At 43.2% G+C, this 72,089-nt stretch overlaps 1 protein-coding gene across 1 annotated transcript; it reads left to right on the forward strand.

Moving 5' to 3' along the window:
• Window positions 1-5,055: 5,055 nt before the first annotated feature.
• Window positions 5,056-46,890, forward strand: LOC124620222 (facilitated trehalose transporter Tret1-like). The gene is made up of 3 exons (XM_047146889.1): window positions 5,056-5,113; window positions 33,732-34,293; window positions 46,050-46,890. Exons 1-3 carry the CDS (start codon window positions 5,056-5,058, stop codon window positions 46,888-46,890), a joined length of 1,461 nt encoding a protein of 486 aa, XP_047002845.1.
• The last annotated feature ends 25,199 nt before the right edge of the window (window positions 46,891-72,089 follow it).

The following is a 72,089-nucleotide window of genomic DNA, read 5'->3' on the forward strand; positions in this document are numbered from 1 at the left end:
TTCCACTTCTGTGCCACTGGCAAATAGAGCGAGGGAAAAACGACTGCCTGTACGCCACCGTATGAGCCTTAATTTCTCGTACCTTATCTTCGTGCTCGTTACTCGCGATGCATGCTGGCGGCAGTAGAATCGTTCGGCAATCAGCTTCAATTGCCGATTCTATAAATTTTCTCAGTAGTGTTTTTCGAAAGGGCAACGCCTTCCCTCCAGGGATTCCCATTCTTGTTCCCGAAGCATCTCCAAATATCCTTTTGCTTTATAAGTTATTTATCATTCTGGAAGAAGAGCAAAGTTGCTTATTCATGCATCCAGCCTTTGAAATTAGCAGGAAAGTATATACCCTAATACGTAATAATTTAGTATCCTCTCTAAGTCGGTACAGAAGTTTCATGCAGCGACCAGCTTTATTGTACCATTTGTGTCCACCGACGTCATTTTCGGTTTCTTGTGGAACAGATTCCTTAAGTGGTGTGACTGTATTATGCAGTAGCGAACTTCTTTCAATGTTTCTGGAGATATTTTGTGTTGTTACAATACTACGAAATGCTTCTGTTCATAACAATAATCAGTTGTTGTACTAATATTCCACGTGTGTACTCTATGTAACGTAATTTTCATTAAGACTGTGATATCGTTAAGAGATCGCAGTGCCACACCGCAGTCGGCAACCAGCATCGACACCACAGATATTAGCGATGTCTAGCTGCAATCCGCAGTGATGAGTGGGAGATGGTCCTGAAGACACGTCGTCTCTCTCAGCATTGCAGCGCTGTCGCACGGAAGTCGATATAGAGCAGAGCATAGACCCGCTCTGCCCCAGTCTGTGACCTTCGATAAAGCAATCAGCGTCATCTTGTTTAGAACACCAGTACTATTCAAGTCTCAGATGCAACTGTACTTCTGTAAATGTTTAATCTGTACTTCAAGAGAAGAGTTTGTAATTGTGTGCCTCAAGTGATGTTGTATTGTTCAAAGATGGCCGTAAACATTCGGCTCATTCCTGTGGCAACAGATTGTATAAAGTTAAGTAAATCCTTTTTTTTAAATGTAGTAATCTGAACTAATAATTCATGTGATGTACTGGGTGATCAAAAAGTCAGTAAAAATTTGAAAACTGAATAAACTACGGAATAATGTAGATAGAGAGGTAAAAATTGACACACATGTGACTTCTTGATCACCCGGTAGTTCCGATCAGCCATTTCCTGGAGGAATCAATGTAGCCATAGTTATGACAGGAGGATTGTGGTTCTGTCAGGCCATAACGAACACCAGTTACAAGAAACCACAGAAACGAACATGTAAGATTAAAAGCACCTGAAGATTTTAAATGTCATAGTTCACAATTCAAGTTATTTTGTGACTGAAAGAAAGGTTTATGCGTACAACACTGGCCATCAAAGTTGCAACACCACGACAAAAGCGTGGAATTATAGCCAAATTGGCACTACGTGAACTACACGCCTGGAAGAGCAAATGGTTAGCATTCCAGCACAACCACAGAAGGAAGATAGGAGTCAGAGGTTAGGCCATCTACACTCTGTATATAAGGAAGGATTACTACGGGTGAAGGTATTACAACTGATTCTCATATACTGACCAGCCTTTGTCCCTCTCTCCATCCGCAAAAGAAGATGGATATACAAAAGAGGAAACACCATCTTTTCAGACGAGTCCCGGTTCTGCTTATAATATCACGTTCGACGTATCAGTGTGTGGTTGCTACAAGAAGAACAAATGTGGTCGTATTACATTCACCATCACCAGGCAAAATGGTATAGGGTGCCACGGCGTGCACGACACATCCATCCCTGCTTTGCGTAGCAGGCTTTAACATTACTGATGTGTTGACGCCGGTAGCTGTGACGTTATGTTTCAACGAGATAACGCAAGATCAATACATCTTCTCAATGTTCTCAGTCCTGTCTTGACCCACCTGGACACTGAGAGTACCATTTCTATTCGAAAATTACAAGTTGCGTACAAGATGACTGCTTCCAAAATCGCCGCCATGTTTGTAACATAGCCTCATAGGCTTTTCTATCTTTCGCGTTTCTGAGTACCTGATCTTAAATTTCTGTTTAACCACCTGCTTTCGTTTTGGAATGGCGTTTCCACACATATGGACCACTCTTTACAATACACATCGCACGAGGAGTTCTCGGACACACTGTAGAATTACACCAAAAATACAACACATTACCATACATAATATATTGTATGAAACCCGTTGGCTTTCAAAACATCGTCAAGTCCTCTCGGAATGAATGAATACAGGTCCTGCCTGGTTTTCAAAGGAAACTTATACCTTTCTTCTTGCAAAATAGTGGCAAGTCCAGGTAACGAAGATGTTACACCCACCTCCCCAAAGAAGACCACAGCGCCTCAATAATATTGATCTGGTGTCTGTGGTTATCAGGGAAGATGCGACAATTCATCCTAATGCTCACAAAACCAGTCCTGGGCGATACGAGCTGTGTGAAGAGGGTCCCTCTCGTCTTGGAACACAGCACCACCAGAGGGGAACAACCGTTGTACTATGGAACGCAACCGAAAGCAACAAGTAATCCTTGGCAGTAACGCCTTGCAGAGTAACAATGGACTCATGGAGTACCACGACATGGCTGCCAAAATCATCACCGAACGCCTCACGTTTCATTCTTGGGACGTAAAGTCCGCCAGAAGACCGAAGCAGTGCGAAACTCGTCCGACTAAATGACATTCTTCCATTGCTCCATAGTCCAGGTTTTATTGCACTACGTTTCTTTTTGTTACGGGAATTTCACCGCTGATGGTTCAAATGGCTCTATGCACTATTGGACTTAACATCTGAGGTCATCAGTCCCCTAGACGTAGAACTACTTAAACCTGACTAACCTAAGGACATCGCACACATCCATGCCCGAGGCAGCAGTCGAACCTGCGACCGTAGCAGCAGCGCGGTTCCGGACTGAAGCGCCTAGAACCGTTCGGTCACGGTGGCTGGTTCATCACTGATAAGTGGTTATTCCAGCTCGACCTGTAATTCCCTACTTCTGAAGCTCACTTCTTGGTGTTTTCGTGTTGGGAGGGAGTTCGATCTTTAATTATGCATTGACTTTTGCTGATGTCGTCCTCTTACTTCTTGACACAATTCTCTGCCGTGATGGTCCGTCACGATCACTCAGTGCACATTTTTGTGCTTTCCCTGTATGTGGTACAAATCAGAATGTATGGTACCTCTTGAAACAACAAACACTTCGGTTACCTTGGCTACGGAAGCATGCACCATATGAGCTGCAAAATTTTTCCAACGTTGGAATGCACTGAGCTTCCACACAAGACAGTCAAAACCGCACAGAACACTGTTATGACTTGTTGTTGTTGTTGTCTTCAGTCCTGAGACTGGTTTGATGCAGCTCTCCATGCTACTCTATCCTGTGCAAGCTCCTTCATCTCCCAGTACTTACTACAACCTACATCCTTCTGAATCTGCTTAGTGTATTCATCTCTTGGTCTCCCTCTACGATTTTTACCCTCCACGCTGCCCTCCCATACTAAATTGGTGATCCCTTGATGCCTCAACACATGTCCTACCAACCAGTCCCTTCTTCTAGTCAAGTTGTGCCACAAACTTCTCTTCTCCCCAATTCTATTCAATACTTCCTCATTACTTATGTGATCTACCCATCTAATCTTCAGCATTCTTCTGTAGCACCACATTTCAAAAGCTTCTATTCTCTTCTTGTCCAAACTATTTATCGTCCATGTTTCACTTCCATCCATGGCTACACTCCATACAAATACTTTCAGAAATGACTTCTTGACACTTAAATCTATACTCGATGTTAACAAATTTCTCTTCTTCAGAAACGCTTTCCTTGCCATTGCCATTCTACATCTTCTCTACTTCGACCATCATCAGTTATTTTGCTCCCCAAATAGCAGCACTCCTTTACTACTTTAAGCGTCTCATTTCCTAATCTAATTCCCTCATCATACCCGACTTAATTCGACTACATTCCATTATCCTCGATTTGCTTTCGTTGATGTTCATTTTATATCCTCCTTTCAAGACACTGTCCATTCCGTTCAACTGCTCTTCCAAGTCCTTTGCTATCCCTGACAGAATTACAGTGTCATCGGAGAACCTCAAAGTTTTTATTTCTTCTCCATGGATTTTAATACTACTCCGAATTTTTCTTTTGTTTCCTTTACTGCTTGCTCAATATACAGATTCAGCAGCATCGGGGAGAGGCTACAACCCTGTCTCACTCCCTTCCCAACCACTGCTTCCGTTTCATATCCCTCGACTCTTATAACTGCCATCTGGTTTCTGTACAAATTGTAAATAGCCTTTCGCTCCCTGTATTTTACCCCTGCCATCTTTAGAATTTGAAAGAGAGTATTCCAGTCAACAATGTGGAAAGCTTTCTCTAATTCTACATATGCTACAAACGTAGGTTTGCCTTTCCTTAATCTATTTTCTAAGATAAGTCGTAGGGTCAGTATTGCCTCACGTGTTCCAGCATTTCTGCGGAATCCAAACTGATCTTCCCCGATCCGTTATGTTATGATTACGACGGAAATTTGCAGCGTATTGACGACATTGTACAGGTGCCGTTCGCGGTCAAACAGAACAGGGCAACCTCCGGACTTGACCAGCATCTGCATTTGTGTTCAAACATGCATTTCTCGCGCTGCTTGCATATTTTTCTCCATCGCCTGAATGTCGTGGCCCAGTAGCTGGGCGCGTACTCGCTTCGATACCGTCCTGTAAACACTTCGTGATCCTTACTTACAGCGAAACGTTGTTTCATCACTACACGCAAGAAAAATTAAATTCCCTTTAGCTTTTTATTGCCTAGGGCTCCTACATAAACGGTGACACGTCGGAGGAGCTTCGGCAGTCACCGGCGAGTCCCGCACGTTGTAGGAATATAAGTAGAGGTGACGCCGTAGCTCTGCCGGGTGACAGGCTGTTATATACGACGGGCGCCTTGTGCACCGCAGCCCCGGAGTCCTCTGCGACCTGTGAGGCGCTTCCAGACAACAGGATCACACACTGTGGACGCGATGCCAGGCGAGAAGGCGGCCACGGGCGTAGCGACGCAGTTCCTCGCTGCATTCGTGGGTGAGTCGAGGCGCCGTGTCACAGGCTTTTTCGCCACTGGAATGCACAACAGTGTTCGTTACCCTTATGTTTTCCCAGTGCAAGGCTATGGTCATAAACAGAAAATTTAGTAGTTCAAATGGTTCAAATGGCTCTGACCACTATGGGACTTAACATCTGAGGTCATCAGTCCCCTAGAACTTAGAACCACTTAAACCTAACCAACCTAAGGACATCACACACATCCATGCCCGAGGTAGGATTCGAACCTGCGACCGTAGCAGTCGCGCGATTCCAAACTGAAACGCCTAGAACCGCTCGGCCACTCCAGCCGGCAAAATTTAGTGGTGCATAAAATGTTTTTATATTAACGTCTAGATCGCGACACTTTATAGAAGATGACAAGCATCAACTACACGTCGCGGTTCTCTTCAGGCCAGACAGGAATAATCAGAAAACGTCAGTGAGTTAAAATACTACAACGAAAAAATACATACATATAGTCGTTACTACAGTAACTTGTCAGTTCACTAAACCGGAGGTTGGCATACTGAATTCTGGAAGCAACTGAAGTTTTCGATACCGATTCGTCATCTCACAAACAAACTCTTACCTTTCAGCCTAACCTAGACCCTGTGCGACATTGCAGGTCGATATCTCACCACCAAGACTCCCATTTCACATTATTTATTTATTGCTTATTTAGCATAACCAGATTAGGGCCTTAAGGTTCTCTCTTACGTCTGACCAAGAATAACACATGCAAAAAATATTAAATAATCACAGTAACAATAATTTGCATATTAATAAAAATAATAAGTGGCAATAATGATAACAATAGTAACACGGAGGAATTAAGAAAGATATTAGTTAGTTATTACATAGTAAACTCAATAATAATAATAATAATAATTTGTATTATTGAGAAAAGTAATAATTTGCAGTAATAATAATAATAATAACAATTGTAACAGTAATAATAATAATAATACTAAAACGTTTAAGGCACTGAGAAAGGTATTGATTGGTTTAGCATTTTAGAAGCCTTCTTTGGTATTAGAAGTGGAATTGATAACAAAAACGAATAGTGCAACAGGAAAGGATTGGAATGGAAGTGACTGTGGTTGCTAGGAAAGATGAGAATTACAGTAGACAACTCTGTAGACAAGGGGAGGGAAAAGTGTCGGGGGAGAGAGGGTTGACGAGAATGAGCTGCAAGAAGATATCGCTATTCTGATAGAAGATGGGCCATTAGCTACCTTTTGAAGTCTAAAAGGATTTTAATTTCTATAATACTCTGACGATGTGTTATGTAGTGGTAGAGAGAGGATTTTACTGTGTTGGGAACGAGCATTTCTGCCGTGCTGTTCAAATAGTAGATTAGGGTTGCAGCTAAATAGGAAGGAGAGCAATGATTGAGAAGACGACACAGCAAACACAGCATAATCTCTACGTTTATCGGCACGTAGCCGTAATAATTGTTCATAGGCATGAAAGATATGGTCGAAATAGTGCATTCACAAATGTATCGTTCACAAGCATTCATCACCAGTTTGTAATCTAACCCATTCTTCCTACTTCCATCTATAGTCCACCTTGCACAATGTCTTTTATGAACATTTGAGAGGTTTGAAGATTAGAATCAGCCTTCTAATTTACTTAGCTTGTCATGTTGAGTTGGCTCCAGTTCTTCTTGTCTAGGGATCTAATTCTTGAAGTTGAAATTCTCACATTTTAGGTCCTCATGGTTGGATTGAACTAAATAAATTTGAAGATTGTTGTTGCAGATGTACATATATTTTCTCGCATTTTAGTATATCATACAGTTTCTTGATTTTTCACATTAATTACATTGTTCGTACAAAAATACATCCGATCACATCAGAGGCTTACTTGCGACTCCCACACTCTGCGGAAATAACAATATTACAAAGCGTTTACAATTTGCCTTAACAAATGAATTTCCACTAGTTTCTGTTACGTAATTAATTTCGATTATTATTTCATAAATGAATCCAGAAACAAACGTAGTAAACAGTAATTAATAATAGAAATGTTAAGACTGCCAATAATTCGTAATTTCAAATGTTTCTAAAGAAACAATTTTAACTGTACATTCAGAACTAGTACTTATTGATTATAACATCTAAGCTAAAATATTTTATAAATTAATTGCTTTTCATAAATTTTAGCTTAAAATATAACATACTGTGTATAAAATTATATGAAAGTTTTCAGAAAAGCAACTGAGACGTTACTGACCTATCCAGAATTTGAAAAATAATACTGTTGAGGAACAGTAATGCTAGACGAGGATGTTCTGTTACAAGTTTCACCCGAATTGAACTCTCACACGGAAGTCCTTGGAGAATAGGATTACAATGATCATGGATGGGGAATATTAGTGACGTTACGAGATTCTTTTTAAGCTCGAGTTGAAATACTTTTTCATATTTCTGAAATGAATGACGTGATACTTACACCTCCTTACAGACCTTTGTTCCGTTCCCATATTCTTTACAGAAGAAGAAAAGGTGATTTCTGTGTTGCTTAAGATGAAGGACGGAAGGGATTATCTGAACTGAGGAGTAATAATCTTTTGTAAGCGACTAAGGCTGCTTGCGTTTTGATTGGTTAAGTTTCAAACCTATGTTCTCCGCCGTCTCTGACAAGTAAGTCAGCAATTACGACCTGGATTTGCTAGTTTCTCCAAACCGCAACCAAATACAGTCATTCAGTCTAATGCGGATCTCGGGCTGCAGTACAGATGTCTGTCACCAGAATCTACACTCCAAAAAATAATAGAGATGCAAAGTAAAAAATGATATTGTCAGCGTTCGCTTCTCTTTCCGTTTCCTACAACATCATTAGATGGACGGGACGGAGATGAAATTCGGTATCAGAAAGCTCACTTGACCCGAATTCTTTACAAACCTCGCACATTTAAGTAGAACGATACTTCCACCCGGTAGTGTTTATGGAAAAAGTTCAAGACAATTGTAAAATGCGTTTTAGACAGGTACGTGCCGAGTAAAACTGTGAGGGACGGGAAAAACCCAGCGTGGTTCAACAACAAAGTTAGGAAACTACTGCGAAAGCAAAGAGAGCTTCACTCCAAGTTTAAACGCAGCCAAAACCTCTCAGACAAACAGAAACTAAATGATGTCAAAGCTAGCGTAAGGAGGGCTATGCGTGAAGCGTTTAGTGAATTTGAAAGTAATATTCTATGTACCGACTTGACAGAAAATCCTAGGAAGTTCTGGTCTTACGTTAAATCAGTAAGTGGCTCGAAACAGCATATCCAGACACTCCGGGATGATGATGGCATTGAAACAGAGGATGACACGCGTAAAGCTGAAATACTAAACACCTTTTTCCACAGCTGTTTCACAGAGGAAGACCGCACTGCAGTTCCGTCTCTAAATCCTTGCACAAACGAAAAAATGGCCGACATCGAAATAAGTGTCCTAGGAATAGAAAAGCAACTGGAATCACTCAACACAGGAATGTCCACTGGACCTGACGGGATACCAATTCGATTCTACACAGAGTACGCGAAAGAACTTGCCCCCCTTCTAACAGCCGTGTACCGCAAGTCTCTAGAGGAACGGTAGGTTCCAAATGATTGGAAAAGAGCACAGGTAGTCCCAGTCTTCAAGAAGGGTCGTCGAGCAGATGCGCAAAACTATAGACCTGTATCTCTGACGTCGATCTGTTGTAGAATTCTAGAACATGTTTTTTGCTCGAGTATCATGTCGTTTTTGGAAACCCAGAATGTACTCTGTAGGAGTCAACATGGATTTCGGAAACAGCGATCGTGTGAGACCCAACTCGCTTTATTTGTTCATGAGACCCAGAAAATATTAGATACAGGCTCCCAGGTAGATGCTAATTTCCTTGACTTCCGGAAGGCGTTCGATACAGTTCCGCACTGTCGCCTGATAAACAAAGTAAGAGCCTACGGAATATCAGACCAGCTGTGTGGCTGGATTGAAGAGTTTTTAGCAAACAGAACGCAGCATGTTGTTATCAATGGAGAGACGTCTACAGACGTTAAAGTAGCCTCTGGCTTGCCACAAGGGAGTGTTATGGACCATTGCTTTTCACAATATATATAAATGACCTAGTAGATAGTGTCGGAAGTTCCATGCGGCTTTGCGTGGATGATGCTGTAGTATACAGAGAAGTTGCAGCATTAGAAAATTGTAGCGAAATGCAGGAATATCTGCAGCGGATAGGCAATTGGTGCAGGGAGTGGCAACTGACCATTAACATAGACAAATGTAATGTATTGCGAATACATAGAAAGAAGGATCCTTTATTGTATGATTATATGATAGCGGAACAAACACTGGTAGCAGTTACTTCCGTAAAATATCTGGGAGTATGCGTGCGGAACGATTTGAAGTGGAATGATCATATAAAATTAATTGTTTGTTAAGGCGGGTACCGGGTTGAGATTCATTGGGAGAGTCCTTAGAAAATGTAGTCCATCAACAAAGGAGGTGGCTTACAAAACACTCGTTCGACCTATACTTGAGTATTGCTCATCAGTGTGGGATCCGTACCAGATCAGGTTGACGGAGGAGATAGAGAAGATCCAAAGAAGAGCGGCGCGTTTCATCACAGGGTTATTTGGTAACCGTGATAGCGTTACGGAGATGTTTAGCAAACTCAAGTGGCAGACTCTGCAAGAGAGGCGCTCTGCATCGCGGTGTAGCATGCTCGCCAGGTTTCGAGAGGGTGCGTTTCTGGATGAGGTATCGAACATATTGCTTCCCCCTACTTATACCTTCCGAGGAGATCACGAATGTAAAATTAGAGAGATTCGAGCGCGCACGGAGGCTTTCAGACAGTCGCTCTTCCCGCGAACCATACGCGACTGGAACAGAAAAGGGAGGTAATGACAGTGGCACGTTAAGTGCCCTCCGCCACACACCGTTGGGTGGCTTGCTGTGTATAAATGTAGATGTAGATGTAGATGTAGTGCGCAAGTTCGGACAGCTTGGAAAAAGAATTACAGATATGTAATGACAAATTCCAGACGAGAAAAGCGGAAAAAGTAGTTAAAAAGCAAGTTAATTTTAAACGAATGGCACGTCATATTCAACGATAAAAGTATATAAACTGTTCCGTGAAATCAGCAGAAAGAGAGCGGGCCGTTCATTCTCTAACCTGGGTTTGTATCTTGGTACAGCATGTCGCAAGCGGTCATGGGAAGTTTAGATGCCTGAACAGCTGATTTGTGTAGCAACTAATGTAACGGCCGGCAGTAGTGGCCGTGCGGTTCTGGGCGCTACAGTCTGGAGCCGCGTGACCGCTACGGTCGCAGGTTCGAATCCTGCTTCGGGCATGGATGTGTGTGATGTTCTTAGGTTAGTTAGGTTTAAGTAGTTCTAAGTTCTAGGCGACTTATGTCGTCAGAAGTGAAGTCGCATAGTGCTCAGAGCCATTAGAACCATTTTTGAACTAATGTAACGGTGTTTCTGTTCCGACTGCGCTAGAAATTGTGTATTTAATGTAACAACGACGTCAACGTACTAGGTCAAAGACTGCGATCATACTTTCGGAGAAAAACAGTTCAGTTACAGCGGTAAAAATGAGCAAACATGTAATGAATAATTTGATACCATGATTTCATGTTCTACTTTTCATATCTTGTGGTTTCCGTTATTATAAACAACGTGTTACGAATTCTGTACATCAGACATCTATGGGCGATAAATCACGTCATGTAGCTTCCCGGAAAAGCTGGACATAGTTTTGCATGGGTTATGCAGCTGTGAGGCAATAGCACGTACGCACTCTGCGTCTTGAATATGTCGTGCGGGTTGCCTACAATGCAGTCATCTGCTCTGCATGAAAGGGATAAGTCCGTCAAAATTAAAGTACATGATCCGTTTCTAAAGTAACTTCCTCTGCTTAGATACCCTCAGTCCTAGGATTTTCTCGTTGAAAATCACTCTATCAATTTAGTAGGGTAGATAGTATGCATTGCAAATGGTTTGTAGACTCGTCATCCAAGGGCCAGCGAATATTAGCGTCGCCTGGAAGTGTCAAAGAGTACTGTAGGATTCTTGTCGCAAGTAAGCAGGTAATGATCTAGAATGTACTATTAGCTTACAAGCTAACGTTGACTTCGGGCTACACTATCGAGCGTGTTGCCAATATACACTCTAAGATATTAACATGGTTAGCGAGTGACGGCCGTTTGTAAAGTACAGCCAATTGCTGTCATTAAACGAACAGTAGGTCACACAAGCATAAAAGGTACTGTAACTAAAGAAGTAAGGATCGCGAAAAGATGCTGAAGACGAATAAAACCAGTGTCTCTCCGTTGCGAGCACACGACGTCTCGTTTCAGACCGCAGGACGGAAGAACATCCCTACCACCAATATACAGGCGCGAGCAGACGTCGAGGAAACAACAGAGTATTATGACGATGCGCTGCAAAATACAGGGTTGCTATGATTAAACTTTCACTACTGTGCCACCACGGAAAACATCGTAGTACAATGGAACTTTCTGGAAACGTTTTGAAGGACACGCGGAAGAGAAATAACGAATAAAACATTGAAAGAAACACATTTTAATTTCCACGTGAGGGGTAATGTTTGTTAATTGCATACCATGTTTACGTTCCAGGATACAAATGTTGCGGTCTAAGGCGCTGCAGTCATGGACTGCGCGGCTGGTCCCGGCGGAGGTTCGAGTCCTCCCTCGGGCATGGGTGTGTGTGTTTATCCTTAGGATAATTTAGGTTAAGTAGTGTGTAAGCTTAGGAACTGAAGACCTTAGGATTAAGTCCCACAAGATTTCACACACATTTGAACATACAAATGTTGCTCAGTGTGATGACCATCATTATCCACGACAGCTTGAAAGTTTGTACGTAAACCATTCTACAACGGTGTGCAACACTTTTCGAACGGTGGACCATGGAATATTCAGCTGTCGTGACACAGCTTGTTCACGGGTCGAAGATCGCATAGTGCGTCTAGCTTTCTCTTCCATAACAACAGTAACTTCTTCAACGATTTGTGGCGCAACTGGCCGTCGGCCACTCCCAAGAGCAGTTCTCAAATCGACAGATAATTCGAAGTTCCTAATTATACCCTTCAACCCCAGTGCGGAAAGAGGACCTCTCCGTAGCCCTTTAATGCATCGATACCCGTCAAGAGGAGAAGCATTATTGCTGTTTTATGTAAGCAGGCTTTCGTGGCCGTTATCACTGAAGTTAAAATCTTCTGGGTTATTAGGCCGCGTCATGTTTCTTCTAAAATGTTCTAGCAGTAGTGGACACCAAAAGATCCTGAGTACGATCCCAGCAGAGGGGTCGAAACGTCGAACATTTTAGAAGAAACATGACGCGGCCTAATAACCCAAAGGATTTTAACTTCATTATTGCTATTGTTTCGATGAAACCGCGCTACGAGTAGAGCTATGCTCACCTTGTTCTGCCAGACTATGCTGACTATCTACGACTTTAATTCATATTGATGCTTGGGTTTCAACCCTTTATCACCTGACCAGTGCCGGCGCCTAACGGCAGGTGATGACACTAACAGTACCAACAACGCAAATCCTGCAGCGTACAGTCTGAACATCATTCCTGTAAATTTGGCTAACCATACGATAAATGGTTTTTCCCTCTACACTGGTTCACGCAGATAAACTTTAATTATAACCGTCCAGTACTTAACCATCGCATAAATCTACGTAGTGCGGGTCACAGGTGTAGATGGCAGGAGGCAGCGATGGTCGGGCTATTACGAAAGTAGTTGTACACTGTCGTCCTGTTAATGGGTATGTAGCAAGGTTATACGATCAGCTCACCAAAAACTTTAAAATAGGAATTAACTCAAAATTCAGATCCCTCATTTCAGATGTGCTGCAGAACTCTTTTTCTATTACTATATACACTATGTGGTCAAAAGTATTCGGGCACCTGGCTCAAAATGACTTACAAGTTCGTGGCCCTCTCCATCGCTAATGCTGGAATTCAATATGGTGTTGGCCCACCCTTATCTTTGATGACAGCTTCCACTCTTGCAGGCATACGACCCATCAGGTGCTGTAAGGTTGCTTGGGGAATGGCAGCCCATTCTTCACGGAGTGCTCCACTGAGGAGAGGTATCGATATCAGTCGGTGACGCCTGGCTCGAAGTCGGCATTCCGAAACATCTCAAAGGTGTTCTATAGGATTCTGGTGAGGACTGTGTACAGGCCAGTCCATTACAGGGATGTTATTGCCGTGTAACCATTCAATCACAGGCCGTGCATTATGATGCTCGATCGTGTTGAAAGATGCAGTCGCCATCCCTGAGTTGCTCTTCAATAGTGGAAAGGAAGAAGGTGCTTAAAACATCAATGTAGACCTCTGCTGTGATAGTGCCATCCAAAACAACAAGGGGTGCAAGCCCCTCCGCGAAAACCACGACCACACCATAACACCACCGCCTCCGAATTCTACTACCACCGCCTCCGAATTCTACTGTTGCTACCGTACTACACACGTTGCCAAATTGATGTTCACCGGGCATTCGCCATACTTACACCCTGAAATATTATCGCCACATTATGTACTATGATTCGTCACTCCACACAACGTTTTTCCCCTGTTCAATCGTCAAATGTTTACGCTCCTTACACCAAGTGAATCGTCGTTTGTCATTTACCGGCGTGATGTATGGCTTGTGAGCAGCCGCCCGACCGTGAAATCCAAGCTTTAAAAGTTGCCTTTCTATGTAAATATGTAATGTCTTTCATTACAGAACACTTCATCATAAAGGTAGCAAAACATTGTATCTCAAAAATATATATATTCTACAGGAACTAAAATAAAGGTTTCTAATACATACAGTTTTAACTGCTGCAACTTATGTTAATTTAGAGAGATACTGAGTCAAAAACTAAAGGAACAATATCTGCAGCACATATTATTTGGAAATTTTATGGCATCTATGACCGTATTTAGTAAACTATGAGGCTTTGCAACAAAACATTGTGAACACATAAAGTTAAAGAGTTTCTGAACTCAAACAATTTTATTAATGTTACCAACAGAACTGAGCATACAACCACACAAATCAAATTTAATTTGAAATAAAAGACTTTTCAGAGTAAAATAGTAGTTATAGAAATGTTCTTTTAACCTTCTCCTAATTTGCTTGACATTGTTTGTAATGTTTGTGTCTTAGCACCTCTCGCCTAACTCTCATAGTACTTGCAGTGGATCCTGATGCAGATTGGAATTCCTGTGTGATGATCTGGATAGATGTCTGCCCGTTACACAATACGACGGTCTTCAACTGTCAGCGGTCTGTATCAGTCAACAGACGAGATCGGCCTTTTTGCGCGCAAGTGCTTCAATTTCCGTGCACAACTACCTGATCGATTAATGTCAACGCTAGTTAAATCAGAAACGGCGCAATGTATCGAATTTTTCTTAATTACTATTTCTCAGCGCAAACTATCCTCACAAGCTTTTCAGACTGTTTCTGACACCCTGTATAATAGAAATATACAAAGAAACAAACCATTATTAAAATGTCTTAAGTTAGTAGACAACACTCTGCATACAACGTCGTTACAATAGTAACTTGTCAATAATATTAATACTTTGTGTAAGTACACACCCAAGTCCATTATTAAATGTATCATTTAAAGTTGCAGGCAAACTGACAGCTGCGAGTGCTCGCGTAGGTCCACAAGGGAAGGTTTACAAGCCGTGAGAAAACACGTTTACAAGAATAGCACTGAGCAACAGAGAAGTATAAATCACGAAATATAAAATATAAAAAGAATTACAAAGAGATAAAATAATTAACATCTGACAACCAAATGTTAATAGTTGCACGAAAAAGAACATGCAATATATAATCGTATATAATAAGTGACATGTAGGTACTGGCAGATTGTAAGTAGGATAGTACACATTTACAGTCAAGTACAAAGAATAAATGTGTGAGCAATAAAATAGATAAAAAACAGAGAAATCGGCAAAATTGGTGAGACACCATCTCTCGACATGTAAGCACAAACAAGCACCTCGCTGCCCGACGTCTATGTGCATGAGGCAAAAATAACAGTGAACAACAAATTATAAATCAGGAACTATACACAAAAAAATCAAAAAGAGGCAAGAAGGTGTAATTAAAACCTAAAACCTAACAGTCTATTTCCTGGCCATTTCCATTTCATTTTCATTACCGTCGTCATTATAAATTGTATCCAGTTTCTTCAATGACCCATTTGTCTGTTTTCCTGCCTCATGAATCTTAATAAAGTGTGTGATTAGCACGGACAGGGCTATGCACGTTCTCCAATGTTCTCCCTTGGTAGCCACAAGGTTGGTAAGGAGTTCCTGTATTAGGGCATTTCATTCCTCCACCAGCAGGGTTTACAATTGACTGAAAAGACGTACATGTGGAGGCAGTACGATTTCACAGCGACGTTGATCGATTAGCGTACAATGTTGAAAGATTCGAATGTCAGTGTGCCCACGCAACATTATGTTTCCCCACACCTTAACACCTGGAAGAACAAACCGACCACGTTACACGATGTTCCTGGGTTCATTACGTGCCCACACCTCTCGCCCAATGAGAGTATGTCCAGAATCACAACTCAGACTGAATCTGCTCTCTTCCGAGAAGAGCATACAAACCCACTCCTTGTTGGTCCAGTCTCTATGTTCTTGGGATGATCGAGAAATATGTCGCTAATGTGCGAGTATGTACGGAACACAACGTACTGGTCGTCACACAAAGAGACCACCCACATGCTGACGATGTGCCACTGTTGTTAATAAGGTTACGTACCTTGCAGTACAGTTAAATGTGGTTACCAAAGCACCAGCTGTTGGACGTGGGTCCCTTCTTGCCTGTTCCACATTCCATTCTTTTTATTCCATTTCATTTATTGCATATTTCAAAACCTGCAGCCTATTCGAAAAAGCAAGGCGCACATTTTACAATTCCACATGTTACAGTACATTGCTCATATTCCTAACGAAATTTGTTTTGAGAAATAATACAAGAGTAACAATAATGAGCTAATACTTGTGTAAGAGGACATAATTTGAGGAAAAGAAAACATAATATGTTTATTTAAGAAGAAGCGAATAGATGATAGGAGAGGTTTTTAATAGAAAATGGTGTCCCACAACCACGTTCTTCCAGGTGGAAGGGAATTGCAACAACTTCGAGCCAGTTCCAGATATAGCAGCAATTTAGTTAGATCTAAGTACAAATCGTACTGAATTATGTTATTTACAATTTTTCATTATGTACAAGGTGAGTCACTAACTGTTTCCACCTGAATAGCTCCGAAAGTATAATAGTAGCTGAAAAGTTTGTGGGACAAATGTTGCATAAGACAATGGGGGCCATAATATGACGGTGGTTTTTTGTTGCTAGGTGGGCTCGCTTCAGAGACATTAAGGTCAACCTGGGATGCTATAGTTTGGTACTTATTTTCGGATAGCGGCTATTGAGACGAATCCAATGATGTGTAATAGTGTCTTTGAAGGTCAGCGAAGGTCATAAAGGTGGCATGAACGTCCATTTACAGAAGGCGTTCGAAGTGATGACCATTGGTATCAGTGCAGTGCTGCAATCTTCTTATCATGGATTTAGTGGTATCCTTATCACTTAATCATTTATCGAAACATATGCTCTGGCAATTCTCCCTCGTATATCGTGCAAATAGTAGATATTCGCCGACTACGACGTATCCATCTAACGTGCCATTGATATGTAAACACCATTCGACAGATTCGGAATACAACACTAATAGGAACGGTATGACTAGTATCATGGAATCAAGCAAATATGAATGATGTATTCCTTCGAAGAACAAGTCGATATACTTCTCATTCACGGAGAATGCCAACGAAATTGAGTGAGAGTTAGAGACTTATACGCTGAAAGATATCCTCAACCTACTCACCCTACACTTCGTACATTTAAATATGTGTACGATACATTGAGAGCAACTGAATATTTAACGTATCGGAAACATATTCAGCAAAGGAGAGGTACTAACGAGGAAACGGAAATTGGTACTCTTGCCACTGTGGTTCGAGATCCTTGTGTTAAATATTTTCGTCATTTCGCGGCCTGTCAGCGAACTGTGTAAATATTAATTTTAATTTTAATTTTAAAAACCAACAGCCTCAGTTCCAAAGAATATCTAGATTTACGTAGGTTTCAGTCGTTACTTTTATTCTGAAGAAGGTTGGGTTATCCCGACTGAAATCTAGGTAAATCTAGATAATCTTTGCAACTGAGGCTGTTGGTTTTTAAAATTAAACTCCTTGTGCTAATTCGCGGTCAGATCGCAAGGGAATCTGGCATGACCCACAGTAATGTTGTTCGTGTTCTGCATTGCCATAAATATCATCCTTACCATATCAGTCTCCACCAAGAATTAACTGGTACGGATTGTATGCGTCGCATTGAATTCTGCCGATGGGCTCAACTTCAGATTCAGAGAGATGACACATGTGTTAATTTGATTTTATTTACTGACGAGGCTACATTCACGAACCATGGAAATTTTATTTGCATAACATGCATTATTGGGCAACTGAAAATCTGTGTTGGCTGTGGCAAATTGCACATCAGAACCCGTGGTCGGTGAATGTATGGTGTGGGATTCTGGAGGACAGAATTATAGGCCCTTATTTCATCTAATGAAATCTTAATGGCAGGAAGTACATCACATTTCTGCAAGAAACATTAGGTGTGTTATTGGAAGAAATACCTTTAGGAACAAGGAACAGAATGTGGTACCAACACGATGGGTGTCCGGCACATTTTTCGATGATGGCTAAAAATGAGTTGCAGAGACAATGCCAAAATCGTTGGATTGGACGTGGAGGAGCTGGGTCGTGACCGGCTCGTTCGCCAGATTAGACGCCTCTGGACTTTTTTCTTGTGGGGATTCGTAAGAGACATTGTTTATATAGAGGTTCCAACTACACCCGAAGATATGCGAGAGAGCATGTGTTTCGATAAGTGCGGATGTCATAAGGAATACCACTCCATGATAAGAAGGTTGCAGCACTGCATTGATACCAATGGTCATCACTTCGAACACCTTTTATAAACGGACGTTCACGCCACCTTTGTGACCTTAGTTGACCTTCAAAGACCTTACTGTTACACATTCGTCTCGATAGCCGCTATCAGAAAATAAGTACCAAACTATAGCATCCCATTAAAGAAAAAAAAAACAAAGTTGACATTCATATCTCTGAAGCGACCCCACCTAGCAGCTAAAAACCAACGTCATATTATGGCCCCCGTTTTCCCACGCAAATCTTGCCCCACAAACTTTTCAGCTCCTATATACTTTCGGAGATATTCTTGGTGGCAATAGTTAGTGATTCACCCTGTGTAATAAATTAGTAGACATTCCTCATATTAATTTTGCTGTTATAGTGCAATTTCTAGTAGTACATTATGGAAAAAATCTATTATGGGAATTTACAGCTGAGTGGCATTTGACAGTAGTATGAGTTTCTTGAATAATTACTGGCAATGACGTCGCTTTTCCTATGGGAGGGTAGCCTCAGAAGTTCGTTGAGACTCGCCTACCCAGGATGATGTAGCTTACTGTATTTCTGTAATGAAATCAATTATGCAATTAAACTCAGCAATTATTTACGGCCTTGCGGAGTGACCGTGCGGTTTGAGGCGCCCTGTCACGGATTGCGCGGCCGCTCCCGCCGGAGGTTCAAGTCCTCCCTCGGGCATGTGTGTGTGTGTGTGTGTGTGTGTGTGTGTGTGTGCGTGTGTGTGTGTGTGTTGCTCTTAGCATAAGTTAGTTTAAGTAGTGTGTAAGTCTATGGACCGATGACCTCAGCAGTTTGTTCCCTTAGGAATTCACACACATTTCAACATTTACAATTATTTACGTGTTACGTTATCTATAGTTATAATTCTCATACATTTTCTATCTGATACACAATGTGGTGGTGATCTGCTGCTGCATTTTACCGTGGGCGACCACCTTCTCTCTTTCGGGCAGCAGTGCCTATGGTTCAGAATGTTCACCATGCACGTGAAAAAATGCTGTGGGCAATAACAAACATTGGTGCCTCACTGGTAACAATTCGGTCTTTTTCCAGCTTCCCGATGATTCTTTCCCATATGAAGTCATCTATACGTTGTCTCTGGGCTACGTTGTAAGTAGAACATCACCAAGTGCCCCGTAACTGCTCGCAGATTGACACACACTGTCTTTTCCCGTTCCTCACTCTCTCTCTCTTTCCTGTGGGCCTTAGTCCCGTGTGACGCAGGGTCGGCAGTGTTAGTACTAATGTGGCAATATTAGGGGCATAGGATGGCCAGATGCCCTTCCTGCTGCTACTCCAAACCCTCTGGGATGGAGGAAGTGTACCCCAGCTGTCTGCGTCAAGTGTAAGTCATGAAATAGTGCGAACGTGCTCAAATGTCTGCGAGCCGTGTAACTGAGGCGGAACATGGGGACCAGTCCGGTATTCACCTAGTGGGATGTGGAAAACCGCCTAAAAACCATGTCCAGGCTGGCTGGCAGACCGGCCCTCGTCGTTAAGCCCCTGGGCGGATTCGATCCGGGCCGGCGCGGCTACCAGAGTCCATTAGCACTCCCGGCTACCCTGCCGGGTCTGAGCCGTGTATAATCAATGGCACCAAAAATTATGGTTCATAATCCGTCAATAATTTTACATTTTTTGACGCCGTTGATTATATTTCGCCTTCTAAAGTATTCTTAATATTTTATGATACCTGAAGATACCAATTGTTGGCGGTGGATCATGATGTTTTCCAAATATTTACGAGCTCTGTGAGGGACGACGTTCTTACAAGGTATATCCATCTCTTCATTTATCGATGAATAAGCTTCAGGTTTGCTATTTATTTTTCCAAAAGCGCTGCCAAGTCGAGTCAATGTCTTCAATTGCATCCATGACTTCATTCTTAATTTTTAGTAATTCCATTCGATATTTAATGGAAGACATTTCTTTATTCACCATCAGCTGCTCAACAAGCTCAGAATAAAGTTTATACACTAGCTACAAGTTTATACAAACATGTCTTTACTAAACATACGAATGCTGTGGAGTACGACCCTATAAAAATATTTCACCCGAAATGTCAGTCTTTTAGCGCTATTGCAACTAACTTTCCGACCTATTTGCTCTGTTCACTTTTTCTTTCGTTTTTGAGGCAAACAATAAATATCACAGAGAAGACGTGTGTGATGAGGGACGCTAAACTGAGATAGATGTACGGTTAGAGCCAAGAAGAGTTCTTTCGCTGAACCTTATTCGTTTTCTATTTGTGACACTGTCAAATGTATTTTCTTGGCGAAAGAGTTGGAAGAATAGCACTGAGCCTCGTGACAGTAAGTGTCTAACTACTGAACGTGAAGCAGACGTTCCTCTAGTCTGAAGAAGCCGTCACTGACGATCGCACGAAGCGTGTGACGATCAGATGGTGTTCCATATTAATTCTGAATGACGTTTCCGAAGCAGACGATGAAGCGGTCGGGGGCTGAGGTTAGTTTAGAAGTTTTGGGCATCTGGCATTCGTGGATGCGCAGCGTCTGATCCGTTCACAGCCACCATCTACCGTCATGCCAAAACAGACCGAAACCGGTAACCTTATACATACATCGAAAAAAATTTTGTATCACCTCGGTACCGAGGGTTACGGAACCGTCCGCATCTCGTGGACGTGCGGTAGCGTTCTCGCTTTCCGCGCCCGGGTTCCCGGGTTCGACTCCCGGCGGGGTCAGGGATTTTCTCTGCCTCGTGATGACTGGGTGTTGTGTGATATCCTTAGGTTAGTTAGGTTTAAGTTGTTGTAAGTTCTAGGGGACTGATGACCACAGATGTTAAGTCCCATAGTGCTCAGAGCCATTTGAACCATTTTTAGTTACGGAACCTGTACAGAAAATGGGAACAGAGATCAACACAAACATCATTTCGGCCCTTTTTGTTGGTCATGAAAACCACACATTGCATGTTGTACGACCATACAGCAAGACCTTCAGATATTGAGGTCCAGATTGCTGTACACACCAGTACCTCTAAAACCAGTAGCACGTCCTCTTGCATTGATATATGCCCGCATTCGTCGTGGCATACTATCCACAAGTTCATCAAGGCACTGTTGGTCCAGATTGTCCCACTCCTCAACTGCGATTCGGCGTAGATCCCTCAGAGTGGTTGGTGGTTACGTCGTCGGTAAACAGCCCTTTTCAGTCTGTGCTAGGCATGTTCGGGTAGGGTTCATGTCGGGAGAACATTCTGGCCACTCTAGTCGAGCAATGTCGTTATCGTGAAGAAAGTCATTCACAAGATGTGCACGATGGGGACGCGAATTGTCGGCCATGAAAACGAATGCCTCGCCAATATGCTCCCGATATGGTTGCACTATCGGTCGGAGGATGGCATCGACGTATCGCACAGCCGTTGTGGCGCCTTCTGTGACCACCAGCGGCGTACGTCGGCCCCACATAATGCCATCCCAAAATAGCAGGGAACCTCCACATTGCAGCACTCGCTGGACAGTGTGTCTAAGGAGTTCAGCCTGACCACGTTGCCTCCAAACACGTGTCCGACGATTTTCTGGTTGAAGGCATATGCGACATTCGTCGGTGAAGAGAACGTGACGCCAATCTTGAGCAGTCCATTCGGAATGTTGTTGGTCCCATCTGTACCGCACTGCATTGTGTCGTTGTGAGTGTGGGGTTGATCTGAGATTCTGTTATTCTGCACAACGGATTAATCTGAGACGTACCCTTTACCCTGTGGCTTCTGCAAGATGCAATTTCCACCCCCAGTCATACGCTCCTAACGTTTAAAAGAGAAATGCCTGAAAAACTTTCAGTAATAAATATCTTCTGGAGTCGTCCGCTGTAAGGAAATGACACAAAAATTCACAAAATTTCTTACGTAACTAGTGGGATACTTGGGTACTGGAGTAGTGCTAGTTAGTGTAAGAAAAACATGAAACTAACGAAAGTTATTATTTATTTTGCAAAAATTCTGAGAAATCACAATGGCACTTTTAGTTATGAATTGAACAAGTTTTATCCTGGTTCTTTTCGGAATGTGAAGTTACCTCTCAAGGATAGGATTCGGTAATGAAATTTCTATACAAAGTTTAAGATGGTTGTTGACTTGGCAGAATGGCTGAGAGGCGTGCCTACTCAACTTGAATAATTATCCTTTAGAATTTTGCTAGGTACGGTCGAGGCTGTCGCGTGTGAAATGCAGTGAAGTGTACTGTTGTGGAGGAAATACGGGGCTCGCAAGAGCTGTAGCGCACAATACCATAAGCTGCAATGACTGCTGTCTGCGTCGCTCGCTGCTGACAAATAAGATAACTTTCGTTCTATCTGGATTGACCTTCGCCAATCAAACTCTCCCTACGCCTTGATGAAGTCAAGGATTCCTATTCGCCCATAGTCTAACTATTGGCGTGGTACACTGGTCAGATAACCAGTCCACCGCGATGCCACTCAAAATTCACTCGCAGGCGTTTAACTGTAACTCTGTCCGTTCACACTGCACAATAAGTGTGTCGGCCAACACATTGAACAACGCTTAATCGCAAGGACTCAATACAGAGTAGCACTTCGATTCGCTCTCGACAGAGGTGCTCTCACAGTGAAGTACTGAGGAGAGACTTGTTTCTCGCTCCAAGAGTGACAACGGAACGACGCCTCTCCACACCAGACGTGAAGGGGTATATCTTTCGGTCTCTTCTATTATTCCGTCAGCTCGAGGCATCAGAAATATCGTCTGGCAATCAGCATTGCTCTTCTAAAACAGGAGAATGACGTTTCGTTTAAGGCGACCAATCTGGAAACCTGTAGCATTGGCGTTTGGCGTTTGTTGTCTCCCTGTGAAAATCTCTGAAACTGCGTGCTATGTGTAAGGAATGCGTAGGCTGGCCGCTCCCACACAATGTAGCGGAATTTGCTTTTAAGCCGAACACGGGGTCGTTCCTCCTTTCCCTAGGCCACCGACCGACGTAGATGGGTCGGAACTGGCCTCCTGGCGTGCGGTTGCGTCTCTCGAACTAAAAGCTCCTGTGACCGTCGTGTCTGGAATATATGTGTGTACGCCAGCCTCGAGTATTTCAACCACGGTGCGCACTTGCGATTTATTACTTATTTTCATATCGTTTACATGAATTCGTACAACATTGACTTTATCTTATCGAGTTTGGGTTCGAATGAAGCGTCTTGATGTGCGGAATGTGATTGTGAGGGCGGAATATGAAAGCATTGAAGGTCAGGAGACCACGACGTCTTACATCGTGGTTGCAAAGATAGACTTCGCCATGGACGTCGGGAATGAAGTTGCACATCATGCAGCCTATTGCGCACAGTATGAGTCGTAAGACGACGTTCTGTGACTGCACGAAGAGCATTTGTTCAGCATGGTGGAGCTACTGTCAGGGTTCCTCCTAGTCAGAATCCGTAGGTAGCGGTCATCCACTGCAGTAGTAGCCCTTGGGCGGTCTGAATGAGGCATGTCATCGACAGTTCCTGTCTCTCTGTATCTCCTCCATTACTTTGGTTCACTCCGAGACGCCTGGACACTTCCCTTGTTGAGAGCCCTTCCTGGAGCAAAGTAACAATGCTGACGCGATCGTACCGCGGTATTGACCGTCTGGGCATGGCTGAACTACAGACAATACGAGCCGTCTACCTCCTTCCTGGTGGAATGACTGGAACTGATCGGCTGTCGGACCCATCCGTCTAATAGGCTCTGCTCATGCATGGTTGTTTACATCTTTGGGCGGGTTTAGTAACATCTCTGAACAGTCAAAGGGACTGTGTCTGTGATTCCATATCCACAGTCAACGTCTGTCTTCTGAAGTTCTGGGAACCGGCATGATGAAAAGCTTTTTTTGATGTGTGTGTATGAAAAGATTATTGCAGTTGTGACTGTTCATATCCATTTTTAGTTTAGAAATGCTTCGGACACCTGTAATTAGTGGCTCATATTTGGCAGTTCGCTTACGCTCTAAAATAAATGACCAAGTTATTTTGGCTCAAAAACTTCCCGTTTTTCAATAAGCTGCCCCTGAAATTCATAACTCGCAATCAACTCAGAATTGACTGGGTAGATAGGTGACTGAAAATTGGGCAGTTTTCACATGCGTATATGAGGTGTGCAAAAGCTTATTTTCTTAGAAATCGAGGAAAGGAACTTTTTTGACTACTGCTTTTGTACCCATAAGGCAAGTGCTGTTAAGCGAAAGCGCCACTGGCGTAGGAACGAAGGCATCTGGCTGCGGAACGGAGAACTTATGTTCGGTTTCCAGTTGCATTCTGCACGTTTCTATTTATTTATATTTCCTTCCGCTACTGGTACGCATAGGTAAGATAGGTAAAGCAATACGGAATAATAATATGGTAGGTAAATGAATTTCTCATACAGCATGATCAGTAAAGAATTAAAAATTTAAATCTGGGCGCTTTACAATGGCTCTTTAACTTATATAGTTTCATGCCCACAATTTCGTTCGCACAGCTAGATGGATGGTACATGCCATATAAACATTCGAAGCAAGTATATTCGCAGCACCAAAAACATCTAACGAATGCAGTCTTTGCGCAACTACATTGTCCCTTTCGAAGATTCGGAGGGAAACAAACGTGTTGTACATTTAAAAATATTTCTTTCTCGGAAATTAGTTTTAATCCATACCGCGCATACGATAACGTTGTGTGAAAAATCGGTGCTGAAAGTTGATCATGAATTGCACTGTGATTTGTCACTGCATCCGCTCTGTTCTGGAACTCCGATGGGTTCCCGGTACCAGATTGCAGTTTTTAAACCTCGGAATGAAACATGGCGGCAAATCACGTGGCTAGCACACAGATATACGAAGTTTGGCGGTATTACTTCTACCGTGCAAGCCGGCTGACCGCAGTCATTTATAAACATGCTACCATACAGTACAGTGTTAGTTTACCTACCTCATAATGCAATATGAGACAAAAATTGTTATCAGCAACGTATGGTTTTAAAATTTTCTCAAGTTATGTTTTGTAAATTGAATCCTATTTTCCCTAACTTGGATCAAGTGAAGTGAGCATTTTGTAACGAATCGCTTAAATGATTGACGTCTTCTATACCCCGATGACCCAATTAATCACTAGTTTCTTATGAGCGCGGGCAAAATTTAGGTAACAACTTTTCAGAGGCTAGTGATGGAATATTTGCGCCTCTACGAATGCTTTAATTTAGGTATATTAAAGGCAGCGACACGGTTTACTTATTCTCCCTTATGCGATAAGATGCGCTGTTGTTCGTCTTCGCAGAAATTTTGCTCAAAATTGTTTCGTTACGACGATGCCTGAAATTTAATTTCATTACAAAACTCGTTTGAGAAATTTATTTGCCTACTTTGTTATTACATATTACTGGTATTTCAACCATAGAAATTTTACCCGGAATTGTTTTCGTACAACGAGGCCTAAAATTTAATTTCATTGCAAAAGTCGTTCGAGAAATTTATTTGTCTATTTCGCTATTATCTATAACTGATTTTTCAACCATATAAACCTTTCAATTAATACCACATTCAAAGCAAGAGCAAGATATACTGCATAACCAACTGCGAGTTCTCTGCTTCTGAGACAAATGTCTTGTTCGCTACTCCAGCGGCTCTTTCATTCCACAGCGCAAACGTTTTGGTAACATAAGCGGCCGTCGAAAAAAGTTTCTTTCCTCGGTTTGTAGGAAAATACGCGTTTGTTGAAACCGTAGAGGTTCATGAAAAGTGCTCTGTTTTCAATTATCTACCGATCCCGTCAATTCTCAGTAGGCTGCGCGTCATGAACTTTAGGGGCAGTTGTTGTTGTTGTTGTTGCTGGTGTGATGGAGCTCTCCATGCTACTCTATCCTGTGCAAGCTTCTTCATCTCCCAGTACCTACTGCAACCTACATCCTTCTGAATCTGCTTAGTATATTCATCTCTTGGTCTCCCTCTACGACTTTTTACCCTCCACGCTGCCCTCCAATACTAAATTCGTGATCCCTTGATGCCTCAGAATATGTCTTACCAACCGATCCCTTCTTCTAGTCAAGTTGTGCCACAAACTTCTCCCCAATCCTATTTAATACCTCCTCATTAGTTATGTGATCTACCCATCTAATCTTCAGCATTCTTCTGTAGCACCACATTTCGAAAGCTTCTATTCTCTTCTTGTCCAAACTATTTATCGTCCATGTTTCACTTCCATACATGGCTACATTCCATACAAATACTTTCAGAAACGACTTCCTGACACTCAAATCTATACTCAATGTTAACAAATTTCTCTTCGTCAGAAACGCTTTCCTTGCCATTGACAGTCTGCCTTTTATTCCCTCTCTACTTCGACCATCATCAGTTATTTTGCGCCCCAAATAGCAAAATTCCTTTACTACTTTAAGTGTCTCATTTCCTAATCTAATTCCTCCAGCATCACCCGACTTAATTCGATTACATTCCATTATACTCGTTTTGCTTTTGTTGATGTTCATCTTATATCCTCATTTCAAGACACTGTCCATTTCGTTCAACTGCTCTTCCAAGTCCTTTGCTGTCTCTGACAAAATTACAATGTCATCGGCGAACCTGGAAGTTTTTATGTCTTCTCCACGGATTTTAATTTCTACTCCGAATTTTTCTTTTGTTTCCTCCACTGCTTGCTCAATATACAGATTGAATAACCTCGGGGAGAGGCTACAACTCTGTCTCTTTCCCTTCTGAACCACTGCTCCCCTTTCATGCCCCTCGACTCTTATAACTGCAGTCTGGTTTCTGTACAGATTGTAAATAGCCTTTCACTCACTGTATTTTACCCCTGCCTCCTTCAGAATTTGAAAGAGAGTATTTCAGTCAACATTGTCAAAAGATTTATGTAAGTCTACAAATGCTAGAAACGTAGGTTTGCCTTTCCTTAATCTAGCTTCTAAGATAAGTCGTAGTTTCAGTTAAATTGGCCTGTTGCGAGGATGACGCGCACACTCAGGGTTCCGCACAAACTTCATTATGTATATAGACAGCTCATACTTTCCTGGACTCGAGAATCTCGATCATTTTTGCCTATTATCGACATTGATATTGGCAGATTATCAGTCCCAGTGATTCCAAACTTTCGAGAATGTTTTAATTTCAATAATATAGATGAGACATAAAGTCATAAAGGAGGCAGGTGACCATCATTGTAATAGTAAGTAGATCTTCATTCAGTTGACGGATCGCAATGGTAAAAGCCAAACATCAGGCAAGGAATGACTTTATTGACCATATGACGAGTTTAGTAATTTACCCATTGTCAGGTATCCAGAAACGATTAGGGCACGTGGGTATGGCTTTTCAAGTTGTTTGTGAAACGTAGTATCTATGTGCAGTAATTGCAGACTAGTCTTCGAATGTCTGTTTCAAATACAACTTGAAACGCCCTGTCTAGGTGCAGTAATCGCTCCTCGATATCTAATGAAGGACTTTGAATTTTGACTTTATATGTGGCAAGGGCCTTATCGACCATACGCCTGCTCTACGAGCCTCTTCCACTTCTGCCTGTCCAATGCGCTGTTTGTCCAGTAGCTGTTGCTGTTCATCCTAGTTGTGTCCCCCCAGAATGTTATCGCGCCATCTGATTCTGGGTCTCCCTCTTCCTCTCGTTCCATCTGTAGTTCTGCTGAATGTCATTCTAGGTAGTATATTCTCTGTCATTCTTGCTATATGGCCTGCCCAATTCAACCCTCTCCTCTTGAAGACTTCGACGATATTACGGTGTTTGTACAGTCCTCTTAATTCTTCATTTCTTCTTATTCTCCATTCCATGTTATTTTCGTCGTATACAGGTCCAAAAATTTTCCTTGGTACTTTTCTTTCGAATATTAACAGTTTTTCTTCATCTTTCTTTCTATATATTAATGTTTCACATCCGTATAACATCAGAGGTTTAATGGTCAATTGATATAAGCGAATTTTGAAGTTACTACTAAGTGATCCTTTTCTTAGAATTTTGATGAAACTAAAAAGTGTCTTGTTTACTGTTGATAAAGGGGGATCTATTTCTATATATGTTCTGTTGATATTACTAAAAAGACTTCCTAGGTACTTGAAGTGGTCAACAGTCTTGAAATTGAATCCATCTACAGTCAGAGGTGCATATTTTCTGGTTCTCTTACTTATGGGCAGGTATTCTGTCTTTTCTTCATTAACATGTAATCTTGTTTTCTCAGCAATTTTGTAGTAATTTTGCACCATTCTGATTAATTCTCTTTTGGAACTACTTATTAGTGCTACATCATCTGCATAGGCAAGTCTTGTAATGTTCTCATCCTGTAGCTGGATCCCTTGTGGACTGGTTTTAGAAAATTCTCTATCGATCTTCTCTAGGACATGGTTAAATAAAATAGGTGAAATGGCATCCCCTTGTCTCAGTCCAGTGTACACCTTAAGATCTTCAGTTTTTCCTACCGGTGTCTTTATTCGACATAAAGTTTCATCTATACACATTTTAACTAATCTGATTAATTTTGATGGTATTTTAAATTCCTTCATTATATTTGGGAGTGTCTGTCGGTGTATGCTATCATAGGCCTCTTTAAAATCTACGAATAATATGTGAACATCTACACTCAATTCCCACGCCTTCTCAGTTACTTGTCTTAGGGTGAATAAGTGATCTAATGTAGATCTGTTTCTGCGGAAATCGCATCTAATGAAGGATAAGATCCGAAACACGTCACGTGAGCAATAAAACCATTACCTGCCTGTTGTTTCACTTTTACCATCCCGAACCCGTCAGCCTAAATGCTGAACTACTGATTGTTTTAATTTCAAGTTTGACGTCAGATAATTAATGAAAAAAGAAATATTTTTTCGTGTGATATAATTACAAATTAACAATTTTCGGATTTTTTCCTTTACTTGTACTGTGAAATCTTGCTTCCTGCCAAATTTCATGATTCCAGGCAAACGAAAAGTATTCTATAGGTTTTAATAAGTGAGCTGCTAGTATTAAAATAAATGACATACATGGCCGCATATTTTGACTGTATTGGCTTAGAAGCTTCAAAGTTTCACACCGTCAAGGAATGATAGACCTCACTATGTGGCATAGATTTAAGGTTACTACTTCTACCCGTTCCTGAGAAAAAGGACTTTTAATAGTGGGACAGACAGGCAGACGGACAAAAAAGTGGTCCTATAAAAACGATTCCGTTCGTACAGATGAGGTATTGAACCCTAAAAACGGACGGTTGTTGTGCCAAAATATCAGAGTATTTCATGTTAGTCTGTACACAAGCTACCTTCCAAATACGAGCCGAATCGGTTGGCCATATCAGAGATCCTCTCCTTGTTAGAGATAAACGCACATAGTAAAAATGGATCAGGGAACTGCTACGATGTCTGAACAACAACAACAAGAGCACCGAGTCGAATACTTTCGCTGTATGGGGACTCTACGTTGTGCGTCTCGAACGAACATGAATCCATGACACACTTTTAAACTGACGTGAAACCTGAATACAGTAATAATACGAGGGCTGTCCATAAAGTAAGTTCCGATTGATCGCGAAATGGAAACCACTGTGAAAATCAGAAATATTTTATCTGCAACAGTTAGCTACAGCTTCCAGCCATTGCTGTACACAGTCACTACTCCGACTTAGACATATGTCGTAGCGTTGTACCAACTTTACAATATCTTCGTCATAGAGGGCAGTCGCCTATGCTTCCTGCCAAGTCTCTATGCTCATCTATAGCTCGCTGTCGGTGCGAAAATGTTGTCTTCATAGCCAGTAGTTAATATGAGCAGAGATGAAACACAGAGGGAGCCAATTACGGGCTGTAGTGCGTGTGATCAAACACTTTCCGTCGAAAATGCTGCATTAGCATTTTCATTGCCCCTGCAGATTGCGACCGAGAATTGTCACGAAGTAGGGGCCGTATGACAATTCTGTAATGTGGGCTGCATAACATCAGGCGAAATCTCTCATCGGAACCTCATATGTGGAGGGAGACACTATTTTCTACGCATCTTTATGCACTCACCATTCGCTCAGAACTGGAAAGAGCGAAGTGAAGCAACCGACAGGCATACTAGAGACACTGTCGAACACTTCTGTGCAAAGCTTCATCGGATTTTCATAGTCGTTACTGTTTCGCGACCGATCGGAACTTACTTTCTGGACACACCTCGTATTGTTCATTAGTAATATCTTTGAAGCTGTATTTGTTTGTTGCCTGCTTTGTTGCCGTTAATGGGAATCTAGGAGATAGAGATATGGCAAGTGCGTACGATGTGTCTGAGATCAAAGATGAAAACTCTTCAGATGGTTCCTAGGTCTCTAAAACATCCAACAGACAGTTCAGCGTTTAGTAACGGGGTCAAATGATGATGTACAAAAAATGGCTCCTTGCACATGCCAGATGGTAGGTTGTGATGTGTAGATACAGCTATAGTAAACTGGTCGACACAAGTCGGGTAAGTAAAATACTGTTCGGTCGAAACAGCGATATATTCACATCTGATAGCGAGTGCAATTTCAAATAACATACAGCTACATGACATTCCGTTTCAACAGATCAAATCAGTACTTGACAGCGACCAGTTCGAAAAAACCACCATGATGTTTTGTGTTTGTAGGTCTTGGGAAGTCTACAACAGTAGACTCGGTGTATCACGTGGTTTTTTTTATGGGTTAAAAAGAACGTTCTGAAAATAATAGGTCAGGAAGTATTTAACAAATCAGGAGCAATAAATGTAATTTTATAGGAGAGCTCGCAGCTATAGATACTGTCACCACTCGACGGAGAACATCAGAGCTGGAAATAAATCTAAGACACTTCCATGAAACTAGGGATATAATTCGCTCCATATAACATATCATTTTGTTTCGAGCCACTTTTTCCGCGAGTTGCGAGTATGCCAACATCGATGTAGTCATTTTCGCTCTGCTCGGTATTAGAAAATTAGAAAATATAAAAGACACAATTGCTATGTTAAGACCGTCACTTCTGCAATTTTGATTAAGCGATACTTCGCCATTAGAGATTTTGAGTAGATTAGTTAAAATATGCCTTGAGAAACATTCCAAGCAGAAGTTTAATTGATCACTATAAATGTAGCTACACTGAATGCATGCTAAGGCAATGTGAGTTTCTAGTGAATGAAAGAAATAGATATTGTGATATCAACTATACGTGTCAATCATTTACGTATCTTAATCACTGAATTATTTAAGACAATGATTACAATATAAAACATGATTAAAATATAAAGTTCAGGTTTTAGTAGTCTTATCTGAGTGGCTAGACTTTCAGAGTGGATATTCAGACTATTTTATTTCGTTGTTCAATGAGCCTGCTACACGTGTAAATTTTAAAGATTCAGATTATCTAGTTGAAAGCTTAGAATAAATATAAACGTTATGTATTGCCGACCGCCACCAGGTAAGGCTGGCGTTGTTATCGTACTGAACATTAGCACTCGAAACCGAAGTACAACTACCGTTAGTCTCGTACGAGCCGTATCTTTACAGAAGAGCCCGGTAATTGCCGTTATAACATTACTGGTCACGGACGCTACTGACAAATTTGTGTCGGACTCAGCCAAGGTTACACCTTGGCGTGGGTTTGGGGCACCAGAAGAATCTCCTCATGTCATAAATCTCCTCATGACGTACTGTTTGAGAGTCCGTTGTAAGCTGCCTCTGTGGAGAAACAATTGTAAAATAGCAAAGTAAAAGACTTGAAAAACAGGACTTTATGAACTATACTGAAGGACTGTAGTTACTTGTTATCGAAAGAGGTAACCACTAATAAATCTAGTAATATTGTTAATCAGCTATAAAAAGTAGCCGGCCGGAGCGGCCGAGCGATTCTAGGCGCTACAGTCTGGAACCGCGCGACCGGTACGGTCGCAGGTTCGAATCCTACCTCGGACATGGATGTGTGTGATGTCCTTCGGTTAGTTAGGTTTAAGTAGTTCTAAGTTCCAGGGGACTAATGACCTCAGACGTTATGTCCCATAGTGCTCAGAGCCATTTGAACCATTTGATAAAAAGTATTTTCCAGGCGTAATTGTAATTACTGCACTAATGCAGTTCTGAAAGCGTGTTTCAGTCTGTTCGTTAGGGTCTCTTGCACTCTTTCTTTGATTATGTTTCAGGTGGGAAGCAAGTTCATTACTCAGTTGGTGCGATGCCGGGATGGGTAGTCTGTTGCAATAAGCTTACGCGCAATAACGGGATCCAAAACGCACTGTATTATAATTTTCAACACTTCCGTCAGCTGTAATTTCATTATTAATTTATTTGGAACTGATTTCGCGATACACTTCGTCATCATCAGGTCCTAAAAGTAATATAAGATCAACTACAGTATCAATAGCGTGACATCAAAAGCAAAACAGACATAGAATGACAGTGTGTAATACATATTTATTCCGTTGTTTAAAAAGATCTATACATTAGCTTAATAAGTGTATTGTAAGGTTGCCATTGAAATGGTAGCCGCGCGGGGTAGTCGCGCGGTCTAGGCGCGACTCTTCCTCACAGCTTCATTCTGCCAGTACCTCGTCTCCTACCTTCCAAACTTCACAGAAGCTCTTCTGCGAACCTTGCAGAACTAGCACTCCTGTAAGAAAGGATACTGCGGAGACATGGCTTAGCCACAGCCTGAGAGATTTTTCCAGACTGAAATTTTCACTCTGCAGCGCAGTTGGGCGCTGATATGAAACTTTCTGGTAGATTAAAACTGTGTGCAAGGTTCGCAGAAGAGCTTCTGTGAAGTTTGGAAGGTAGGAGACGAGGTACTGGCAGAATTGACGCTGTTAGGACGGATTGTGAGTGGTGCTTATGTAGCTCAGATGGTAGAGCACGTGCCCGAGAAAGGCATAGGTCCCGAGTTCGAGTCTAGTCCGGCACACAGTTTTAATCTGCCGGGAAGTTTCATATCACGCCATACTCCGCTGCAGGGTGAAAATCTCATTATGTATATGGACGTAATATCTGTCTCCTATCGATATGTCGAGCCTTGTTAAGTAAGATGAAAGGACCACAGCCGATTGGAATATTACAATTTTCAACACTACCTTCAGCGCTAATTTCGTTACCATTTTGTTGGAAATAGGAAATTTGGGATAAGTTCTTATGGGACCAAACCGCTTACACACTACTGAATGTGACTTAGACTAACTTACGCTAAGGACAACACAAACGCCCACGCCCGAGGGAGGACTCGAACCTCCAACGGGGGGAGCCGCGCGGACCGTGACAACACGCCTCAGATCGCGCGGCTACTGTACCTGATATTAATATTTCATGCAGTAATCCCAGTATGTCAAGAGTTGCAGCTAGGGTTACATAACAGTTAGTATATTCCTAAAATCATGTATTTATATTTCTCTTTTGTTGCAGTTTCTAGTTTCTGTTATATACGAAAGCTTTCTGCATGTAATGTTAATTTGTTTATGTATATCTAATGGAAGATTCATCAAGTCACATTTTTCGCTAGTGGTAAAGTAAAATCTTCCCATAGTGTGGACAATATTTATGATTTATTTATTGAAATATGCAGATTCAGATGGTCTATCATCCTCTTATTTCAGCAAATATCATTTCGCTACACATCGGATTCACTGTGGGATGGACAGCAGTGGCCATACCTGTGCTAGAGAGCAACAGCACACTCGATGGCACGAATCCACTCGACAAGCCCCTGACGAAGTACGACGCTTCGTGGCTCGCGTCCCTGTCGATGGTGTTATCGATTTTCGGGCCAACGGCGTGCAGCCTGTCGATCCATCGTTGGGGCTTCAAACCGACCGGGTACATCGTGGGTATCTTCTCCGCACTGTCGGGCGTTATCGTGCTGGTGGCGCGTTCTTTCGCCGTGCTGTTGGCAGGTCGCATCCTGATTGGTCTGGCCACCGGTGGTGGCGCCGTCGTCTCCACCAATTACGTGGCGGGGGCCGCGCAGGCGCACGTGCGCGGTGCGCTGGGCACCTTCTTCGCGCTCATGTTCAACGGCGGCATCCTGCTGGCGTACCTCGTCGGCGCCGCGTCTTCCTACTTCACGGTCTGCGTCGTCGGTGTTGCCGTCCCGACGGTGTACACCGTCTGCTTCTTCTTCCTTCCGGAGTCGCCACTGCACTTGCTGTCCAAGGGCAGGTTAGTAAGTTACTGTCATGTCGCGTTGATCATTTGAACGATACTGTAACTAACCTGTTTCAACGGGTTATTACGTTAAGATTAGGGTCGCCACCGACTCTAACCATACAACTAGTCAAAGGTTTGGCCGAGTCGGAAAATAAATTAATTTGATCACAGACCAAAAAACTCATAAAAATACGTTGTGATATCGCTCGTAGGGGATGCGATGTAATTAATAGTATTGCCCGGGCATTGTTCACGAGAATCAAACATTTAAAATAAAATAGAAAATGCATGAACACTGCGCATAAGATCAGCTCCCAGCAACACACCTGAAAATAAGACTTAATCTAAAACATTTGTTTCAAAATAGAAGGGGAAACTAATCACTGGACCTATGCGTAAGGAAACGCGTGGGATGTGCTAACGGGAAAGCTACGAGGTGTGTTGCTTGGGTGCATAAACGTAACCTCGGAATACAAGAGAAAACTGTGGATAAAATCATTTCTTCCTAAGATATGGATATAAGGCATGTACATAATTCCTGATAACATTAATTCCTAAAACATTAAAGAATAGCATCGATACATTCACCGTTATAATCTACACGTAAAATCATTGGTGTGAATCATTCATACAACTGCTGTTGCCTGATAGCTGATTGCAATAACTCGTGAAATGGTACACGTTTCGCAGTACACCCGCGTGCCCACGTGGTTTGTGGAGACGCAGTTTCTAGGTATCGTGGTCAAGTTGCAATAATATCACATCACACAATCATGAACAGTTAACATTCTTTAAAACAAACAAGAGATGGAACAGTTAGTGATAACGGTAGCTGAACAAACTCTAATGTTGAACTACGTGGTTGGCTCCCTACGGACGAAAGATACATAAGGCAAGGAAAATTTACGCGAAGGCAAAGCTATTAATGTTTAGAAAAATGAAAGCTTATACAGGCACAGCTGAAGGCAAACAGACATTCATACAGACGCGAATGCTCACTTCTTATTGACACCTGTGTGTGGTGCTCTTCCGGCGGATCCAAGTCTGCTATAGAAATTTACTAAAAGAAAAATCTGCCAAAGGTTTGCATTCCTTGCTGCGACAAGGCAAAACAATCTTTCAGGGTTGAAAAGCGAGACCAAAAGCTAACAGATCTCCTCTCGCCAAGTAAGAACGCGCCACGCGGTCAGTCTAACTCACCCTTCTTCGACGGGAGCACAGCTGTGGACGCTTCCGGTACCGGCGGCAGACTGCCTCCCTTTTTCTTCTCCAGCCTCTTCGACGCTCCGCGTGGCCCGGAAAACCCAAAAATGCCATTTCCACCACCAACCTAACGCAGGTGGATTTCTCGCAAGTAGCGCAAACCTCTTTGCCTACTTGACCACTACGAGAGTTGGCTATTCTGTACAACTGCTGCTGAATCTGTATGACTATCGCAGACTTTCTGCAGCAGACTACGCCACCGTCTAGCAACGTGACACACAACCACATTCATTCAATCACACCACTATGAGAGTTATGAGAAAAGAGAAACAAGGAAATGAAAGAGAAATGCTAGTGAAAATGGGCTACCGGACTAATGAAATGTGGCTACAGGACCCTTTCAATACTTTCGTCGAAATGGTGTGGAACAGGTACGTTTACTGAATATGTTCGAGGGCCGTACCGAAAGTAAGCTTTGTCATTGTTTCTTACACGGAAACTTTATTGCCAAAACAAATACACCATGACATCACACACTATATACACTCCTGGAAATTGAAATAAGAACACCGTGAATTCATTGTCCCAGGAAGGGGAAACATTATTGACACATTCCTGGGGTCAGATACATCACATGATCACACTGACAGAACCACAGGCACATAGACACAGGCAACAGAGCATGCACAATGTCGGCACTAGTACAGTGTATATCCACCTTTCGCAGCAATGCAGGCTGCTATTCTCCCATGGAGACGATCGTAGAGATGCTGGATGTAGTCCTGTGGAACGGCTTGCCATGCCATTTCCACCTGGCGCCTCAGTTGGACCAGCGTTCGTGCTGGACGTGCAGACCGCGTGAGACGACGCTTCATCCAGTCCCAAACATGCTCAATGGGGGACAGATCCGGAGATCTTGCTGGCCAGGGTAGTTGACTTACACCTTCTAGAGCACGTTGGGTGGCCTTGCCGGTCTAGGAATGGTAGAACGATGGGTTCGATGACGGTTTGGATGTACCGTGCACTATTCAGTGTCCCCTCGACGATCACCAGTGGTGTACGGCCAGTGTAGGAGATCGCTCCCCACACCATGATGCCGGGTGTTGGCCCTGTGTGCCTCGGTCGTATGCAGTCCTGATTGTGGCGCTCACCTGCACGGCGCCAAACACGCATACGACCATCATTGGCACCAAGGCAGAAGCGACTCTCATCGCTGAAGACGAGACGTCTCCATTCGTCCCTCCATTCACGCCTGTCGCGACACCACTGGAGGCGGGCTGCACGATGTTGGGGCGTGAGCGGAAGACGGCCTAACGGTGTGCGGGACCGTAGCCCAGCTTCATGGAGACGGTTGCGAATGGTCCTCGCCGATACCCCAGGAGCAACAGTGCCCCTAATTTGCTGGGAAGTGGCGGTGCGGTCCCCTACGGCACTGCGTAGGATCCTACGGTCTTGGCGTGCATCCGTGCGTCGCTGCGGTCCGGTCCCAGGTCGACGGGCACGTGCACCTTCTGCCGACCACTGGCGACAACATCGATGTACTGTGGAGACCTCACGCCCCACGTGTTGAGCAATTCGGCGGTACGTCCACCCGGCCTCCCGCATGCCCACTATACGCCCTCGCTCAAAGTCCGTCAACTGCACATACGGTTCACGCCCACGCTGTCGCGGCATGCTACCAGTGTTAAAGACTGCGATGGAGCTCCGTATGCCACGGCAAACTGGCTGACACTGACGGCGGCGGTGCACAAATGCTGCGCAGCTAGCGCCATTCGACGGCCAACACCGCGGTTCCTGGTGTGTCCGCTGTGCCGTGCGTGTGATCATTGCTTGTACAGCCCTCTCGCAGTGTCCGGAGCAAGTATGGTGGGTCTGACACACAGGTGTCAATGTGTTCTTTTTTCCATTTCCAGGAGTGTACCTTGCAGTATTTTCCACCACAGGTGTCACTGACACTGAGATATTTGTCGTAGTGTGCAAGCAGTTTGAAGCAACCACTCTGGCACCCTTCAATCTAAGGAGTTGTCGCACAGTCTGCTCCACCTCGTCATAGGTTTGGAAGGACGCACAGTTTGACCTTCATCCTCCATACTCTGTCTTCCTTCTCTGAACATACAACACCAACGACCAACCGTTTGACGGGACATGACATCGTCAACAAACATGGGCTGTGGGTGTTCATGGATGATGGACACTCTAGTCTCACGTGCCCATTCATCTGGATAAATGCACGCACTTCCATTGGCGACCACGTTGACGGCACACGTCAGTCTGTCATCGTGATGTGTGCTCGAATAACCTCGGGCACACCGGTCTGCTGCTACTCCCTCCTTCGGCGCTCTGCGCATGCGACATTCCTCCTCCAACGACGCCTCTTCCATTGTTGAACCAGCAACGGGTGGGGATTCATATAGTATTTGTTTTGTCACATGGTGTACCATCTTCTCTTTCAAAAACAGTGACGGAACATGCTTTCTGAAAGTCCCTCGCGTAAGTCGTTAGTGTTAACACTAATAAAGGTGTTATACTTTAGTCCCACCCACGCAAAAACACTTAAAAACTAGGTCCTATTTTTTAAAAGCTGCCTGTTTTTCAATAAAAATTCGCCCATGGAACGGAAGGATTTGTCCAGGAGAAATCATTTTTGTTTGGATTTAAATTTTGTTTTGTCTGTTAGACATTTTATATTTCTGGGTAAACGCTCAAAAATTTGTGTTGCCCCATATTGAACTCCGTTCTGAGCCACTGACAAATGCAGTACTGGGAAATAGAGGTCTTTTTTCTCTTGTAGTGTTTTAGATATGGACATCACTTGTTCTTCTGAAATTTTGATCGATTATTAGTGACAAATTTCGTTAGTGAATATATGTACTGTGACGGTGCATCTGAAATCCCTAACTCGTTAGAGAGGTACCTGCATGACGACTACGGGTGAACACCACACATTATTCTTACTGGTCGGTTTTGTGCGATCAGTACTGTCTTTCTAAGCAATGAGTTACCCCAGACAGTCATTCCATAAGATATTACTGAGTACAAATATGCAAAGTATGCCAGGAGACTAGTTTCTTTTGAAGACTTGCAATTACGCGAAGGGCAAAAGTAACTGAACTTAATAGTTTGAGGAGCTCTGTAGTTAGCTCCTTCCAGTTCAAGTTTTCGTCAGCATGTACACCCAAAAATTTGGAGCATTCTTCTCTGTATACTGCCTCCATTTGCTGTTGATATGACCATTTGTTGTGTAGAACTGAATATGGTGTGCTTCCTCAAAAATTAGGGGGTGTCCAATTTCAGAGAACCACTTAATAATTCTTTGAGAAACATCATTCACAGTCACTTCTATTTCTTTTTCTCTAATGTGATTTAATTTAACGCTGGTATCATTCGCAGAATGTGCCCATTCTAGTTGACAAATGCTAAGTTGTTCGAGATTCACATACACAGGGTGAAGCAGAACTCCAAAGGTCGTTCACGCATACGTTCTGAGTATGTTGGTATCAGACACCCACGGCCTCGACAGGCTCGTTACATAGATACTGCATGCGTTTGGTTTCTTATACAATTGGCTTTGTTTCTGTACTGCACTCAAAATTACGCACAACAGTGCAAATGGGTGTTGTATGCTCTGTGTGTCTTGCTTGGGAACAAAATTTATCTATTCACTTAGCTCACTTGTTGTCTACAACACTAATGCCCAATTTACACTTCGCCCCCAAGTTCACACTCTTTACTGCTCGGTTCTGTCTCGGATTGGTTTTCCCAGCAGTGTTAGTTGTACATTATCATTGATACACGACCGTGTGGGTAGATTTGTGATGAAAAGTTGGCCAGTAATGAATGGAATCACTGCATGGAAGGCAAGAACGTAATAGCGATGCTACACCGAGTTCTATCGCAGTGCCGCACTTTTCAGTAGGCACTTTTAGATCTGCAGGCTGTTTCAGTACTGCATGCTTTGTTTCGTAAGTGTTGATGATTACACATTACACGCTTTTTAACATTAGAAAGGCATTTTCACAGAGAAAAGATAATTGCAGTAACAAAACGGATCAGTTATGATCACGTTATTTCTCTGTAACGAGCCACCAGAAACGGTTGGTCTCCTATACGAAAATACAAAGTATCCCTGAACAGCCTCTGAAAGTCTGTCGGTGGAGCTATGGTTCATGCTACGCAGTGTGTCCCAGGAGAAAAGCTCGTTATCAGGATCACTCGAAGCAAAAAAGTCTACTAAACATACAGCCTAAAACGCATACGTCATCATCTTCGATGCTGTGAGAAACATCTCTTTTTCTACAAACTCTCTGCGTTCCATATCGACAAAAACAAGAAAAAAATGTCCACTGAACGTGGGTTCTAACATACCTCTTCTTCTGAACAAGTTCTTATACTATGCATTTTGGAGCCGACGTTTACTAGGTATTTTTTTTCTTTTTTTTAGTGTCAGAGCCTTCTGACTGTTTTACGTTCGTTCACCACGATTTCCTCTCCTGCGCTAACCTCTTCATATCAGAGTAGAACTTGCACCTTACGGCTTCAATTATTTGTTTTATGTATTCCAATCTCTGTATTCGTCTACAGCTCCCTATAGTACCACAAATGTTATTGCCTGATGTCTTAACACATGTAATATCATCCTGTATCTTCTTGTCAGCGTTTCCTATCTGTTCCTGTCTTCTCTGATTCTGTGGAGAAATTCATTATCTTATCAGTTCGCCTAATTTTCAACATTCTTCTGTAGCATTACATTACAACTGCTTCGATTTCCTTTGGTTCCGGTTTTACCACTGTCGTTTTCTCATTGTCAGTGATTCACTACTACACCATGCTGTTCTCCAAAGGTACATTCTCGGAAATTTCTTCCTCAAATTAAGGTCTATGTCTGATACTAGCAGATTTCTTCGCCTGTGCTAGTCTGCTTCTTATGTACTTCTTGTGCTCCGTCTGTCACTGGTTATTTTGCTCCCAAGGTAGGAGAATTCCTTAACTTGGTCTACTTCGCAATCACCGATGTCAAGTTTCTTGTTATTCTCACTTAAGCTACATCTCATTAGCCTGCTGTGTTTCCTGTTTCCTTTCAATCAATATTCTGTGCTGATTTGACTGTTGATTCTTTCCAACAGATCCTGTACTTCTTCTTGTCACTTTCAGTGAGGATAGCAATGCCGTCAGCGAATCTTATCATTCGTGTTCTTTCATCTTGAATTTCAATCCCACTCATGACCCTTCCTTTTATTTCTTCGCTGTATAGATTGAGCAATAGAGGCGAAAGAGTGCATCCTTGTCTTATACCCTTTTTTATCCAAGCACTTCGTTTTTCATATTCTTCTCTTATTGTTCTCTCTTGATAGTCCCACATATTGTGTATACTACGTATTCAAAAGTATCCATGTATCTGGTTGAAAATTAGTTACAAGTTCGTGACGACCTCCATCGGTAATGCTGGAATTCAGTATGGTGTTGGCCCACCCTTAGCCTTGATGACAACTTCCACTCTCGTAGGCATACGTTCAATCAGGTACTGGAAGGTTTCTTGGAGAATTGCAGCCGATTCTTCACGGAATGCTGCACTGACGATGTCGGTCTGTGAACGCTGGCACAAAGTCGGCTTTCCAAAACATCCCAAAGGTGTTGTATAGGATTTAGGTCAGGACACTGTGCACGTCAGTCCTTTACAGGGATATTATTGTCGTGTAACCACTCAGCCACAGGCCGTTCATTATGAACAGGTGCTCGAGCGTGTAGAAAGATGCAGTCACCATCCCCAAATTGCTCTTCAACAGTGGGAAGCAAGAAGGTGCTTAAAAATATCAATCTGGGCCTGTGATGTGATAGTGGAACCCAAAACAACAAGCGGTGCAAGCCCCCTCCATGAAAAGCACGACCACACCATGACACCACCGCCGACGAATGTTACTGTTGGCACTACACACTCTGGCAGATGACGTTCACCGGGCATTTGCCATACCCACAGCCTGCCATCGGATCGCCACCTTCTGTATCGTGATTTGTTACTCCACGCAACGTTTTTCCACTGTTCAATCGTCAAATGTTTACTCATCTTACACCAATCGAGGCATCGTTTGGCATTTACTGGCGTGATGTGTGGCTTATGAGCAGCCGCCTGACCACGAAATCCATGTTTTCCCACCTACCGCCTAACTGTAATAGTACTTGCAGTGGATCCTGATGCAGTTCGGAATTCCTGCGTGATGGTCTACCTATTACACATCATGACCCTCTACAACTGTCGACGGTCTCCGTCAGTCAAGAGACGAGGTCGGGCTGTACGCTTTTGTGGTGTACATGTCCCTTCACGTTTCCACTTCACTATAACATTGGAAACAGTGGACCTACGTATGTTTAGGAGTGTGGAAATCTCGCTTACAGACGTATGACACAAGTGACATACAATCACCTGACCAAGTTCGAAGTCCGTGAGTTCCGCAGAGCGCCCGATTTTGCTCTCTCACGATGTTTAATATTTACTGAGGTCGCTGATATGGAGTACCTGGCAGTAGGTGTCAGCACAATGCACCTAATATGAAAAACGTATGTTTTGGGGGGTGTCCGGATACTTTTGACCACATAGTGTATTACCCGTCTTTCCCTGTAACTTACTCCCATTCATCTCAGATTTTCAAACATCTTGCATCATTTTAGACTGCACATTTTCCACATTACATGCTTTTCCTAGTTCGGCCAATCCTATGACCGTGTATTGATATTTTCTCATCCTTGCTTTCACTATCAAGCGCAGTGTGAGAATTGCTTATTTGGAGCCTTTACCTTTTATAAATCCAACTTAAGTGTCATATAACAAGTCCATTATTTCCTTTTCCATTCTACTGAATATTCTTTTCGTCAGAATCATGTGTGCATCAGCATTGCTGTTAGTGCGATATTTTTTGCACTTATCTGTCCTTGCTATCCTCAGAATTCAGTGGATGACATTGCGAGGTGCCGGGGTGGAGAAGAGTTCGTACCTCTTTAATTCAGACGAATTTTGCATGAGAACTAGACATGCACTCGACGCCCTCCTTACATACCACTTAATTGATTATGTGCGCAACAGTAACGGTAGAAAATGATGGTGGACCCTGCTAGTTGGTAAAATTAGGAGTGCACACTCACAATAATTTAATAAAAATCTTAATCTACTCAAAAAAAGAGAACTTTATCATTATAAACAATAGAAAATGGGATTCTGCATATACCTACGAAATGATATGCGGATTAAATATTATAATGAGATTTATTAAACATCAGATCCGCCTGGACTCGGGTAGGTGCGCCGGCCCTGGATCGAATCCGCCCAGCGGCTTAACGTCGGAGGCCACTGTGCTGGCCTGCGTGGATGTGGTTTTTAGGCGGTTTTCCCCATCCCACTAGATGAATATCGGGCTGTTCCCCACGTCCCGCCTCAGTTACACGGCCCGCAGACATCTGAAGACATTTGCACTATTCCATGGATTACACTAGACACAGACAAGTGGGGTACACTAATTCCGTCCTGGGGGGTACGGGGTGGCGGGAGGAAGAGTATCCGGCCACCCCTTAAATGAACTTTGCAAATCCGTTTAACCATGCCGACCCTGCGTCATTGCGGCAAAAATGCACAAGCAAAAGGAGAAAGAAAGAAGATTTATTATACATCAGAACATATATGTACATGATTATCGACATAAACAGTGGGTTAAAGGACAGGGTATACTGAAATATTATGAGAATAAGAGTTGGCTCGACAACAAGGGGCTCCTACTCTCTGTGAAGCAAACGATTGACGATAATGACTGGAGGTCCTAATGAATCAACTATTAATCTCCCAACTATATAGCAGTATCGCAATTAGTAGTGAGAGCTCAAATGGGATCACACGAAGAAACAAGCAAGGTGGACTTGTAGCAAAGCGAGCGCGCGTGCTGCTGAGGGATTCAGCATAAAATTGATAAGGTCGTACAATGCCGGAGCCGCAAAATACTGTACCAGTACTGAAATCTGCAGCACGTCGTCGGTAGGCAGCGTCCTGATGATGTAGGCGCCGACTTCTGCCGTGAAGCAACTCTGCGTCAACCCCTGGCCTCCAAGGCTGTCCGAGAATTCTAAGTTCTGCCGGAAAAAGTGCGACTAAGTCGTAAGACCGTCCGACTCCGACGAAGATCAGATCCCGAATCTGTGCGCCCGCACACCGCAAGAGCGAAGCCAACATTGCTCAACTCCCTACTCTCCTAGAAAAGCCGCGAATCAGCATTCAGTGCTGATTGAAAAATTTCCCCACACTGTCTCGGAACATCATTCTCGCCAATAGCGACCGTTCCCTCCAATTTCGAGCAGGGCATTATGACGTCAACTAGCCTCAGTTTAAGTTGACCAATCATGCCTCTGCTATTCAGCTGAGGGCACTGAACTTGCCGTTTGACTGGCTACAAAAGCAACCTGCCTAGACCACCGGGCATCCGGCGCCAGATAGTCGCACCCAGCAGGGCACGGTCCACAAGTATTCTCAGAATCAAGAGGACAATGCAGTCAGTCGGTGCCAGGAGACTTCGTTCCGGACGCGCCGGAACGGTAAACATAAACTGCGGCGACACTCAGACGTCTCGCAGGTCGTTTCGCCCTGCATACAATAGGCGAAACTCGACCGAAGTCAGTCGTTCCGCCAGACGCTTAAGCCTCGGAATTCAGGGAAGTGCAGCCCCCAACCGGAAACGCAGTGTGCCGCGTCTTCCGATATTTGTCTCGCAGAGGCCACCCAGGGAAGTAAAAAATGGTTCAAATGGCTCTGAGCACTATGGGACTTAACATCTGAGGTCATCAGTCCCTTAGAACTTACAACTACTTAAACTCAACTAACCTAAGGACATAACACAAATCCATGCCCGAGGCAGGATTCGAACCTGCGACTGTAGCGGTCGCGCGGTTCCAGACTGAAGCGCCTAGAACCACTCGGCCCCATGCGCCGGCCTAGGGAAGTAAAACAACATGTTTAGGAATCAAGTGAAAAGTATTTTTTTTTTTTTTTTTTTGGAGCTCTCAGTACAAATACTCTGATTACAGTAACCTTATTCGGTCTGTTACTACCGTGCAATGACATAGAACATTAATAAAATTGATGAAAATGAGAGAAGACATGCAAAAGACGGCATGGAACCTCTCAACATAGCCTTATGGTACGTCACCAGTGTCATAGATTTCACACACCAACATGAATAATTTTTTGGTTGCCACGTGCCTCATTGATTTTAGAAAAATACGACGTCCCATCGGAATTTATAGCGAATAGTAGCGTTATGTTCGAGTATAAAGACTTTTCTGGAGACTTGAAATCTACTCTGTAGGAATCAGCATGGGTTTCGAAAAAGAGGATCGTGTGAAACCCAGCTCGCACTATTCGTCCACGAGACTCAGAGGGCCGTAGACACGGGTTCCCAGGTAGATGCCGTGTTTCTTGACTTCCGCAAGGCGTTCGATACAGCTCCCCACAGTCGTTTAATGAACAAAATAAGAGCATATGGACTAACAGACCAATTGTGTGATTGGATTGAAGTGTTCCTAGATACCAGAACGCAGCATGTCATTCTCAATGGAGAGAAGTCTTCCGAAGTAAGAGTGATTTCAGGTGTGCCGCAGGGGAGTGTCGTAGGACCGTTGCTATTCACAATATACATAAATGACCTTGTGGATGATATTGGAAGTTCAGTGAGGCTTTTTGCGGATGATGCTGTAGTATGTCGAGAGGTTGTAACAATGGAAAATTGTACTGAAATGCAGGAGGATCTGCAGCGAATTGACGCATTGTGCAGGGAATGGCAATTGAATCTGAATGTAGACAAGTGTAATGTGCTGCGAATACACAGAAAGAAAGATGCCTTATCATTTAGCTACAGTATACCAGGTCAGCAACTGGAAGCAGTTAATTCCATAAATTATCTGGGAGTACGCATTAGGAGTGATTTAAAATGGAATGATCAAATAAAGTTGATCGTCGGTAAAGCAGATGCCAGACTGAGATTGATTGGAAGAATCCAAAGGAAATGCAATACGAAAACGATGGAAGTAAGTTACAGAACGCTTGTTCGCCCACTGCTTGAATACTGATCAGCAGTGTGGGATCCGTACCAGATAGGGTTGATAGAAGAGATAGAGAAGATCCAACGGAGAGCAGCGCGCTACGTTACAGGGTCATTTAGTAATCGCGAAAGCATTACGGAGATGACAGATAAACTCCAGTGGAAGACTCTGCAGGAGAGACGCCAGTAGCTCGGTACGGGCTTTTGTTGAAGTTTCGAGAACATACTTTCACCGAGGAGTCATGCAGTATATTGCTCCCTCCTACGTATATCTCGCGAAGAGACCATGAGTTTAAAATCAGAGAGATTAGAGCCCACACAGAGGCATACCTACAGTTCTTCTTTCCACGAACAATACGAGACTGGAATAGAAGGTAGAACCGATAGAGGTACTCAAGGTACCCTCCGCCACACACCGTCAGGTGGCTTGCGGAGTATGGATGTAGATGTAGACACAAAACTGAGCCTTGCGGAAATCTTCTCGTGATTTCTCAGGGAAGACGAAGCAGCCACGTCGCTGCGCTGGTTCCGCGCCACCGGCCACGACGTCGCCGGGGAGCTGAAAGAGATGCGGCTGACCGTCGAGGCCGGGCAAGGCGGCGATCGGAAGCGGATGACGGTGGCGCAGTTCTTCAAGGAGCGCGCGTCGCGGTACGCGTTCGCCGCCATCGTGGTGCTGATCCTGAACCAGCAGCTGAGCGGCAGCCTGGTCGCGCTCAACTACGTGGTCGAGATACTGGCCGCCGCGGGCGACAGCGTGTCGGCCGGGTGGTCGGCGGTAGCGGTGGCGGCGCTGCAGTTCGCGGCCACCTTCCTGTCTTCGGCGCTGGTGGACCGCGCCGGGCGCCGCCCCCTGCTGCTCGGCTCCAACGCGGGCATCGCCGCCTGCCACGCCGCCCTCGGCGGCTACTTCTACGCGCAGGCCGCGGGCCTCGACGTGGCGGCCGCCTGGTGGCTGCCCGTGTGCGCCACCTCGCTCTTCCTCGTGCTCAACGCCGTCGGCGTCGGCGCGCTGCTCATGGTCGTCGTCAACGAGTTCTTCTCGCCGGAGGCCATGCCCATAGCCATGTCGATCAGCATCGGCGTGCAGACCGTTACCGCCGCGGCCGTCATCAAGATGTACGTCGTCCTGCTCGGCTGGCTGCAGATGTACGGCTGCTACTGGTTCTTCGCCGCGTGTTGCATCCTCAGCAACGTTTACATCTTCTTCTTCCTACCAGAGTCCAAAAATAGGCCCATTAATGATATTCTCGCTGAACTGAGGGGCGAGTCGAAGAAACAAAAGAAGCTTAACACTCATTACGACCCAGTTGATATAACTGAGAGCCAAAAATAAATTCGAGAAAACATTCTTCCTCACAGTACGAAACGAAGCATGTAATATTCAGCCTAGCTTACACGACGACATTGGTGACCCTCACCTACCTTGGCCTTAGCATTAACCGTCACCTCACCTGGATCCCTCATCTCCGCTCCATCCAATCCAAAGCCCACAACCGCTTCCAACTCCTCAAACTCCTCTCTGGCCGGACATGGGGGTTGCACCCCTCTACCATCCTCCATACCTACAAATCCTTCACCCGTCCCATCCTCTGTTATGCCCCCCCCCCCCAAATTATATAAGTCCCTCCAGATCCTTGAGCGTCATGCACTCTGCCTCACCTTCCGTATACGCCTCCCATACCCCATGTGCGTCCTCTATGACCTCATTCCTTTCCCCCGTCTGCTCCTATTCCTCGAACATATCCGCATACTCTACACCTCCCGCCGCCTTGATCCCTCTCACCCCCTGGTCGCTCCTCTCCTCTCCCATCCCCGCCCCCTGGCACGTCTTCACTGTTGCGTCCCCCCTGCTCTCCATCTCTACACCCTTCATCTCCTTTCCCAAAGTGGCTTCCATCAACTCCCCCCTCCCAGATGATGCCCTCTCTCCCTCCATTTATCCCTCCTATCAACTCTGATCCTCACCCCCCCCCCCTTCCTTTCCTCCATCCTTTTCCTGGGCTCCCTCTCCCCCCTTCCATCCTCTTTTTTCCCCACCTACCCTCTCTCTGCCCCCCTTCTCTCCCCCGAGTCCTTTTGCGTTTCCCTCCTCTGCCTTTTCCCATTCCCTCTCACATCTACCCTGCCCCTCCCCCCCCCCCCTTATGAGTCCCTCCTTTGGTTCCCCCCCTTTCGTTTTTCCTCTCCTCCCTTCTCGTTTTTCCCCTCATCTGTCCAGGTCCTCCCCCCCCCCCCCCCCAATCTGCCCTTGGCTATGGTGTGTCATCTTTGTGCCGACATTTTAGTGCAGTGTTTACAGTGAGTGTTCAGTGTTGTGTGTCCTTTCCGAAGTGTTGCGAACGGACATCATCCTATCGCTGGGTCTGATTTTTATATCTATTGCGAACAGAAACCAGACTGTCGCCATGTTTTTTTTTTAATTGTCTGCCTACTATGTTACCTGTCTGCTTCCTGTGTATTTTATTAGCATTCCCAACCCTACGCTTTATGTTTTAACTTTCCACAATTTTCCGCCGTTTTACAATTTAAGTCACCGCTTTATCGCCTGCTTATCTTCTTCTTACGTTTTAAAAAGTCTGTAGGCTGCAGAGCAGCGCACTAAGCTGCTGGCAGCCCGCCCTCTTCGGGGGGAATCGAAATTCAATAAAGAAAAAAAAATCTACATTGGGTTGCGCCACTCATTGCGTGGAATGAGTTACACGCAGGTGGTTTCACATATGACTGTAGACACGGCGACGCCAGTATACACTTCAGTTTTGTCGTTTTGTGGGACCCTGAGTCGTGTCCGAAATGAAAGTTTTGGCAGTTGCACGTCGCACGAGTTGTGATTGAGTTAAAGCTTCAAATGTTTTTTATTTCAGTCTTTGATCACAATATTAATTCTTTAGACGATGACCTGCTTCAGTCCGTAATGACCATCCTCAGATCTTTTTTTACACCATGTCCTAAAGTGGCAAGGCTATAATAGCATCGTCAAAACATATAAATATAATCAGCATAATCAGCGTCATATAGATCTAAAATAAGGTGTAGAATAGATCTATATGACGATGCTATGCTGATTATATGTTTTGACGATGCTATTACGGCCTTATCACTTTAGAACATGCTTTAAAAAAGATCTGAGGATGGTCATCACGGACTGAAACCGGTCTTCGTCTAAAGAATTCATATTGTGATAAAAGTATGAAATAAAAAACATTTGACAGTATTGGATCACTGTTTGTATACGTGACCATGTCGCAGGTGGTGAGTTAAAGCTTATTGCGTGGAATCGCTGCATAAGAAAAAAATAAAAAACGTGTTTAGATTCGTGTCTGGACGAAGAAAAGACGTCAGCTCGGTTGCTCAGCATTTTTGCTGAAATAATTTATAATGGAAGATCCAAGAAGTTCTTTTCATTATCTAAGAATGTCACGAGAAGTGTTCACGTTTCTTCTAAATAGAGTTAATTATGCGATAAGGAATAAAGGTACTGCAATACATGAAGCACTGTCAACAGAACTGAAATTACGTATCATATTGCGTGCATTACAATCGAGAACGCTCGGCATGCTATAGGATACGGTTTTAGTTGGTGATGACGCTGTTTCATTAACACCAATGTCCGCCCCCGGTAGCTGAGTGGTCAGCGGGACAGACTGTCAATCCTAAGGGCCCGGGTTCGATTCCCGGCTGGGTCGGAGATTTTCTCCGCTCAGGGACTGGGTGTTGTGTTGTCCTAATCATCATCATTTCATCCCCATCGTCGCGCAAGTCGCCGAAGTGGCGTCAAATCGACTTGCACCAGGCGAGCGGTCTACCCGACGGGAGGCCCTCGTCACACATTTCATTAACACCAATAATTAGTAACATTGACAGTAATAATTATTAACATTAGCAACAATAATTACTCGAAGCAGGCCGCTTAAAGAAGAGAATGGTTTACAAACTACTCTCTTGAAGGTAGATCTTTACAGTGGCAATATTTCAAAATTCTAACATATGCGAATGGGGAGCACTGCAGCGACGTTTTAAATAGTTGAATATTGAATAAAGAGTGCAGCTTATTGAATTTGTATAGCCTTCACTCCTGTCAACAATATTCATTAACGCAGAGTTGGCCAACCAGAACGATGTGATTTTAGTCTCGTAGATGAGAGCGTTCATCTCCATCTACATCCACACTCCGCAAGGCAACCAACGGTGTGTGGCGGAGGGCACTTTACGTGCCACTGTCATAACCTCCCTTTCCTGTTCCAGTCGCGCATGGTTCGCGGGAAGAACGACTGCCGGAAAGCCTCCGTGCGCGCTCGAATCCCTCTAATTTTACATTCGAGATCTCCTCGGCAGGTATAAGTAGGAGGAAGCAATATATTCGATACCTCATCCAGAAACGCACCCTCTCGAAACCTGGACAGCAAGCTACACCGCGATGCAGAGCGCCTCTCTTGCAGAGTCTGCCACTTAAGTTTGCTAAACATCTCCGTAACGCTATCACGCTTACCAAATATCCCTGTGACGAAACGCACCGCTCTTCTTTGGATCTTCTCTCTCTCCTCTGTCAACCCGACCTGGTAAGGATCCCACACTGATGAGCAATACTCAAGTAGCCCGCCAGAGTGGCCGAGCGGTTCTAGGCACTACAGTCTGGAACCGCGCGACCGCTACGGTCGCAGGTTCGAATCCTGCCTCGGGCATGGATGTGTGTGATGTCCTTAGGTTGGTTAGGTTTCAGTTGTTCTAAGTTCTAGGGGACTGATGACCTCAGAAGTTAAGTCCCATAGTGCTCAGAGCCATTTGAACCAATACTCAAGTATAGGTCGAACGAGTGTTTTGTAAGCCACCTCCTTTGTTGATGGACTACAATTTCTAAGGACTCTCCCAATGAACCTCAACCTAGCACCCGCCTTACCAACAATTAATTTTATGTGATCATTCCTCTTCAAATCGTTCCTTACGCATATCCAAGATATTTTACAGAAGTAACTGCTACCAGTGTTTGTTCCGCTATCGTACAATAAAGGATCCTTCTTTCTATGTATTCACAGTACATTTCATTTGTCTATGTTAAGGGTCAGTTGCCACTCCCTACACCAAGTGCCTATCCGCTGCAGATATTCCTGCATTTCGCTGCAATTTTCTAATGCAGCAACTTCTCTGTATACTACAGCATCATCCGCGAAAAGCCGCATGGAACTTCCGACACTATCTACTAGGTCATTTACATATGTATCCCGTTTGCTAAAAACTCTTCAATCCAGCCACACAGCTGGTCTGATATTCCATAGGCTCTTACTTTGTTTATCAGGCGACAGTGCGGAACTGTATCGAACGCCTTCCGGAAGTCAAGGAAAATGGCATCTACCTTGGAGCTACAGCTAGAATTACACTTGCTTGTATTTCTCTTAATTGAGTTGTGTATGTGGTCTTAAATCAATAAATTTTGCCCTGCATCTCAGATATTGTCAAACCATCTGTGTTATGATCGCACATGACTGTCTCAGCGTCAGTAAGATGTTGTGTATTTTTGTAATCAGCATCACCGAAATCCTACAAACTCCTATGCAAAGCATAGATATCCAAAAGGCGATCATTATTCACCGTTCCCCACGTCATATTTCAGTTTGTCTACACTCTACGAACACACATAACCTCAATACTCATGCAGCTAGTGTCGCCAAAGTTGGAACACGCCGAAAGTGTTTAGTTTCACCAACGAGTTGCGCAAACGCACGGCGCGCATGCGCAGTGGCCGGTAGCGCAGTTGCTTGCAATCTAGTGTCGTCGCGTGAACTAGGCTTTAATGTTATTTGAAGCATGCAGTCACAGCTGTTCGCCGCAGCATGACGATGCCTCCTTTAATAAGAGTTATCAGTTCGTTACTGTGTTAAAATGACAAACTGCTGCTTACTGTAAGCCATCTAATACTCAAAGTTTAGAAGGACAGAAGCTGGTCTATATCATTAGTGCATTCGAAATCTTTCGTGTATCACATTGAAAAAATATTTCTCCGTCTGACTGAAACGAGTTCAGTGCTGGTATGTTATGTTATTTAATGTTAAAGAGAAAATGCTGTTTCTGGTGTTCTGCAGGTATCATTTATTTGGTCACGAACTAGCTTTCGGTTACTAGGTCACTAGCATGTTGGCCTGCATTTACCCGGATATCACAGATACAGAAGGAACATAAAATCATGAGGCAATGTTTGCAAACGAAAGTATTACCTTTTTGTGGTACTCGTAAATCGTTACATTTAACAACAGATGAAACATAAAATTGAATTTACTATTGTAATACAGCATTTACATAATTGGAACTCAATTTGACAGAGGAGAGGAAAGATATTGTGTTCAGTCTGTTAAAAACTAAACTATAGTTTACTGCTTTACAATATTTTCCAGAGGACGCTGTTGGTAATACGAGAAACCATTGTTTAGTTGGTTGATTCGTGGGAGGGGACAAAACAGCGAGGTCATCAGTCTCATCAGATTATGTTAGGATGGGGAAAGGAGTCGGACGTGCCCTTTCAAAAGGAACAACCTCGGCATTTGGCTGAAGCGATTTAGGAAAATCACGGAAAACCTAAACGCCGGACATGGGTTTGAACTGTTGTCCTCACGAATGCGAGTCCAATGTGGTAACAACTACGCCACCTTGCTCGGTGCGAGAAACGGATAAATATCAAATAAGGAGTACAACATTACTTCCAAATAACAACAAATACTATACCCCTTTCTTCCTAAATGAATTTTCGTTTATGCAAATGTTAAAATGAAATAGTAAATTCCTTTTTACTTTTCAGCTATTGAATGAAATGTCTTCCTCACAAAACTTTACCACTCATTTACGTTAAACATAACAATTTCATCTTAGAGTAAAAAGACAATTACTTTCCTTTGTAAACTCTTTGTACCTTATCATTTTGTGTATCTTCTACAACTATAATATCTTCGAATGTCGTTTGTCACTTGATCCGTGATTGCGACGTCCTACTGTTACCTGAGAATATCCTCAGAAGTATAAAATGGGTTCGTGACCATATAAATAGTATTTTGCAGAACATTAGGAAACTGCTGCCTGTTTTTAACACTGTTGTCATAGAAAATTCCCTCTCTCCAATAGCAGGCACATGAATAGCCAGATGCTGTCTGGAGGAATAAGTAAACCTGTATTCATTCGAATGACATTTAAACGATGCCACTGAATTTGCAATTAAATAAAACACAAAATATTCGTCAGTAGGAGTGAAAGTATGCTATGCAGCTTTCATTTTCTTGTAATTTTCTTACATAATTGTTTTGGCTGTGTTTTTTGTATATGTAAGAAAAAGGTATTTTTTACTGTACTTGTGCTTTTTTAATATAAACTATGCAGTAAATTTATAGCTACAATTTTTTTCGACCAAATGTTGCAAAAACCATAGATTTCAGAGCACTGTGACAATGATAGTTTCTCTGCTGTCAAACTTGACATGTTAACATACTGTATGTTCTGCTACTTTGTTTGTCTGTTGTCATTAGGATACACTAATTACTTAATGGTCATCGACAACCGAGAAACATAGTTTATTGGTTTCGCCATCGCTACTTAACACCAACACCCCATGAAAGAAACGCACTAGCCTGCAACTACTTTATACAAGTTATTACAGAAATTAAATGGAAAGGGTGCATATTTTTTGCTGCGTTCATTTACATTATATCGAAAAATTACACTACAGTATCTGCGCACAAAATGAATTTACAACAAGATAAATAATTGAGGGATTTTACGTCGGATTTGGAAGCATGTCGAAACCTGTATGTTTACCTTTCTCCGACTGTTAAGTGACGTAATGAATAATCTGACAGTCCTCATGGTCCAACACTCAGATTACATCTGACAGTAATACTCCCATACTTTACTATGTATAGTTCTCACATTACTAACAAGGGAACCTCCCCATCGCACCCCCCTCAGATTTAGTTATAAATTGACACAGTGGATAGGCCTTGAAAAACTGAACACAGATCAATCGAGAAAACAGGAAGAAGTTGTGTGGAACTATGAAAAAATAAACAAAATATACAAACTGAATAGTCCAAGTGTAACATATCCAACATCAAGGACTATATAACACGAAGAGCGCCGTGGTCCTGTGGTTAGAGTGAGCAACTGCGAAACGAGACGTCCTTGGTTCGAGTCCTCCCTCGAGCAAAAATTTTACTTACTTTATTTTCGTAAAGTTACGATCTGACCGTTCATTCATTGACGTCTCTGTTCACTGTAATAAGTTTAGTGTCTGTGTTTTGCGACCGCACCACAAAACCGTGCGATTAGTAGACGAAAGGACGTGCCTCTCCAAAAGGAACCGAAAACGTTTGATCGCAAATTCATAGGTCAACCGATTCCTCCACAGGAAAATACGTCTGAAATATTCTATACGACACTGGTGACGGCATGTGCGTCACATTACAGGAATATGTTGTCGACCCACCTAACTTGCACACTTGGCGAATGGGTAAAAAGATTCTTCTACCTTGCCCGATTTAGGTTTTCTTGTGGATGTGATAATCACTCCCAAAAAAGTGATGAAAACGTTGAGTTTGTCACATAAACGGCAACAAATGAATGCAACAGTTTCACAGTCGCACAGTTTTCCCTGTGCTCTGTCAAAACAAACGTTTTTAACGTTTTCAAGTTTTTCCGTGTGTAGACCGTCAAATCCTGCATGTGTCCAAGCAAATCTGAAAATGTCCTGGAATTTTGGAGAGCAAAGTTGATCATGTCCGAGTGCATGAACTTTGATAATTGTCTGAAAATAAAGAATTAAAACTTTTCACTCGAGGGAGGGTTGAACCAGGGACCTTCCGTTCCGTAGCTGCTCACGGTAACCACGGGACCACGGTGCTCCTCAGTCAACAGGTACCTTATGTGACATATCTTGCACACGGACTACTCAGTTTGTATATTTTGCTTATTTTTTTCATAGTTCCATACAACTTCTTCCTGTTTTCTCGATTGATCTGTGTTCAGTTTTTCATGGCCTATCCCTGTGCCAACTTATAACTAAATCTGAGGGGGGTGCGATGGGGAGGTTCCCTTGTAAGTACTCTACAGTCTTCTGCTATTACGCTGGATTAAGACGCGTGGTCTACGGATAGCGTCTTCGACTTGTAATCAAAACATACAGGAACGTGGGTTCGATCACAGCCACTGCTCAAATCTTGAATAAAAGTCATCGGCAGTGGCGACTGAAGACTTGCGGCAGCCCTCGCTCTGCCATGCTCATTCTCAGAGAGCGCGGAGGAGCAGGCAGAAGTTATAGTCAAATTCTTGCTGTCGGTGTGAGAAGCTATCCCTAAAAGACGGAAGAACGTAGAAGGTAATGGAAATCACTGCACTGAAGATACCTAAACTGTGTCTTCAGAATATGTGGCCTTTCACTAATAAAGTTTCATGACGAGGTCTCGATCGACAAAATATTGCGGATTTATCCCTCAATCGGATCTCCGGGAGAGGACTGCCAAGGGGGAGGTGACCATGTGAAAACGATGGACCAACTGACGAAGGGATAATATTCTAGAGTGGCAGCTTAGAATGTCAGAAGTTTGAACTTTGCAGGAAAGCTGGAACACGTGAAAAGGGAAATGCAAAGGCTCAGTGTAGATATAGTGGGGGTCACTGAAGTTAAATTGTGAAATAATTTCTGGTCAAGCTTACATAGAAAATGGTATAACGGCAATTGGATCCGTAATCAGTGCAAAGTAAGGCAGAGAGAGAGCTACTGTATACAGTTAAGTGACAGGGTTATTTTCATCAGATTCAACACCAAACCAAAGCCGACAACAACAGCTTAGGTACACATGCCGACGTCGCGAGCAGAAGACAAGGAGATGGAAAATGCATATGCGTATATGTCGGTGTGTAAAGAGAAATGAACATCTAATAATCATTGGGAATTGGAACGCGGTTTTAGGGAAAGGAAGAGACGGAAGGACAGCGGGAAAATATGGACTGGACAGTAGGAATGAGGGTGAAGAAAGAATAATTGAGTTCTGCAATAGATTTCAAACGTTAATCGCGAATAGCCTTTTCAAGGATCACTAGAGGAGGAAGTGTACTTTGGAAAGACCCGGACACACAGGAAGATTTCAGCGGCATGCGATAACGAAACGTGATGTATGTCACGTTTAAAAAAAACAAAAGAGAGAAAGGGAAAGAAATTTATTTGAACAGAATCCAAAGATAAAATACAGCTTTTGTGACATTGGTCACCCCAAAATTTAGAAAAAACAACACATTTAATTAAAACAATTCCAAATTATATGCTAGCCGGACGTGGGGCGCAGCAGCCTTAAAGGAAGCAATTGTTCTTTTTCTTACGCAATTTACATCAATGTATGGGGTGAAAAATCATATAACACAGATCACGCCTCAATAGGATGTAATAAGAAATTTTTAACAACCAAGGTTAACTAAGAAACACGGAACTCCAAACTGGGCCAAGAGTAACTGTAAAATACAAATGGTTCAAATGGCTCTGAGCACTATGGGACTTAACAGCTATGGTCATCAGTCCCCTAGAACTTATAACTACTTAAACCTAACTAACCTAAGGACAGCACATAACACCCAGTCATCACGAGGCAGAGAAAATCCCTGACCCCGCCGGGAATCGAACCCGGGAACCCGGGCGTGGGAAGCGAGAACGCTACCGCACGACCACGAGCTGCGGACCTGTACAATACAAGGTAAACATAAAAAATGTATTAAAATTTTACAATAACCATTGGTCCACACTGGAGCCTTATTAACAGAGCCTTAATAAACATATCACAGGTAATATGTGTTAATTAAAATTCTTCTGGGTGTTGTAGGCGTCATTGTATAAAATTCTTTAAAAATTAACTTTATGAATGTCCATCTTACTGCATGGACGAGAGACTTTAGCTTATGATATATATGAGAAAAAGTACCACCACAGCTGTACCTCCAGAATGACTTTATTCTATCACACGACTAGTTTTGGCGGCACATTACCGCCATCCTCAGACCCCACCACTTCCAAAAGAGTATTTCATTTGTTTGGCGCTTTGAGGAAATCAAATACTCTTTTGGCAGTGGTGGGGTCTGAGGAGGGTGGTAATGTGCCGCCAAAACTAGTCGTGTGATAGAACAAAGGCACTCTCAAAATACAGCTGTGGTGGTACTTTTTCACATACTTTCAAAATTGTTTCTATAAGAACTTGGTTGGTTGGTTGGTTGGTTTGGGGAAGGAGACCAGACACCGTGGTCATCGGTCTCATCGGATTAGGGAAGGATTGGGAAGGAAGTCGGCCGTGCCCTTTCAGAGGAACCATCCCGGCATTTGCCTGGAGTGATTTAGGGAAATCACGGAAAACCTAAATCAGGATGGCCGGACGCGGGATTGAACCGTCGTCCTCCCGAATGCGAGTCCAGTGTCTAACCACTGCGCCACCCCGCTCGGTATAAGAACTTGAAACCAACGTTCGACCGGGTCACAACGGTCTTCCTCAGGGCAAGACTGGTTTTGGTGCAGACGATCAGTTTCAACACGTCTTATCTTTGACACGTTTCATTGGCCCTAGACTCTAATGGGCTAGTCATGAGTGAAATGGGGAGGGTAGGAGGGAAGCTGTTGGCAGACTAGCCGGCTTGTCACTGATTGGCGACAGTGTGCAAATCAGCGCACGGGTTCTGGTGGGCACGTTTTCTTCTTAGTGTGCGCGGAAATGCGCTGCCAGTCTCATGCAGCTGTTTGTTTAGGCTGTCGCGGCCGTGCCCGGCGAGGCTTTCGTCCCGCGATCGCTCGCGGCCCGTTTGACGTGGATGACCAGTAGCGTAGGGTAACGATTTTCTGGCTGCTTAATAATTTCAATCGTCACTCGAATTTTGCGTTGGCGCCTTCACGACTCTTTCGCCAGTACACGAGCTTCCTGGAACAACATACGTTGTGCTGTTCCACTATCGCCGACTTACTATGCTGTGCCAACACCACATAGCTTTCACATTTGCTTTCACATTCTGCTACTCGTGTGCTAACTCGTTCCTCTGTCTCCCCTCTGTAGACAACTCCTCACTCATAACGTAGTTAATACGCTGAGGTCAAGGGACAGCGATATACACATACGAAATTAAATGTTGTTTGGCGAGGGCCTCTCATTGGGTGGACCGGTGGCCTGGTGCAAGTCTTTTTAGGTGATGCCCCTTCAGTGACTTGCTTGTCGATGAGGATGATATGACGACGAATACAACACAATACCCAGTCCTGGGCGGAGGAAATCTCCAACCTAGCCGGGAATCGAAGAAGAGCCTTATTCATGGCATTCTGCCGCGCTGGCTACTCAGCTATCGAGGCGGACGTATTAACTTATACAAATGGCGGTACTACCGTGAACGCAAGGTATAAAAGGGCAGTGCATTGGTAGATCTGTCATGTGTACTCACTCGATTCTTGTAAAAGACTTCCGAATGATTATGGCCGCATAATGGGAATTAACAGACCCTGCACCCGGAATGGTAGTTGGCACTCGATCCATGGGACCTGCCATTTCGGAAACCGTTAGTGAGTTCAACATTCCAAGATCCACTGTGACAATGCTGTGCCAAGAATGCCAAGTTTCAGCTTTACCTCTCACCACGGACAAACCTATGGCCGACAGCCTTCACTTAACGACCGAGAGCAGTGGCGGTTGCGTAGAGTTGTGAGTGCTAACAGACAAGCAACAATTCGTGAAATAACTGCAGAAATCAATGTGGAATTACGTCGACCTTACGCGTTAGGACAGTGTGGAGAAATGTGGCGTTAATGGTTTACGGCAGCGGACGAATGACGTGACTGCATTTGCTTACAGCATGACATCAGAATGAGATTTTCACTCTGCAGAGGAGTGTGCGCTGATATGAAACTTCCTGGCAGTTTAAAACTGTGTGCCGGATCGAGACTCGAAATCGGGACTTTTGCCTCCCGCGGGCAAGTGCTCTACCATCTGAGCTACCCAAGCACGACTCATGTCCCATCCTCACAGCACGACATCGCCTGCAGCGCCTCTCCTTGGCTTGTCATCATATCGGTTGGATCCCAGCCAGCCGGAAAACAGTAGCCTGGCAAGATGAGCCCCGATTTCACAGCTGATGATAGTGTTTGGGTGTGGCGCAGACCCCAGAGGGAAGCCATGGTCCCAGGTTGGCAACAGGGCACTGTGCAAGATAGTGGTGTCTCCATAATGATATGGGCTGTGTCTACACGGAATCGAGTAGGTCCCATGGTCCAACTTCACCGGTTACGTTCGGCTACTTCATTTGTGACCATTCAGAGATGGAATTTTAATGATGGCAATGCACCGTGTCACAGGACCACAATTGTTTACATTTTGTTTGTGGAACATTCTGGACAATTCGAGCGATTGGTTTGGCTACCCACATCGCCCGACACGAATCCTCTTTTATGCGTCAGAATCGATAGGTCAGTTCGTGCTGGCAACACTTTCGCCAATTACAGACTGATATAGGGGCAGCATTTCTCAATATTTCTGTAGGGTAATTCCAAGGACTTGTTGACTCCATGCCACGCCGAGTTGCTGCACTACCCTGGGTAAAAAGAGGTCCGACACGTTAGCAGGTGTCCCACAATTTTTGCCACCTCATATACACCTGCAATATTTAGTCTGAGCACTACATCCTTGGTGGAACCTATCATGTTGTGGATCCTGTGGCTGTTGTAGGAAATCGGTTTGTCCCATGGCGGCGGCCGTGAAGCAATTCCGAAGGCGATGGTCCATCTCGTGGGTGGGAACGATAGTAGGCTAGAAAAAGTTGCAATGCTTGATCCCTGGTGAGTGCGGAGCGAAGTTTGGCCATCTGCTGCTTGACGGTTCTGACAAATCGTTCCGCTTCGCCACTCGCCGCTGAACGCTGCACTAGTAAGATGCTGTACGCCATTGCGGTCACAGAATGTTTCAAATTCATTTAACGTGAACTGAGGGCCGTTGTCTGACGCTGTGATATCAGGTAAACCTTCGAAACAAAAATAAAGGACAACACCTGAATTGCGCTAGGTGACGTTGTCGAGTCCATTGGTACAGCAAAGGGAAACTTGCTATACGAGTCAAACACAATCAACTAACGTGTGTTCCAAAAAGGTCCCGCAAAGTCTATGTGCACACGTTGCCATGGTGATTGCGACTTAAGCCAAGCAAAAATTTTTGGGGCGGAGCAGACTGATTTTCCGCACACGCGTGACACTGTGACGTCATCTGTTCTATTTTGGTGTCCATACTGTACCAAGTACAATGTCGTCGCTGTAACTGTTTCGTTCGAACTGTTACCCAGTGTTTGGTGAAGTGACTGAAACACTTCTTTTTGCAAAAGTTTAGGCATTAACACAGGTGACTGTCCACTGTCATTTTGGAGAAGAATCACATATTTCTGCATAGCGAGGCTATGCCGATGTGCGAAGTGTCGGCGCACAACAGAGTTCTGTATGTTATGCAAGGAACGAGGCCCAGATGTGCGAATGTATGTTCAGATCGGAATCTGTTTCCGTGGCCTGTGCAATTTTCCTATGGCTCAGCGGAAAAGTTGAAGCAATTCAGAATACTGAGCATCGATGAGACAACAAGATGTAGCATAAGCGTCAAAGTCTGTATCAGGACCAATCGGAAGACGTGAAAGTGCGTCCGCATTACTATGTTGAGCTGTCGGACAGCACACTATCTCGTACTGGTATTGAGACAACAACAAAGCCCATGCTTGAAGTTTTTGTTCATTTCGCACAAGTAATGGTTTCATCGGATGGAACAAGGACTGCTATGGCTTGTGATTCGTTACTAAGTAGAATTTTCTGCCATACAAATAGTGGTGGAATTTGCTGACACCGTATACACCATATAGCTCTTTCTCAATTTGTGAGTAGTTACACTGAGCATTGTACAACACTTTTGATGCTACACCGATAGGCCTTTCTTTATCACCAATTCTTATCGAAAGCACTGCATCGATTCCGTAAGAGGATGCGTCAGCTTGCAACGCAACTGGTTTATCAGGATCAAAGTGAACTAAGCATCGATCACTGAGCAAGAACCACTTGACATTCATCTGTCCAAACAAAGGGGACATTCCTGCGACGCAAGCGATGCAAAGGAGCTGCGGTTTGTGCACCATTCGGTATGAACCGAAAATAATATTTCATTTTCCCTAAGACTGACTGCAGTTCTATGACGTTGCGAAGAACTGACAAATCTCCTATGACTAACAAATGCGACTGAAGAGGATGGACACCTTGACTGTTTATAAAATGACCAAGATACTGCAACTCTGCTTTAAAAAATTCGCACTTGTCCAGTCTACACTTCAGTCCCGCATCAGATAACGCACGAAACAACGCACGCAGCGGTCAGTTGTTCCAAATACCATTGGGAAATGGCGGGTGCGGAAGCACTGCCAAAAGCAAACGCAAATATTTTAACAACCTCAAATGACTATTCACTACACACACTTCTTGAGATTCTTTATCGAACGGTATTTGAAGGTAAGCATCGCCCAAATCAATTTTTGAAAAGTAGTGACCAGCGCCTAATCTGTCCATGAGATCCTCTGGGCGTGGCAATGGGTAAATACCAATCACAGTTTGTGGGCTGACCGGAGACTTAAAGTCAAGACAGAGGCGAATGTGACCTGAAGTTTTGGGCAGCAAACCCAGTGGAAAAAAAAATTGTTCCAATGGCTGTGAACACAATGGGACTTAACTTCTGAGGTCATCAAAAATGGATCAAATGGCGCTGAGCACTATGCGACTTAACTTCTGAGGTCATCAGTCGCCTAGAACTTAGACCTAATTAAACCTAACTAACCTAAGGACATCACACACATCCATGCCCGAGGCAGGATTCGAACCTGCGACCGTAGCGGTCGCTCGGTTCCATACTGTAGCGCCTAGAACCACTCGGCCACCCCCGGCCGGCAAAACCAGTGGACTTGCCCATTGACTAACTTGTATGGGAGCAATAGCTCCGCTATCTTGCAGTTCTTTAAGTTTAGCAGCGACTGTGTCCCGTAACGCAATGGGGATATTTCTGGCCCGGCAAAATTTCGGCTGAGCATTGTCTTTCAGAGTAATATGTGCAATAAAGCTTTAGCCTTGCCTAAACCTTCAGAAATAAGATGAATCAAGGCTTAATATGTTCTCACAATCGAGTGATTTTAGTACCGTAAAAACCACTGTTCGCGTATGCGAGCGATACATGGCAGGCAAAGTACATTTTCAGAGAATGGGAATGGCTTGTCCATTATAAGCTGTCAGATGCACGCTAGTTTTATACACGTGCAGGGAGCTTAACATTTCATATGTGTGACGATCCAGGAATGTAACAGAGGCGCCCATGTGCAACTGAAATTTCACATGTTTCCCATAAAAAAGCAAATGAACAGTAAGTTTTTTGGACTGGCGTAGCGCTGAAGAAACTGTTCGCTTGCTAGTTTTGCTAATGCCTGTTCCAGACTTTGAATATACTGCATTAAAGGGAAGGACCTTGTGACTAGGCCGGCTGGTCCAATTTACTTGTGACCGGGAGCACTGGCCAGAAAAGTGGGCACAGGATACACGCCTCATTCAGTGATACAGATGCCGTGGCCAGGGTGGCAGCAAGTGGAACTCCTGGGGCGGTGTGATGATTGTCCACTCCGTCCCTGTCTCGGAGATGCTGTGTCCCATCGCTCGTGCTCCAACTATAACACCACGTTCAAACACACATAAATCTTGATAACCTGCAATTGTAGCAGCAGTAACCGGTCTAGTAACTGCGCCAGACACTTATTGTCTCATATAGGCGTTGCCGACCGCAGCGCCGTATTCTGCCTGTTACATATCTCTGTATTTGAATACGCATGCCTATACCAATTTTTTTGGCACTTCAGGGTATAAGTCAGAAACATTGGTGTGAAGCACCAAAACACTGATTTGAAACACATTGTCTTTTTAGATACGGGATGAACAAACCAAGCACGTGTAAACCAACAATATTTGCAATATTCCTAGAACTGAATACATGAAATGAAATACATTTTATAACTGTTTTATCCTGCCTACTCGTCAAATATGGGTTGCCTAAGACATCTTCTTCTCGGATCACGAGACAACAATTCAAGAAAATCGTAATAAAGAGTCTTATGCCGAAGTGAATCAATGACAATACTTAACTTTGACAATAACACAGAAGTGTCGCAAGCAAAGGGCGACATGCAAATAAGAGATCTCTTCAGTATATACAGTTCCAATACAAGCGAAGTAATACAGTGGATGCTTCGATCCGGGTCGTTGGTCTTGACGATTCTGTAGAACTGGCCGCTGCCAGATGACGTGGCGCTCATGTTCTCTTCGTATGGGGGCCGCTGCCGTCACGTTTCCGTCCTGGAGAGTAATCGGTGAGCGTGAATTTGGCTAACGTCTACTCTCTCGCGTCGGACTGGCCTGCTGGCGCTTGACTTTACGTCGTAACGATAACATCACGAGAAGCTGCTGACAAACTGCATACACCGAGTACTGGTATTTCATGTCCGTTATTTGTTCGTGAGACCCAGGAAATAATAGATACAGGCTCCCAGGTAGATGCTATTTTCCTTGACTTCCGGAAGGCGTTCGATACAGTTCCGCACTGTCGCCTGATAAACAAAGTAAGAGCCTGCGGAATATCAGACCAGCTGTGTGGCTGGAATGAAGGATTATTAACAAACAGAACACGGCATATTGTTCTCAATGGAGAGACGTCTACAGACGTTAAAGTAACCTCTGGCGTGCCACAGGGGAGTGTTATGGGACCATTGCTTTTCACAATATATATAAATGACCTAGTAGATAGTTTCGGAAGTTCCATGCGGCTTTTCGCGGATGATGCTGTAGTATACAGAGAAGTTGCAGCGTCAGAAAATTGTAGCGAAATGCAGGAAGATCTGCAGCGGATAGGCACTTGGTGCAGGGAGTGGCAACTGACCCTGGTAGCAGTTACTTCTGTAAAATATCTGGGAGTATGTATACGGAACGATTTGATGTAGAATGATCATATAAAATTAATTGTTGGTAAGCCGGGTTCTAGGTTGAGATTCATTGGGAGAGTCCTTAGAAAATGTAGTCCATCAACAAAGGAGGTGGCGTACAAAACACTCGTTCGACCTATACTTGAGTATTGCTCATCAGTGTGGGATCCGTACCAGATCGGGTTGACGGAGGAGATAGAGAAGATCCAAGGAAGAGCGGCGCGTTTCGTCACAGGATTATTTGGTAAGCGTTATAGCGTTACGGAGATGTTTAGCAAACTCTAGTGGCAGACACTGCAAGAGAGGCGCTCTGCTTCGAGGTGTAACTTGCTGTCCAGGTTTCGAGAGGGTTCGTTTCTGGATTAGGTATCGAATATATTGCTTCCCCCTACTTATATCTCCCGAGGAGATCACAAACATAAAATGGTTCAAGTGGCTCTAAGCACTATGCGACTTAACTTCTGAGGTCATCAGTCGCCTAGAACTTAGAACTAATTAAACCTAACTAACCTAAGGATATCACACACTTCCATGCCCGAGGCAGGATTCGAACCTGCGATCGTAGTGGTCTCCTGGTTCCAGACTGTAGCGCCTAGAACCACACGGTCACTCCGGCCGGCCACGAATGTAAAATTAGAGAGATTCGAGCGCGCACTGAGGCTTTCAGACAGCCATTCTTCCCGCGAACCATATGCGACTGGAACAGGAAAGGGAGGTAATGACAGTGGCTCGTAAAGTGCCCTCCGCCACACACCGTTGGGTGGCTTGCGGAGTATAAATGTAGATGTAGAAGTAGGGATCCCGTTATATGTCTCTTCTTTGACCTGTGTCTGACTCAAATTTGTCTTTTGAGCCACACTCATCTGCACAAATAATTTGTTTCTGCCTGTGTACTACTGCAGAAGGTTTCTGTGAGGTGGCTCTAATGGCATTGTCGACAAAACATTCACTTCCTGAAAGCTATGCTGCAGCCATGCAACAGCCTTGCGCCAACAGTGGCTGCTTGTAAACATACAGCTTGTATGTTACCGTGCCCACCGCACTGGAAACATTTGGCTTCAAGACAACGACGAGCCTTTCTGCCATGTTTTGAAAAGCACTGAGGATAACGCTTCCTCACTTTATTCTATTGTGCACGGAAAGTTTTTATCTTTATGTTTGCTGTGAATGCGAACTGTGTTTTTATTCACTATAACATTAGCGTGAACCTTACACTGACGATCTTGTTCAGCTTCAGTAATAGACATCGGCGGGGCCTCAAAATCGACTTCAGTTTTTTTCCACATTTCTTTGAGATACCATAACAGACAACTGTTTCCATATCAGAATCTGGTAATTTGAGAATAGCAGTGCGAGTGATAGCGTCTGACACATTTTGCCTGATTGCATTATGTAACGTGACATCACTGTAACCCAGTACCCAAGAACACTTGGCACTGCAATGTCTCGTCGCAGGTTCGAATCCTGCCTCGGGCATGGATGTGTGTGATGTCCTTAGGTTAGTTAGGTTTAAGTAGTTCTAAGTTCTAGGGAACTGATACCCTCAGAAGTTAAGTCCCATAGTGCTCAGAGCCATTGAAATGTCTCCTTAGCCCTCTAAGTTCGGCAGTTCACTGTTTTAAAGTCTGCTGAGGCTGAATCTATAGCTGCAAAGATACAAACCTCACTGCAGCAACATGAACCTAAGTGTCAAAATGATCGCCTAACCGCCGAACGAAATCGTCGTAATTAATATCATCTGGAAGAGAATGTTAATCCTTTTTAAGCATAGATGGTACACATCGGCTCCGACGTTGAGAGACAAAAAAGCAATGCGCTCCACATCTGTAGTGTTGTACTCGGTGAAGTGAGGTTCTACCTATGCCCGATAGTCTGACCATTTCTCTTCGTTACCACAGAACTGGCGAAACTTGAATGCAGCAACCGCCTGTTGTGATGCTTGTTGTGATGGTAGCGTAGTGGTATGCTACACACTGAGCGGAAGTCGTTCTTCTGCTGCGCCTGAAACTGAACAACGTCATTTATACACATTTCCCGTGCTGACTTACACATGGTTAAGCACTTTATAGAATACACGAAAACATAGAAACAGTATTTCGGTCACCGTGACTAGTGGAAGACTAACAAAACAACAAGGCAAACAAGAACAGATGATACATTGGAATAACGTGCACACGTCATCGCCGCCTTTGTAATAAAAAAAATGGTTCGAATGGCTCTGAGCACTATGGGACTTCTGAGGTCATCAGTCCCCTAGAACTTATAACTACTTAAACCTAACTAACCTAAGGACATCACACACATCCATGCCCGAGGCAGGATTCCAAACTGCGACCGCAGCGGTCACGCGGTTCCAGACTGAAGCGCCTAGAACCGCACGGCCACACAGGCCGATACAGTTTCCGATAACAGTCTCTTCTCTCAAAGTACAGTTGTCATGTACTGTGCTGCAATTCCGTCTAATAAAGCTCTTCCTCTGCTGGCTGTGAAGATACGATGCTGTTGTCTTCGCCGATGATTACAGACTGGGCTGAGCGTCATTCCGCTCAGACGTAAGTAAGAGTGCTGAAGCGGTGGCATATGGAACACATGAGGGCGTGCCTACGCCGAAATCTCTCATTCTTCGTTGCGTCTAGCAGCGACTATGCTTACTTGTGGTTCCGTCGCGAGGTACCAATCTTGCCACGGGACCTCGTTCTTCAGACGACATCACAGTCACTATGTTCTAGGGTGTTGCTTGAGTACGTCACGTACACACATGTCCGCATTTAGAGGTTAATATAGGATGGTCAGAATTCATTTGATATACAGCAGCACCATAAGAAAATAAACATAATAGGCAGCTGCCAGTACATTACCTATGCAAAATTTCTAGAGAACGCCATCTTAAAATCCCATCAAACAAGACGGTAGATGCTGCTTTCCAAGGTAAATATTCACTGCAGTCGACGATATTAATTAATAATAAAATAAATTCAACCGTGTTGTATTTTGAGTACCTAAATAACGACACAGTTCATAGTTACATGCCTCAGAAATAAGTTTCTGGAGGGCAATCAATGGCTGTTCACCAAGGCATTTAATTAGAAATCAAAACGTTCGTAGGACTGTTAATAAGATTGTTAATGAATACATTGGTAGGTGAAAACATAGTAAAAGAATGAGAGATACAAGACTATGTAAGAAAATCATAAGCTATAGTCGGAAAGGTGAAACGTCCCATTAGAAAAATTAATTAATTACTGTGCTGGTATGCTCCTACGTTATTTGATTTTCAAACAGCTGAGCAGAACTGAACGTACTCAGACATTTCGCATTTCGCTCTTTACCAATTCTGATAAACACTAAAATGACACACAATATATTTAGCGCAACGCAGTCTGACTTTCAATAATCCCTACAAAAGAATGGCCCTGACTAACATTAAACTATACCTTTCACAAATCACTTGCCTCACAAAAATCTTCGTTACTCAAGCTACTGCAATACAGCGAGCGCCACTACTGCCAGCTAAATAAAAGATTCAGACTACTGAAGGCACTAACTACTGATAGGCATAGTTAGAAAATGAAAGATTTTATTAGAGAAAAACAATGTATTTACCTTAATATTGTTCAAAAGTCATATTATCAGTTCATGACATCCAGTCTTACAAATTTACTGTCTCTGTCCAGATCATCCGCTCTCAAAACTCCGCCATCTCACTCCCCACATCCACAACTGTTGGCGGCTCACCTCCAACTGCGCAACGCTACGCGCTGTTCACAGCCAACTGCCCAACACTACAATAGCAAATTCCAACAATGCCACTCAGCCACAGACTGCACACAGCACAGCCAGTGATTTTCATACAGAGCGCTACGTGACAGTGGCGTTACCAATATAAGAACCTAAACAGCCTACTTACATAGCCCCCATGCTCCCCACAAAAAAATTTTAGAAATTGTTTTGGGCAGTGACCAATAATTATTTGATAAAGTTTTTCATAATTACAATAACAATGCTGTTAATCAGTCCCTTGCTGAATCATTAACACACTTATTGAATCAATGTTGGTCAAAAGGTAAAATTTTCTCGCAGTCCATAAAGACAGTCCTGATCATTCATCACAGAATTGCAGTGTTTTTTTTTTCTCAAAGTCTGAGCAGTAAAAGAAAATGCACACGGAAGTAGTGGATTTCCATGCAGTCTTGAAGAAGTAGTGTTGTCCTTCCAACGGAAAGACAGTGCTGACTCTTGACATGCAGACAGGTAATGGGCCACAACAGAGCAAACCCACCACAGAGTCAATCGAAGTTTTGAAGAATATTGGTAGGTAGATCATCACAGAGTAGACCCACTGTTGTCCTGGTAGAGATTACGGTATTGGTGGGCCACCAGAGGTGCAGACCCAGTGCAGTCTTTGTACAAATAATGGTAGTGGTGGGCCATCAAAGATGCAGACCCACTATAGTCCTTGTAGAGACGGCCAGCAGCCATCTGTTGCGACTGTGCAGCTGCAAAATCACCATCGAAGAGTCTTGCGGAGAATATAGCAAGTCCATAAACCACCACTTGTGCATGCACAAAGTTTTTGGAATTGTCCTTAGAAGTCTTGCAGACAATATAACAAGTCCATAAACCACCACTTGAGCACTCACCAACTTTTTGGTGTGTCCTTAGAACCAGCAATGCTGTTAATCAGTCGCTTGCTGAAGTATTAACACATGTGCAAACACTAACAGTCCCAACTTCTCACCTATTGTGCATATACTATGACCAACAGAAACGTGTGCAGTGAAAGGTAACTTAATTTGATGAACTGGTGTCTATACAATTATAAATTTACAACATAAGAATACAATTACAAAGGTACAAAATACATAATTAGGGAACATAATAGTACAGATAACATTTGTAGTAATACAGGCTTTACAAAAGAATAGAAATAAACATGTGCATCAGTGTTACAGGAATTATGACATAAGTACATACATAAAAGATCAGAATAACTTTCGAAACATCAACTTCACACATGAGCATTAAAACAAAACAGAATAAATAATGTCTAAACATCGTTACAAAGTAAATAACGTAGTATTAGAAAAATTCTACAACATAACTCTCATCAGATAAACACATAAAGACAGGAAGAACACAAATACACAAGGGTACACAAACACATGGCGGAATAACACAAAAGGAAAGGGCAGGGTTTGTTTTCAATGTAACATTTGGTGCTGCAGTCCAACCCAAAACTTCATTCCATAGATATTTCATCTTATTTCAACATCTGTTTCCACCAAAAAAAATCCTATCCAAGCATGTTTCTGTATTTATATGTTCACATATTTCTTACCTCATTATTTATTTTCCATTACCTTACCTCATCATTTATTTCCAAGAAAATCCTACCTAAACCTGTTGTCCCTAAATCCTACTTTTTTGTCCGTATCCTCTTTCAAAATACTTTTTTGGCCAAACCATTTTCTTACAGCTTCTCAGTGCATTTCTTCCAATTCATCACAACTCGTTCTCTCATATAGCCTACCCCATCTTAAGCTAACTTAAATCTACTGAGTTCAGATATATATACTAAGGGATGAGGCAATGCAGCAGCACAAAACAATTAACACAAATGGCAATGACAAAAAAAAATGCAAATTGGAAAAGCAAGCAGCATTATATCTAAATTAGCAAAGCACATGCAACATTACAACTAATATAAGGCAATGTGCAGCAAATGAGAAAAATAAATCAGTAGTAAAACTGGCTTAACAGAGTAATACAAAGTGAAATCAGTAGCACTATGCCTGGCAAACAGCAGCAGCAAATGAAATAACTTATATCTAAACATGACAAAGCTCAAGCAGAAAAAATATTACACTAAAGATGGCCATGTCTAATACCTATGTCACATCTTAACACTAGAGTGATGCATCACTGTAACTTACTCTAGCAGACAAGTTACCAAGTCACTGACAAAAATTATGTATGCAATTCCTGTGAAGTGGAAATGTCTTTTTGTGCTCCCTTGTTTTTTTTTTTTTTTGGAAGTAGATCATAAAATTATTATTTACTGCATCTGTAGGCATAAAATAACTATATTACTGCATCTATTAAATTTTATTTTAACCAATGCTGCAGTGCAGCTACAAACTAGATATTAAACAAAATAAGCAACCTCTCAACTAGAAAGACAATAAATATAAAATGTTTCTCATCATTTCATTAGGCATTTTAGTAAATATCATAAAGTAAGGGCTCCACAGTGTAATCATATGTTTTCAAGTTTGAGCGTGACGTATTTGCGATGATTTCTACAAAGAAATGTCAATAGCGAGGATAATGGCCTTTGTTTTTTTACCTAATGGCTTTTTCTCCAGGTGACTGGCACACCTGGGCGCCACCTGGGTCACTTAGCTTCCTTACCAAAATATTTATGACAGCAGTTTGCGCTACAGTGACACTCTCATATAAAAAATTTCACAGGTCGAGAATTTGCGTTACAAATGTGTAGAAACAAAATCCTATAAATATAACAGTGTCCAAAAAATTTTCGCTGGTATTGTGATACATTCACGCATATACACACGATTCATTACTCTTAAAGTACGATTCTTGGTTTCCAACATTCTTTTTCACAAACCAGAGTCCCTAACCACTACTCATTATTCCTTACCTTATTACACATATACATATTCGTTGACACTTCTTCAACATTTCATCATAATAAATACATATCATAATAAACATTCCTCAACAGCATAATACACATCGTTGTTGTAACAATAACATCATAATACCTCAATCAAATCTCAAAAACGTCGTAGCTTTCTGCAACAATTTTAAAACCTAAAGAAAATTCTCTGCTCATTTCAGTAGTGTCATCTACCTCAAACATACTTTAAAAATCATGATCCCATATCAAATCCATTATTCACAGATCTCATAGCATCACAATGGTTCCGAAAAAATATGAACAGTTCACAAAGTACAGACAAAATACAGTTTCGTAAGTGTGAAGTTATCCAACGGTGTAATTACGTAAATATCTGTCACTGATGTAGTAAAAAAAAATGTTTGTCTCTCTCAGTTAAATGATCAGATAGCTGTGTAATTTATGTGTTAGAGAAATATGGTACGGATGTGTAAAGTTGTGTAAGCAAATACTATATTAGCTAGGGCTCGTTGTACTTGCCAGACACATGGTACACAAAGTAAGCGTGTACCGCCCTGAGGATTAATGTAATTATACCATCAAGTGTTACAAATTACAGCAATGGAATGAAATGTATAACGGAAAACCTTTGTATCTTTGTAATTCAAAAATCTTTAAAAATAAATGCTTTAAGTACAAAATTAATCATTCAGATACATGCACTGTAGCGCTAAACTGTGCGTCTTGTTGTAAGATAATCTCTGTCATTGCTTAAGGGTAAAAAATGTGCCAACTGCCGTAATTATCGTCATCCATAAGGAAAGTTCTGTGGAAGTCAATGTACCTACATCGTAATAAACAAAAGCGAAATGCTATGCGTATAGATATCGTAGTTCTTACGTACAGTACCGTATCAAGAAAGTACTATACTGTAACGTATTGTTGTGCTACGAAAAAGGCTGTCTCATTGTAGCTATACCACAAACGTTACTACTAAAACATGTTTTACTTTCCAGAAGAATTCAGAAAAACTGTGCAGATATAAAACAGATACACCGCAAAAGCAACAATGTAAATTGTGTCACACATTAGTAGCGTCATGATATAATCGTGTATCTGTCAAAGAAACCAAATGCTAAGTCATCTTTAATCTCACAGAAATTACTTTAAATCCAGAATGTATTCTCAAGTAAACCAAAATGTTGCATTAAAATCTCGTCAGCAGTACTGGTATATGCTCTAAGTATGTGAGCCTTATAGTCGTTACGTAATCGTGCAACTAACAAGCAAGAATGTACACACACAGTAACACTGTGTCCTCTGTTCACTATCACAATGCAGTGGTAATCACTGTGTAAATATGTTCCCTAGGTTCTAGACTGGATAGTTAACTTCAAGACATTGTTGCATGATAACAGTTTCTAAGTCTGACAAAGCATACTGGTAACGTGAAGTGAAAAGTTTTATCGCAAAGAAAAAGTTAAAAAGCAGATTATCTCTCAATAAACGGTTTTACATGTGAAATGTGGTGTAAACCTTTACTCTTCCCAGTACACGTCGTTTCAACTTGAACGCAATTATCATGCGGTATACGTCGGTAAGGAATGCTAAAATTTTCCTCAAGGTTAGCGTGTATGTTATTTTTCTCTGAGCCAGCCTGCGCATGGCTGCCTGCGGTGCGAGTTACTGTCTGTCTCTTTGTTGGCGCGCGTCGTTATTGGGATTAGGAGACCTAACTTCTATAAATTCACGTTGTCGAGAGTGCCCTCCTCCGTTTGAATCCCGCCAGTTCTGATGGAATTCAAGTCTGTTGTTTTGTCGGTAGTTTACATAGTTTCTTGTTTGTCGGTCATGTGGTGGAGAATTTCTCCCGGAAT

Source organism: Schistocerca americana, chromosome 6, assembly GCF_021461395.2.
Source record: "Schistocerca americana isolate TAMUIC-IGC-003095 chromosome 6, iqSchAmer2.1, whole genome shotgun sequence".
In the NCBI taxonomy this organism is placed as follows: Eukaryota; Metazoa; Arthropoda; class Insecta; order Orthoptera; family Acrididae; genus Schistocerca; species Schistocerca americana.

What these genes read in the sequence shown, in the direction of transcription:
- LOC124620222 (XM_047146889.1), top strand. Translation starts at nt 5,056, where the DNA reads ATGCCAGGCGAGAAGGCGGCCACGGGCGTAGCGACGCAGTTCCTCGCT. An exon ending in GTTCCTCGCTGCATTCGTGG is followed by an intron (nt 5,114 to 33,731) that starts GTGAGTCGAGGC and finishes CTCTTATTTCAG; the next exon opens with CAAATATCATTTCGCTACAC. An exon ending in CACTTGCTGTCCAAGGGCAG is followed by an intron (nt 34,294 to 46,049) that starts GTTAGTAAGTTA and finishes GTGATTTCTCAG; the next exon opens with GGAAGACGAAGCAGCCACGT.